At 34.0% G+C, this 72,089-nt stretch overlaps 3 protein-coding genes and 2 non-coding genes across 10 annotated transcripts; 2 read left to right on the top strand and 3 right to left on the bottom strand.

The window, feature by feature from the left end:
• Window positions 1-27,762: 27,762 nt before the first annotated feature.
• Window positions 27,763-33,100, bottom strand: LOC141044386 (uncharacterized). Of its 2 annotated transcripts, XM_073533002.2 has the most exons (3): window positions 32,778-33,100; window positions 32,061-32,544; window positions 29,160-30,899 (listed from the first exon to the last, which is right to left on the bottom strand). In XM_073533002.2, the coding sequence occupies exons 2-3, from the start codon at window positions 32,143-32,145 to the stop codon at window positions 29,734-29,736; spliced, it is 1,251 nt and encodes a 416-aa protein (XP_073389103.1). In that variant the 5' UTR covers window positions 32,146-32,544; window positions 32,778-33,100; the 3' UTR covers window positions 29,160-29,733. The 2 variants fall into 2 exon arrangements, with proteins under 2 accessions (XP_090105407.1, XP_073389103.1); XM_090249281.1 differs by having other exon boundaries at window positions 27,763-30,899; window positions 32,061-33,100.
• A 145-nt stretch (window positions 33,101-33,245) lies between these two features.
• LOC112280079 (uncharacterized) lies at window positions 33,246-35,339 on the bottom strand. Of its 3 annotated transcripts, none has more exons than XM_024515084.3 (3): window positions 34,406-35,339; window positions 33,951-34,048; window positions 33,246-33,605 (listed from the first exon to the last, which is right to left on the bottom strand). In XM_024515084.3, the coding sequence occupies exons 1-3, from the start codon at window positions 34,449-34,451 to the stop codon at window positions 33,447-33,449; spliced, it is 303 nt and encodes a 100-aa protein (XP_024370852.2). In that variant the 5' UTR covers window positions 34,452-35,339; the 3' UTR covers window positions 33,246-33,446. The 3 variants fall into 3 exon arrangements, with proteins under 3 accessions (XP_024370852.2, XP_024370851.2, XP_024370853.2); XM_024515083.3 differs by having other exon boundaries at window positions 35,146-35,339; XM_024515085.3 differs by having other exon boundaries at window positions 33,246-33,527; window positions 35,146-35,339.
• A 4,938-nt stretch (window positions 35,340-40,277) lies between these two features.
• LOC112279753 (ethylene-responsive transcription factor ERF021) lies at window positions 40,278-42,264 on the bottom strand. 3 transcript variants are annotated; one of them, XR_012217132.2, is made up of 3 exons: window positions 41,916-42,264; window positions 40,987-41,716; window positions 40,278-40,882 (listed from the first exon to the last, which is right to left on the bottom strand). XR_012217132.2 is itself a non-coding variant. In XM_024514422.3 (2 exons), the coding sequence occupies exons 1-2, from the start codon at window positions 42,109-42,111 to the stop codon at window positions 41,205-41,207; spliced, it is 708 nt and encodes a 235-aa protein (XP_024370190.1). In that variant the 5' UTR covers window positions 42,112-42,264; the 3' UTR covers window positions 40,278-41,204. The 3 variants fall into 3 exon arrangements, 1 of the variants encoding a protein (XP_024370190.1); XR_002969139.3 differs by having other exon boundaries at window positions 41,030-41,716; XM_024514422.3 differs by having other exon boundaries at window positions 40,278-41,716.
• Window positions 42,265-46,209: 3,945 nt separating this feature from the next.
• Window positions 46,210-46,282, top strand: TRNAA-AGC (transfer RNA alanine (anticodon AGC)). Its single transcript has one exon. It is a non-coding gene; the product is annotated as a tRNA-Ala (tRNA).
• Window positions 46,283-46,284: 2 nt separating this feature from the next.
• On the top strand, window positions 46,285-46,358 carry TRNAT-AGU (transfer RNA threonine (anticodon AGU)). Its single transcript has one exon. It is a non-coding gene; the product is annotated as a tRNA-Thr (tRNA).
• Window positions 46,359-72,089: the final 25,731 nt, after the last annotated feature.

Raw genomic sequence — 72,089 nt, 5'->3', positions numbered from 1 at the left:
TGATAAGGTATAGTTGCTTCATCGTAATATCAAGACTACTCATCCTTGTGATAAGTTGGACTATCATAGATTTGGACCTTTTTGTATTTATAGACAAATCAATCCAGTTGCTTATCAGTTACATCTACCAGAGGCAATGAAGATCCATCTTTTCTTTCACATGTCTCTTCTTGAACCATATAAGAATATGAATATAGCAAAAAGAAGACAAGCTCTACCTCCTGCTATAGAAGTGGACAATAATGAAGAGTTTGAAGTAGAAGAAGTTCTAGACTCAAGGCGACGCCAAAATATATTGAAATATCTTGTCCATTGGCATAGATATGATATTAATGAACACACATGGGAGCCAATAAAAAATCTTATAAATGCAACAAAGGCAATGGAGGCTTTTCATCGACAACATTCATCTAAATCAAGATAAAGAATAATAAGTCTTTGCTATAAAAGAAATAAGATCCAAGAAAGATTTTATTTTACCTTCTATCTTTTTTTGTAGCTTATGTATATTTTTGATATTGAAGAGATGGAGAACCAATAAGTAGCAGATTCAATTTAAGAGCTTTTATTTGTGGACTTATCAAATGAGACATTATGATTGTCACAACCTTCAAGACAACAAAATCAAGAAGAAGTTCATCAAGAATAACATATCATTTTTTGAATAGACAACAAGATATAACGTTGTCGTGTTGTAACATGACTATATGATGAAAATATAAATGAAGAGGATTATTAATATTTAGTCACCTTGGGTATTAGAAGCGGTGGCCAATTCAAGTACAAGTACTGAGAGGCCAGGTTCAGTCACTCCGTTACAGTTAGCTGGGGCATACTCACTAGTAACGAAATGCTCCGTTCGATTCCAATAAAGGGAGTCAGCAGAAAGGGAAAGGACCAATTCAACGATGGATGAGCCTGGTTTGAAGAGCCAATTGGATCCAACTTTAGAAGACATCTAATCCAGGTCCTATTATGGGCCTCTTATCCAATATGAGACCTGACTTGGTCGGGCAACCCAATGCGGTCCAATTATGGGGCTTCGATTCCGTTTCAGGCTGTTCCATTCTTTATGTCATTCCAGGAACGTCCTTTCTGTAAAAAGATCTCTTAAAGGTGAAAATAGAGGGGTCAACTGTTCCAATTTGGGAAGTCCAAGGCAGAAGAATAGGATCTTCTCAGGGTTAAAGGAGAGGATAGGTTAAGAAATGAAGGGGGAAGAATCAGGGTTTTAAGGGGGGAGAGCTAGCTTCATACTTCGGAAAAAAGATAGAGAATTAGGATTTTTTTTCTTCATAGGATTTTGAGAAGATTGAGGCAATCGTTGCTGAAAGTCAGTGTTGTATTGGTGAACTGGATTTTTTCCGAAAGAGGGAAAAGGCTGGTACTCTTGATTGTTGTTGGAATGGGAGATACTTCTGTGGTTGAAATTCAGAGTTGTCTAGAAAGTTGCGTATGCTGAATGCATGCGTGGTTGTGTAAATCTGACTGTACGGATAGAGGATATCTGCCAACAGTTTAAAGAGGTTTTGGGAGTTGGTAAATTGGGGCTTATTTAGGATTTCTATGATAACTGGAGAACTACCAATAGGGATAAGAGGAATATCGGCAAGCGGCCAAGGGACATCGGTGTGGATTGCAGCATAGCTTCACAATCTGTAAGCGGGGTTGAATTGAAACTTCTTGAGCATTCAAAAGAGCTTGCAGAGACACTAGCGATAGATGTTTAACAACAAGTTAGAAGGGCAGATTGAGGATCACAGCTTACCAAAGTTCACGGTCTAGGATTAAGATAATTAACGATAAAGATAAAATAAAAAATATAAAATAAAATAAAAATAACAAAAGAAATTGAAGTTATATAGGGTCTCTAGGCATTTTATATTGGAATTAAGCTTTTACATCGCAATCCGATATAGATTGTATTTGGGTAGTCAAGAACCCGATAGACTGCTTGAGTACTAGCGAAACACCATACTATCTCCTACAGCCAGATGCTCGGCACGTTCTCAAGCAAGATAGCATGTAATATGACATTAGTGGTGAACCCGATGTGAAAGCTTGAGGTGGAAGGTATTGGTTTTCGTTTGATTTTATTTTTATTTTTATGGAGAACGAAAATAAAAATTTTGAAGGATCTTTGGGAGGAGTTTTTGGTGGAGGATCTTCTAAAGGACAAGGTATGCACATGGATCCATCTATTACTAGTATGTTTCAAGCCTTCTCATTATCAATGCAGCAACAGCAAAGCAATGATCAAAAAGAAGCTTTGGCAACCAAAGCATTGCAAGCAGTGGTCAATAAAATTGATCAATTTGATGGAAGGAATATTTCAAGGTATTTAAGATGTTATGTTCGTGAAATGGAATTAAATCGGGTTTCTGAGAAGAAAATGGTTGAATTATTTGGACTTGCCATGATACCGGAGATAAGAGATCATATTACATCGATTACAGATCATTATGGGAATTCATGGGAGGTTTTTTCACATGCATTGAAAGACGAATATTTCTTGGAAGATGCTGATCGCGTTACTTAGAAGTTGTTTCTTGAATGGATTGAACGGCCTAATAAGAATTTACAAGCAACAGAGCTACTAAGGGAATTTGAGAGGCAGTACTCTCAATTATCGAAGGTAGAAAAATTGACATTGGAGCCGAACAAAGTTGATCTATTTCTTCAAGCTGCTGATGGAGAATTGCAAGGGAAATTGGAACTCCTTCTTGAAGACAAAGAAGAAGATGAAGGATTGACAATAAAGAGGAAGAATGTTGAAGATGCGGTGGAGTTGCTTGCAAAAAGAGAAAGGAGGAAGGATAGGAACAATATTCCGAAAACAATACAAGCACCCAAAGCTCCAATACGTACAACACCACAAACAATGCCTACAGTTCAACCTTCGACATCCTTATCAAAGAAAGCAGATATGAGGATAGAAGAAATTATACAAGGAATGCGAGATCTTCAAATCAAATTGACAAGACTTGAAGAGAATACTTCTACAAACAATTTGAAAAATATTTCAAAATAAGAATATGTACAAAGATGCATTTGATGTGATGACGCTTCACACACTAGGAAAGATTGCAATGAATTTAATAATATGATACGACAAGAAATTATTTGTTGAAAAGATGGGAAGATAGCATTAAAAGATAGGGAGGATCTTTTTCAAACCAATTTTGGTAAGAGAAGAATGAGAGCATTGGTTCAAGATTACTTAAAAGAGCATGAAACGTCAGCATGAGAAAGTGCAAGTTATGGTGTTAGAGTAGATGGTGACCTTGGTCAAAGTATAGAAACTAATGAGTTTTGGGCTTTTGTCATTTCTACAATGCAAGAAGGAAAATTACCTCGAGAAGCGTTATTGAGGACTACAGCTACAATATGAGGTGCAACAGGTTGGGAGGATCTTGTTGAGTCTCTTTTAGTTCATGCATATATTGCTAAGAGCCAACATGAAGCTTTGATGGAAGAAAAGAGACGAGAAAATTTTGATGATACGAGAGAAGGAAATTCTTCTAAGAGGCAAACTCGAGGAGACAAGGCTCGAGAGGCAGCTTCACAAAAATTGCCTATAAAGGATACCTCAAGATCATTGGAAGAAAAAATAAGGGAGACAAAAGATAAATGCAAATCAATTGCTTATAAGCTACTTTCTGACATTGAAGCGGCAAGAAATTTGAAAGGGGTGTTGAAAGAACGTATATTAAATGCTAAGGTGGAATTCACATTGAAAGAAGTTTTGAAAATTGTAAAGATGGAGGTTCATGATGTTATCATTGACAACATTAAGCAAAAGAGGCAATTAATGGACAAAATTGGAATGAATCATGCTATTGATGCAAGAATATATTAAGATGAAGCATAGGTTGATATTGGTTACAAGCAACCAACAAATGAAAAGAGTGGGTATAATCAACGAGTACGTTTCGAAGATTATAGTGATAAGAAAATGAAAACTTTGAGTCATTATACTCGAAAGCATTGGGCAAAGGGAACTACTGAGGTATTGGTGAAAGTAGGAGATATAGAAGAACCAATTGTTGCTTTAGTCGACCATAGTTCTAAAATAAATCTTATGTCTAAAGATCTTTATAAGAAGCAAAAATGGCCAATTGATATGGAACATGGATGGGCAATACGAGCAGCTAATAACACACGGGGCAAATTATATGGAGCTTGTCCAGATGTCAAAATTTGGATTGGAGATGTTGTGACGGAGCAACATTTCTTTGTTCAAGATACAATGTCCTATCCATTAATTTTAGGACAACCTTATATTACGGCAACATAGATGGAAACAAAAGTACTTAATGATGGTTCTGCTTATGCAAGGATACATAGCGAAGATGGGAGGAAAGCTGTACAATTTCTAACAGTACTTCCCAACTATGAATGGAATCGAGATAGGTTGAGGGAGAAATCATTGCCAAAGATTGTTGAAGGATTTAAGGATTTTGGGGAGGTACCACTGTAAAACGAGATTATGGAGGTACAAAAGAGGAGGTACTATCGCAAGATGAAGGTGCCTTTGATGCGAGTTTTATTGATATTTTGGAGAATGGAAATATTATTTATAAGAAAGTTGATGATTTTAAAAGAAAAGGAAGAAAAAGATTATATAATATTGAAGGAGAATTATGTAAGTTAGATACATTGCAAGATGATGAGAGGATTTTAAGTATTTATGAAGAAAATAGACTGGAAGATTCATTGAAATTGATTACATCTATTGCGTTAGAGGATAATGATAAGATTGTTGAGATTCATTCAAGAGAGGTTTATATCATACTTGAATCTTTTCAAGCACGAGAAGTCACTGCAGAGACGAGATATAAAACGGCAGATAAGAAGGTAAAGCCTGTTGCTGGATTATTATCATAAGATTTTAAGGAACAAATGGGAGAAGCATCAAAAGAAGCAAGTTTAAGAGATCCAATGAGTATTGGACATCAGTTTACTAAAGAGACTTTTGAAGAATTGAAGATTGGTTCTGATGGTTCTTTATTGTCGGAGGAAATTACTTGCTTCAAAAAGATGTTGGCTAAACAAGGTAGATCATTTACCTTCGAATCTTATGAAATTGGGTATGTAGATCCGAATATTATAACACCTATGGTTATCTTCACTGTACCGCATGTACCTTGGAATCCAGTACCGAGGGCACATTTACCTAAATTAATGGAACTAATAAAAGAAAAGATGAAGACGAAAATATTGAAACCCTCATTTGCACTGTATTCTAGTCGATGGTTTACGGTACCTTAGAAGAATGGATCACTACGGTTTATTCAAGATATGCAACTGGTGAATGCAGTAACTGTTAGGAATCCAGGAATTGGACCTATTGTGGATGAATTTGCTGAGGCATTTGCAGAAAGTAGAGATATGACAACAATGAAGATACCACTTGGATTGGTTAGAATGTGCACTCTTCCTCAAGGCGCGACCAACTCAGTTGCACATATGATGAATGGGATGAATAAGGTATTGAGAGATTTTATTCCGGAGAAGATTATACTTTTTCTGGATGATGTTCCTATAAAAAGGTGCAGAGAAGGAGACAAGGATGAAACTTTAGATAAGAAGGGGTGTCGCAAATATGTTGTTGATTATATACAAGATTGTGAAAAGATTTTAACTCAGCTTGGAGAAGTTCATCTTACATTATCGGGTATGAAGTCTGTATTTGGAGTACAAGAGGTTGTGATTGTTGGACATTTATGTGGATCTTACGGAAGAAAACCAGATCCGACTAAAGCTGATGCAATTGGAAGGATGAAAGAGGATTGTGATTCTTTAACAGAGGTTTGCAGGTTTTTAGGTGTATGTATATTTTATCGAATATGGATCCCTTATTATGCTCACATAGCGGATCTATTATATGAACTGTTATGCAAGGGCTACTGATTTAAATGGAAAGAAAGGTATATTCAGGCAATGCAAAGATTGAAGAATTTATTGATGTCACTTCCAATATTAAGGAAGGTTGATTATAAGTGCAATAGACCAGTGATTCTTATTGTGGACGCTAGTTCAATTGCCATTGGATGGGATGTGGGTGAAGATGATTCAAGTGAGAATAGATTTGCAGTTCGATTTGGAGCTAAAGTTTTAAGTATTCGTCAATGTGCATATTCGCAAGTCAAAAGAGAACTTTGGGGAGTTGTTTTGGCTATGAAAGCTGAAAAGGACTATTTGATTGGGGCAGTAGTAGTAATTGAAACAGATTGCTTGCCATTGCTTGGAATGATTACTAACTGTTCAATGCCAGATATTACAATGTTGAGATGGATTGCTTATATTAAGTCACTTAATCCAAAATTTAAGCATGTTACTGGGAAGGACAATTTAGTAGCAGACATGCTATCTCGAGTAAGATACGAGAGGGAAGACGAAATGGTTGAAGACATTCATGACGTTGGATTAAAATTCTATTCAATATCAAATCTCAACAGAGAAGACAAGCTATTTCTTGAAGAATCTTATGAAGGAGAATTATTGGATATTGGTCATTACTTGAATACCTTGACTAAGCAAAGGAATTGGTCTACAGAAAAATTCAAACAAATTAAAAAAAAAGCATATGGATTTTTGCTTCAAGATAGATTCTTATGGAAGAGACCAAAGAAAGGAATTGGGATGCCACAATGAGTGATAGGCAAAAAGGAAGAAAAACTAAAATTATTAAAGGAGTTTCATGATAGTTTATGGGCAGGGCATAGAGGAATCTGGGCTACTTTTGCTAAACTCAAGGAACGATATTGGTGGAAAAATATAAATCGAGATGCGCTTTCATTTGTAGAGTCATGTGAAATCTGTCAATCGTATTCTAATATCCGACATCGAGATGGTCTTCATCCTACGTATCCTCTGGCTATTCATTTTAAATGGGTTGTTGATTTGGTTACTATGCCAGTTGGATTATGATAGATGAGATATTTGGTCTTAGCTCGTGAAGATTTATCAAATCAAGTAGAAGGAAGAGCATTGAGGACAAAATCTACAGAGGGGATTTGTAGGTTTTTGCTTGAAGATGTCATTTGCCGCTACAGATGCAAAGGAAAAATCACTGCAGATCACGGAGAATTAAATGCACAAGAAGCTCGTAAGTTCTTTGAAAGATGTGGAGTTAAACTATCACTGACTACTGCTTATAATCCAGAAGGGAATGCAAAAAGTGAACGTGGTCACCGACCGATTGTGAAAGCATTAATTAAAGCTTGTAATGGGAAAGTTAGAGAGTGGCTATGGCTTGTAGAAGGTGATTGGATACTTGTTTATGATAGTAGTCTAGACAACCAATATAACACTTTACGAAAGTTTTCAAAACATTGGTTTGGACCGTATGTGGTAACAATTGTTCATGATAATGCGACTTATTCATTGCGGGAGTTAGATGGCACAAGATTAAAAATACCAATTGCAGGGAAGAGAGTGAAATTGTTTAAACAAAGATATGCAGAAATAAATATAGAAGACCTTAATAAAGACATAGATATTCCGCAGTGGGAAGATGAAATTGATTTGGATAGCAGAGACGGTGGAGATGGACTAGTCGATGATTTAGAGAACATATTATGAATCAAACAGCAACTAGGTTAATTAGTGCATACCAGAGGATGCACAGGTTCAAAGGGGGTGGATGTCGTATTGTAACACGTCTATATGATGAAAATATAAATGAAGAGGATTATTAATATTTAGTCACCTTAGGTATTAGAAGCGCTGGCCAATTCGAGAGCAAATACTGAGAGGCCACGTTCAGTCACTCTGTAACAGTTAGCCAAGGCATACTCACTAGTAACGAAATGCTCCGTTTGATTCCAATAACGGGACTCAGTAGAAAGGGAAAGCACCAATTCAACAACGGATGAGCTTGGTTCGAAGAACCAATTGGATCCGACTTCAGAAGACCTCTAATCTAGGTCCTATTACGGGCCTCTTATCCAATATGAGACCTGAATTGGTCGGACAACCCAATGCGGTCCAATTACGGGGCTTCAATTCCATTTCAGGTTGTTCCATTCTTTGTGCCGTTCCAGGAACATCCTGTCACGGACACAAAATACAGACTTGAAATCTAACAAGAAGTTCAAGAAGAAGTGGCAGAACTAGATTAAACAGATGAGTACAAGAACAACACCAGAAAGGTGAGCTAGAACTCCAAGAGATGTGTTGTCGAGACTGAAGAACCCTTCAGCCTCGACTCCTATATATACTACTGAATAGGAAGCTTCTCGAGCTACTTCCGCTAACTAGGACGCTTCTCCAACAACTTCTACTAATTAGGAAACTTCTCGAGCAACTTCCTAGAATCTATCAGAATATTCTAGAACCTTCTAATAGAATCTTTAGGGAATATTCTAAGAATCTTCTAGAACCTTCTAAAGGAATCTTTAGAGAATCTTTAGAGAATATTCTAGAAGAATATTCGAAGAATCTTCCAATGTATGTCCATGACATCACTTCCTCTTCTAACTTCGAGGTCTCCGAGAAGCAATGTTGTTATCAGTCAATACCAACGCAAGAAAATGAAAATCTGTCGCATCACATCCGCTATGAATTCCAATTGTTGTTCGCGAGGCAAATGATTCATCGGCCCTTGGAGCCAACGGTAGTGACCAACACCTTCAACCTCTGACCAAGCGTGGACTTCTGTGTCTTCATTGTGAAACTGTCCTCCAAACACACCTTCTGGCTGACCGTCGTAGGCAGGCTCGACCTCAAATACAATTACTAGCGATCTGTTGCTCGGTATCCTCCGACGTCGTCGTGGTGCAGGCGGTTCTTCATCTCGCGGTCGTCTTCGTGAGCTAGTCACTTGAGATGACATAACAAGTGTAGTATCTTGACTATCCATGTCCAAAGGCTAAAATGATGAGAGCAAACTATAGTTGCTAACAAAGTTCTACACTATCGAACTATGGATTTTGGAGGTGTCCTCCCCCTTTTTTATGCTACTTGATGAGCAAGCTTCAGCAAGAAGCTATCGTTGAATCGGCTTAGGTTTATGAGGATATCGTTGATGAAATTCTTGTACCTTTTTTGGTGCATTGGCAAGATTTTCGGCACGCTCCCACGTTCGTTCATTGATGTCGTATCCACTCCAATGCACTAAATACTCCAATTTTCTCCTATTACGCTGTGAATCTAGTACCTTTTCCACCTCGTATTCCTCATGGTTTTCAATTTCGATACTTGGTGGCGGAATTTGTACTCTTTGGGGAAAAGCTGACTCTCGATAAGGTTCCAACAAAGACACGTGAAAGACTGGATGTACCTTCATAGTAGCTGGTAACTCCAGACGATATGCCACCGGATTGATCTGCTTCTCGATAACAAATGGCCCTAATCTCCGATAGTCCAATTTGTCACATGGCCGCTTGGTCTTGATATTCCGTCGAAGAAGCCATACTTTACTTCCAACTTTAAAAGTAGGCGCCTCATTTCGATATTTATCTGCAGATGCCTTGTAACTCTCTTGGGCAGATTGCAATTGAAGCTTCAACGTCGCTTGAAGTTCCGATAGTTGCTTCACAAATCCTTCAGCTGCTGGGTTGTTATTTGCTGAAGAACTCAATAAATCGAGCTTGGGGTGGTATCCGTAGTTGGAGAAGAATGGTGTTTGTTGACTTGACGCATGAAGAGTGTTGTTGTATGCGAACTCAGCAAGCGGTAGATATGCAGTCCAATCATCTTGTTGATAGTTGATGCTGCATCATAAATATTGCTCCAAAACTTGATTCACCCGCTCCGTTTGACCGTCAGTTTGAGGATGAAAAGCCGAAGAGAGCTTAATATCCACCTTCAATATCTCAAAGAGGGACCTCCAAAACTTGGATACAAACTGAGTACCTCGATCCGACACGATATCATCTGGTAGGCCATGATAACGATATATGTTATCAAGAAAGAGTCTTGCGGTGTCTTCACTTGACGATGTTTTCTTGCAAGGCACGAAATGCGCCATCTTTGTAAATCGATCCACCACAACAAAGATGCTGTCAAATGAATTTGATGGCAGTAGGTCCGTAATGAAGTCCATAGAAACTGAAGACCATGGTCGGTGCGGAATAGGCAATGGCTGAAGAAGTCCATACGGACGATGTCAAGGCATCTTAGATCTTGAACAAACATCACAAGAAAGGACAAATTCCTTCACATCCTTCCACATTTGGGGCCACCAAAAATCTCGTGAAATGAGTTCCAAAGTCTTGTTGAATCCAAAATGTCCCGCAGCTGGAAAGTCGTGGCGAGATTGAAGTACTCGGAGTCGAGTTGGTCCTTTCGGGATATACAACCGCTCCTCAAAATACAGAAGATCTCCCTCCACCTTAAACTTGTCATTATCGACACGTTGTTTGATGTCAAGAGCTATAGAATCCTCAATGGTCGCAGTACGTACCTCGCTGAGGAAGCCGTCATCGATAGTTGCAACAGTAGCAAAAATCCTAAATTTTTCTGGTTTCAACAATGTTGTACATTGTTGATCAAACGCTGCTTCTCCAGCCTTTGGCGCAAGATACGATCTCCTCGATAATGCGTCAGATAATCCTTGCTGTTTTCCAGGGCGGTAGGTGATAATAAAGTCAAATCGTGATAGAGACATATTCCATCGAGCTTGACGACGATTCAAAATTCGAGCTGTCATGAAGTACTCCAAATTCTTGTGGTCCGTATAAACAGTCACTGGATGTGCAGCTCCTTCGAGGAAGTGACGCCACTCTTGGAAGGCATCTACTATAGCAAGCAGCTCTTTGTCGTGGATCTCGTAGTTGATCTCAGCAGCAGAGAACTTCCGTGAATAGAACGCAACTGGGTGAAGCTTCTTGTCTATGCCCATCTGTGAAAGCACAGCTCCCAAAGCAAAATCTGAAGCATCGGTCTCTAAATAGAAAGCCTTTGCAAAGTCAGGGTGTACCAAGATTGAAGCCGTAGTGAATGCCGTCTTGAGATCTTGAAATGCTTTTGCTGCTTGTGATCCCCATTCGAGCTTGTCTTTGCTTGTTAGACGCGTGAGTGGTGCAGCAACTTGAGAATAATTCTTGATGAAGATCCGATAGAAGTTAGCAAATCCAAGAAAACACTGAACATCTCTAACCGTCTTCGGAACTTCCCAAGATATAATTGCTTCTACCTTTTTTGGATCCATCTTCAAGCCCTCTGTAGTCGCAATGAAGCCCAAAAATTCCATCTCATTCTGGTGAAATTGACACTTCTCCAACTTGGCGTAGAGTCCTCGTTCGCGTAGTTTTTCAAGAACCAAACAAACGTGCTTCTCATGTTCTTCTTCATTCTTGGAAAATATCAAAATATCATCCAGATAGATGACAACAAAGTCATCGAGGTACTCCCAAAAGATGTCGTTCATCATATGCTGAAAGACCGCTGGAGCATTGGTAAGACCAAAAGGCATGACATTGTACTCAAAATGGCCATACCTTGTACGAAAGGCTGTCTTCCATTCATCTCCTTCTTTGATTCGCACAAGGTTGTAGGCTCCTCTTAAATCAATCTTTGTAAAAATCCTTGCACGTCCAAGTTGATCTAAGAGGCCGGAGATCAAAGGTAAGGGATAGCGATTTTTCTTGGTCACCTTGTTGAGTCCTCGGTAGTCCACGCACATCCGCAGTGAGCCATCCTTTTTCTTCACGAATAGGATTGGTGCTCTAGCTGGCGACTTTGAATGTCGAATAAAATTCTTGGCTAGATTCTCATCGATGTACTTCCGCAATTCTGCCAACTCCGTCTGCGATAGGTTGTATATTGGACCAAAAGGTGGTTGCGCTCCTTCCTCTAAGTCTATGGCGCAATCATATGGTCGATGTTCCGGCAGTATATCGGCGTTCTTCTTCTGAAACACGTCTTCAAAATCCCTATATTGCTCTGGTATATTCGATGTTGAGATATTCTCGCCGCTAGTTGGAGCTGCATAAATGACAAATGGTGCGCCTTCCTTGGACAATCTTAGGAACGCTCTCGCTCCAATAAACATGGATTTCTTCATGTAGGTTCTACCAACAGGTTTATTATTATTTTTTTCAGGAAATGTTATCCTTCGTAGCTTCCAATCAATGGACGGATTATGATCTTCTAACCAAGAAAGACCAAGGATAACAGGGCTTGATGGGGTTCTAATAATATTAAAAATAACGTGACTACTATGGTCCTTAAACACCACTTCTATAGGTTCTGATTCGTGGGTAACGTTGCCTGACAATAAGGGTCGTCCATCTATCACCTCTACGTGAACAGGTTTGGACTTCTGTACTAAACGGATCTTGTGGCGTTTAGCAAACTCTTCATCTAAAAAACAAGTAGATGCCCCCGAATCCAATAAAGCTAAAGTTTTTTGTTTTTGAGGGCCTAAAAACAAAAGAATTGTAAAACAACAGGCAGGTTGGACAGAGAAGGAGGAACCTGATTGTTGTCGTGATATTAGATTGTCTAGCCGCACGGTTCCTACTGTGGCTGGGCGTCATCGTTTTTCGGAATCATCGCACTTCTAGTCTTGACAGGGTGCCAATTTTGCTTCTTGGGGCAATTTCCAACCTTGTGACCTTCTTCTCCACAGTACAAACATAACCCTTCCTCCATACGCCGTTTCTTCTCTATTGGAGTAAGAGATCGGACACGCGCCGTGTCGATTTGCATGTCTGTTGCCTTCGAATGTGAGTTTTAGCTATTTGCAGACATAGTCACGTCGTAACGAGTCATTTGGTGTCTTGGACGTTGGTCTTGGCGACGTTGGAATAGGCGGTTATCACACTTTATAGCTTGGCTAATAGCTTCGTTGAGCGTTTGAGGATCAGGAAGAGATAACAGCAAGTCCTTCACATCATCCTTCAAGCCCCAATAAAACTGACTCACCAACGCCTCTTCACCCCAATTAATGTCACTTGCCAATTGTCTGAAATTCGAGGCATAGACTGATGCAAAGCATGTTCCTTGTCGTAGCGATCGGATCTTTGTTGTAGCCCATCGAACTTTATCATGCTCGCCAAATGCTTCTGCAAACGCCTCCAAGAACGTTTCAAAGTTGCTCAGGATTGGCGATCGCTTCTCGAACAAGGGAGTAAACCAAGACAGAGCTTGTGCTGTAAGCAAGGTTCCAACAAGCCCAACACGCGCTTCCTCCGTCGGATAACGTTCGGGCTGTAAAATTGTTATCAACCTGATTTGGTTGACAAAACCTCGAAACTTGGAACGAGTTCCATCAAACTTATCCGGAAGACGAACTCGAGGCTCCTTTCGTTGTAGGACTACTCGATCTTGTTGAAATGGAGGTAGAACTGCTTCTTCTGGCGCAGAAGTTTGAGGCTGATATGCTTTAGATGGCGCTATCCCAGATGCTCCATTGTTATGGAGTCCTACCATGACTCCTTCGATCTCTATTGTCCTATGTGACAACGAGGCAAGAGCATTTATGATGGCGTCTAGTTTGGATTCCAAACTTTCAGCCATTTTAACGTGTTAACATTCGGCTAACCTTCAGAAAGAAGAAAAAAGAGTTTTGACAAGAGGACAATATTGGTTCAGAGGAGAGTACTCCGCAACCTCTAAAACGCCTTAAGACTCCAAGATGAGGGGTAATCCACTCTCTCCAAGAAGAATAAGGCTCCAATATTGAGAAAGAAGAGATATCCGTTTAGAGGAGGGTAATCCGCAACCTCTAAAACACTAGCACACCTTCAAGAAGAGGGGTAATCCACTCTCTAACAAGAAGGAACTAGCTCTGATACCAGTGAAAATGCAGTCTCGACAAACTGTCACGGACACAAAATACAGACTTGAAATCTAACAAGAAGTTCAAGAAGAAGTGGCAGAACTAGATTAAACAGATGAGTACAAGAACAACACCAGAAAGGTGAGCTAGAACTCCAAGAGATGTGTTGTCGAGACTGAAGAACCCTTCAGCCTCGACTCCTATATATACTACTGAATAGGAAGCTTCTCGAGCTACTTCCGCTAACTAGGACGCTTCTCCAACAACTTCTACTAATTAGGAAACTTCTCGAGCAACTTCCTAGAATCTATCAGAATATTCTAGAACCTTCTAATAGAATCTTTAGGGAATATTCTAAGAATCTTCTAGAACCTTCTAAAGGAATCTTTAGAGAATCTTTAGAGAATATTCTAGAAGAATATTCGAAGAATCTTCCAATGTATGTCCATGACACATCCTTTCTGTAAAAACATCTCTTAAAGATAAAAATGGGGGGGTCGACTGTTCCAATTCGGGGAGTCCAAGGCGGAAGAATAGGATCATTTCAGGGTTAAAGGGGAGGATAGGTTAAAGGTTTGTAGATTTATATGTGGATAGACCCTCTCAACCATTTATAGTGTTCCATATCAAGTAATAAAGTTCCATTCCAAGGATCTATTAACCATCTCCAAAGAAAACAAAGATCAGAGTATGTCGCAAATATAATTTTTTGCATCTTAGATTTTATCAACATTTGATCATCAGCCTCATTGAACATGTCCCTCAAAGAGGAGGTAATGTCATAGACATACATATTTATTCTAATAATTATCTATATAATCAGATAGAAGTAGGTAAAAATAGATAAAAATAAATTAATTTCATAATATCTTCTAAAGAAGCTTCATAGACATGATTTTGACTTTACACATGTTTATAGTTGACTTTTAAATTAGAAAATTGGTAAATATATTAGCCACGTGTCATATATATGGATAGCTTGTGGATTAAGCTAATTATGTATCACACATATAAAAAATTTACCTTGCAAGCTAAGACATGTGGCTTATAAAATCAACACATATTAGAAGTCTTATAAAAGATCACCACATAGCTTCTAGTTAGTTAATATATATAGAAGCAATAGTGTATAATGACTTTGCAAGAGCTTTGCAAAGTCATGGTTGTTTTGGGTGATTCTGGAATTTGTGAAATAAAAAGGATATTATGTTTTGGAGAATTTTATAATTTTGGTAGTAGATCTATGGTTCAAATTTTGAAGACTTATGAAAATAATTATTTGAAGTATATGCTATAATTTTGAGCTTGATTGAATGCTTGAATTGAAGGTCATTGAATTTTAAGTAGGTTGAAGTCTCAAAAATTGGACTTTGAAGGACATTTAGGATTTCTAAGATTTCTAGCAATCCATTAGTTGGATTAGAGTGAAAACTAAGTATATAAATAATAGACTTAATTTTCTAGATATTTGTAAAATTTCAAAACAATTGAACAATTTGAAAAGAAGTTATTGCTATTGGAAGTTCAATATTCAATTTGGAGTAGGAGGCTGGCCAATACCTAAGCGGATTTTAGGATTTTTTTCTATTTGATAACTGCAATTATCCTCAAATTTGTTGTAGTATATTTCAACTAAAAAATTGAGAGGTGTATAAATTTTCAAGCAAGATCAATAATTTATTCAATAGGTATTAGGATTTTAATGTACCTTAGGATTTGATTTAAGGTTTAGGATTTGTCCAGGATTTGGTTTAGGATTTAGGATATTTTTAGGATTTTATTTAAGATTTAGAATTTATTTAAGATTTATTTTAGGATTTAAGAATTATCTTGGATTTGATTTAGGATTTAAGATTTATTTAGGATTTGATTTAAGATTTAGGATTTTTCTAGTGTTTGATTTAGGATTTGATTTAGAATTTATGATTTATTTAGGATTTACTTAGAATTTAAGTTTTGCTTAGAGTTTAAGATTTGGCTTAGGATTTGATTGAAGTCCATTAGAATTTTAATTATGATTAAATTAGGACTTGATTGAAATTTATTCAAGATATATTTGTGATTATTCTAATATTTCTTTAGGATTTCTTAAAGATTATTTTAAAATTTATTGTAAATTTCTTTTGAAATACTTTAAGATATTTTATTGTTTCTTTTGCAATTTCTATAAGATTTTTTTTGAATTTGATTAAATTTTGCTTAATATTGTTAAAGATTTAATTAGAATTATATAATATTTTATTACAATTAGAATATCAAGATATTTTTAGTGGCCTCAAATCTCAAAGGTAATTAAAGACTATTTATAATTTTAAGACATTTGTCTAAAAATAAAATTTCCTTGTCATCAATCATATAAATTCATTTAACTATTATTTATTTTTTATAGTATTTTATTTCTATATATTCATTGTAAATCTTCTAATTTCAAATTTCTATGACATTATATTTATGATAGTAGTTTTTTTCACAATGATGGCACATTTTGTATCTTTTACAAAAATTATTGCAGAGGAAGATTCAATTAAATTATTTTTTAAGAAGATTTATTTTTATTATAAATTACTAAAGAATATTATATGAAATAGAGGGACTAAATTTGTATTAAGATTTTAGAGAATTTTTTTCAAGATATTGAAGGTGGACATAAAATTATCTTTGGCATTCCATCCTCAAATTGATAGACAAATAAAATAAGTGAATCAAGTTTTGAAGTAGTATTTGAAATGTCCCATGAACTTCTAATTAAATGATTGGAAATTTTTTTTGTCATTAGAAAAATTTTCCTATAACAACTTAGTGTATTTTTTATTTAACAAATACCTTTTAATACTAATTATGGTTATCATCCATAATTTAATACTTTTAACTTTTAAAAAATTAATAATCTTCTAATAAAAGATTTAACAAATTATTTATGATAACTATATGTAATAATGAAGGCACATTTAAAAGAAGTTTAAGAATAATAAAAAAAATAAATTTAAATGCCTATTATAAAAAATAATTTTAATTCCACATATGCATTAGGATATGATTACTTTGTTGTAATATCAAGACTATTTGCTCTTGTCAAAAGTTGGATTAGTATAAACTTTGATCATTTCTCATTTGTGAGTAGATAAATCTCTTGTTTATTGATTATACTTGATAAAGTCTATAAAGATCTATCTTGTATTTCATGTATCTCTTCTTGAGCAGCACAAGATATTAGATATATTGAAAAGAAGAAAAATGCCACGTCTTCTTATGAAAATTAACAGAAATTTAAAATTTAATATCAAAGAGGTTTTAGACACAAGCAATGTCAAAATAGATTAAAATATCCTAAATATTGGTATGGTATTGTTTTATAACACAACTATTAGGTGAAAGAAAAAAATAGATTATATTATATAATGACTTAATTAAAAATATTATAAAAATTTATTTTGGAATTATAGATAATATTCTAAGAGGCAATAAAATTACTAAGTAGTAATACTATTTCTTTAAAAAATAGACTTCTACTTACTTTGTACAACCATAAATAAGAAAAATTAAAGTAGATAAAAATAAATGATATATGTATCTTTAAAAAAGATTTAAGAATAATTTATAGAAAAAAATACCTTGAAAAATCAAGAATCTATATCCAAAGAAGATCGGTTGTGAACCAAGATCAAAATCAAACCTTGAGATACAAAATCGTATATTTATGGTAACTAAAAGATTTTCTTCTTGATTAAAGAATAGAATATGAAGAAAAACTTGAGAGAGGTCTTTTTGACATTGGTTTTTGGTGATTTAAGTTTGCAATGACTTTATAAAGGCTTTGCAAAGTTATAGTTGTTTTTGAGTGAATTTGGATTTTTTAGACATATAAAGAATTTATACTTTAAATTTTTTTGTGAGATTGATCAATGAACTATCGATAAAATTTTATAATCGTATGATTATAATTGTTTAAATTGTGTATCATATATTTTAGCTTGATCAAACATTTCATTTTAAGATAATAAAAATTTAAAAGTATTAAAGTCTTAAAAATTAGAGTTTAAAGGATTAATAAAGGATTTATAAAATTTATACCAATTTGTCACGGACACAGAAATACAGACTCGAGATCTAACAAGAAGTTCAAGAACTGGCAAGAACTAGATTAATCAGATGAATACAAGAACAATACCAAAGAGGTGAATTAGAACTCTAAGAGATTTGTTGTCGAGACTGAAGAACTCTTTAGCCTCGATTCCAATATACACTCCTATTTAGGAAGCTTCTCAAGCAACTTCTACCAACTAAGAAGCTTCTAGAAGGTTTCAGAGACTTACTTTTAGAAGGTTCTAGAAACTTATCTCTAGAAGGTTCTAAGGACTATGTCCCTAACATCTTCTATTAACTAAGAAGCTTCTAGAAGGTTCCAGAGACTTGCTTCTAGAAGGTTCTAGAAACTTGTTTCTAGAAGGTTCTAAGGACTATGTCCCTAACATCTTCTACCAACTAAGAAGCTTCTAGAAGGTTCTAGAGACTTGCTTCTAGAAGGTTCTAGAAACTTGTCTCTAGAAGGTTCTAAGGACTATGTCCCTCACATCACCCCTTCTTTTAGCTTTAAGGTCTCTGAGAAGCAATGTTGTTGTTAATCAGTATCAATACAAAAAAATGAAGATCTGTCGCATAACGTTTGCTATGAACTCCAACTGTTGTTCACGAGGCAAGTGGTTCATCGGCCCTTGAAGCCAACGGTAGTGGCCCACTCCTTCAACTTCTGACCAAGCATGAACTTCCGTATCCTCATTGTGAAATTGTCATGCAAATACGCCTTCTGGCTGACCATCGTAAGCAGGCTCGGACTCAAATACAATCATCAGTGATCGGTTATTCGGTATCCTCCGTCGTCGTCGTGGTATAGTAGTTCTTCATCTCGGGGTCGCCTTCGTGAACTAGTTGGTTGAGATAATCTGACTGACATAGTATCTATCTCTTGGCTATCCATATCATAAGACCAAACTATGGCTACTGAAAAAATTCTATTTTATCTTGGAGAAAATAACTACATCAACTACGAATTTTGGTGGTGCTCTCCCCCTTTCTTATATTCTTGGGTGAGTAAGCTTCAGAAGGAAGCTATCGTCGAACCGGCTTAGGTTTATGAGGATGTTGTTGATGAAACTCCTGTACCTTTTATGGTGCATTGGCGAGATTTTTAGTTAGCTCCCACGTTCGCTCATTAATGTCATAGCCGCACCAATGAACAAGATATTCCAACTTGCCCCACCTTCGTTGTGAATCCAGTACCTTTTCAACCTCGTATTCCTCGTGGTTCTCGATCTCAATACTAGGTGGTGGACATTGCACTCTTCCAGGAAAAGACGACTCTCGATAAGGCTTCAACAGAGAAACATGAAAGACTGGATGTACCTTCACAAAAGCCGGTAATTCCAGACGGTACGCCACTGGATTGATTTGCTTCTGGATGATAAATGGTCCCAATCTTCGATAGTCTAATTTATCACATGGTCGCTTGGTCTTGATCTTTTATCGAAGAAGCCATGCTTTAACTCCAATTTTAAAAGTAGGTGCTTGATTCCGAAATCTATCTGCAGACGCCTTGTAGGATTCTTGAGCTGATTGTAATTGAAGCTTCAACGTATTTTGAAGCACTGATAGTTTTTTTGCAAATTCTTCAGCTGTTGTGTTTTTATTTGTTGACGGACTCAATAAATCAAGCTTCGAATAATACCCATAGTTAAAAAAGAATGGTGTGTATTGAGTCGACGCATGGAGGGTGTTGTTATATGTAAACTTGGCTAGCGGCAGATATGTGGTCCAATCGTCTTGCTGATAGTTGATACTACATCGTAAGTATTGTTCCAAGACTATGTTCACCCGTTCCGTTTGGTCGTTAGTTTGAAGATGAAAAGCCAAAGAAAGCTTGATATCCACCTTCAGTATCTCAAAGAGAGATCTCTAAAACTTTGATATAAACTGGGTTCTTCGATCTGATATGATATCATCTGGTAGTCCATGATATCGATACACATTATCGAGAAAGGGCCTTGCTCTGACTTCATTGGATGATGTCTTCTTGCAAGGGACAAAGTGCGCCATCTTTGTAAGCCAATCTACTACGACAAAGATGTTGTCAAATGAGTTCGATGATGGCAGGTCCGTGATGAAGTCCATGGAAATTGAAGACCATGGTCGACGTGGAATCGGCAATGGCTGTAAGAGTCCATAAGGGCGATGTCAAGGATTCTTGGATCTTGAATAGATATCACATGAGAGGACAAAATCTTTCAAATCCTTTCACATTTGAGGCCACCAAAAATTTCGAGATATAAGCTCCAAGGTCTTCTTGAATCCAAAATATCTCGCAGCTGGAAAATTGTGGCGAGATTAAAGAACTCAGAGTCGTGCTGGTCCTTTTGGGATATATAACTGCTCCTCAAAGTATAAAAGATCTCCCTCCACCTTGAACTTGTCGTCATTGGCACGCTGCTTAATATCATTGGCTACTGAATCTTCAATGGTTACACCACGTACTTGATTCAGGAAGTCAGCATCAATTGGCACAATAGTAGCGCAAAGCTGAAATTGCTCAGGCTTAAACAATGTCGTACATTGTTGATCAAAAGCTGCCTCTCTAGCCTTGCGTACAAGATACGATCTCCTCGATAAGGTATCAGATAGTCCTTGCTGCTTTCCAGGTCGATAAGTGATAACAAAATCGAACCTAGATAGCAACATACTCCACCAAGCTTGACGTCGATTTAGAACTAGAGCCGACATGAAATACTCCAAATTCTTGTGATCTATGTATACGGTCACTGGGTGTGCAGCTCCTTCAAGAAAGTGACGCCATTCTTGGAAAGAATCCACTATAGCAAGAAGTTACTTATCATGGATCTCATAATTGGTTTTCGCAGCAGAGAACTTTCGAGAATAGAATGCAACCAGATGGAGCTTCTTGTCTTCTCTTATTTGTAAAGGTAGAGCTCCCAAAGCAAAATTTGAAACATCAGTTTCTAAATAAAAGGCCTCTGTAAAGTCTGGATGTACTAAGATTGGAGCCATAGTAAATGCAGTCTTCAGGTCTTGAAACGCCTTGTCTGCTAGAGGTTTCCATTCCAGCTTATCCTTGCATGTCAACCGAGTGAGAGGAGCAGCAACTTGAGAGTAATTCTTGATGAAGATCCGATAGAAGTTAGCAAAATCAAGAAAGCATTGTACGTCTCTAACCATCTTTGGAACCTCCCAAGTCATGATTGCTTCCACCTTCTTGGGATCCATCTTCAAGCCTTTCGTAGTCGCAACGAACTCCAAAAACTCCATCTCTATTTAGTGAAATAAATACTTCTCCAACTTGGCATATAGTCCTCGCTCGCGTAGTTTCTCCAAGACCAAACGAACGTGCTTTTCATGCTCTTCCTCGTTTTTGGAGAATATCAAAATATTATCTAAATAGATGACAACAAAATTGTGAAGGTGCTCTCAAAAAATATCATTCATCATATGTTGAAAGACCGCTGAAGCATTGGTAAGACCAAAGGGCATGACATTATACTCAAAATGGCCATACCTTGTATGGAACGTTGTCTTCCACTCATCTCCTTCCTTGATTCGTACGATGTTGTAAGCTCCCCTTAGATCAATTTTTGTAAAGATCCTTGCATGTCCAAGTTGTTCTAAGAGACCAGAAATCAAGGGTAACTGGTAACAATTCTTCTTTGTTACCTTGTTGAGGCCTCGATAGTCCACGCACATCCGCAACGAGCTATCTTTCTTCTTCACAAATAAGATGGGTGTTCCAGCTGACGATTTTGAATGACGGATGAAGTTCTTGGCTAGATTCTTGTCGATGTACTTTTGCAACTCTGCCAACTCCGTCTACGATAGATTGTAGATTGGACAAAAAGGCGGTTGTACTCCTTCCTGCAAGTCTATGGCACAATCATATGGTCGGTGTTTCGGTAGCATGTCGGCATTCTTCTTTTGAAACACGTCTTTAAAATCCTTATATTGCTCAGCTATACTTACTGTCGAGATCTTCTCCTTGGTAATTGGAGCCGCATAAATGACAAACGGTGTGCCTTCCTTGGACGATCTTATAAACACTCTTGGTCCAATGAATAAGGATTTCTCTATTCAGGGTTTTCTACTAGGCTTGCTCTTGAGTGGTTTCGTAGGAAAGGTCATCTTCCGCTATCGTGTTGTAACAGGAGTATACCGTAAAAATATAAAGAAAGGGGACTTTTATTAATATTTAGTTACGTCGAATATTGGGGGCAACGACCAATTCTAGTGTAAATACTGAGTGGCCAGGTACAGTCACCCCGTTACAGTCAGCCAGGGCATACTGAAATGCTCCGTTCGATTCCAATAACTGGAGTCAGCAGGAAGGGAAAGGACTAATTCACACGACGGGTGAGCCTGGTTGGAAGAGCCAATTGGATCCAATTTCAAGACATCTAATCCAGGTCCTCTTATCCAATATGAGATCTGAATTGGTCGGGCAATCCAATGCAGTCTAATTATGGGAAAATCGAGGTCTTACTTCGGGCCTCAGCCAATCTAACGTGAAGAACCAATTTGATCCAATTACGAGAACATCCGAGTCTTACTACGGGCCTCTTAGCCAATATGAGACCTGAATTGGTCGGGCGACTCAATGTGGTCCCGATTACGGGGTTTCGATTCTGTTTTAGGGTGTCCTGTTCTCTGTGCCATTTCAATGAACGTTATTTTTGGTAAAAGGATCTCTTAAAGGTAAAAACGGAGGAGAAAGCTCTGACAGTGAGAGCCAATTTCGGATCCAAGCTCTGACGGCGGGAGCCAATTTCGGATCCAAGACGGAAGATTGAAGAAATTCAGAATTAAGGTTAAGAAATGGGGGGGAGAGTTTTTTTTTGAGAAGGATCAGAGAGTTAGCTTCATGCTTCGGGCGGGGAAAAAAGACAGAGAATTGGGTTTTTTTTCTTCATAGGGTTTTGGGAAGACTAAGGCAATCGTTGCTGAAGTCAGTATTGTAATAGTGAATCGGGATTTTTAATGAAGTGGGTGTGATTATTCTTGACTATTTTGTAAAATCGAAGTTACGCCTGTGATTGAAGAATTAAAAGGGTGTCTATAGGATTGAGTATGCGGAGTGAATGAAATTTATTAGATTAATCTAACGAGACAGTCAGTGGATACAAGATCATGAGTATAAAGCGGTATCAAAGATTAGCAGTTTGGGTTGTTTGGGGTTCTTTGTAACGTTTAGAGACCTACCGACTAGGACAAAAAAGACTTCGGCGAGCAGTCGAAGGGCATCCGTATAGATTTACGGTGTATTCTTGTAGTTGTTTATATTCCAACAGTCAAAAACCGATAGACTGTTTGAATATTAGCGAATCTCCATACTACCTTCTACAGCCAGATGCCCGACGCGTTCTCGAGTAGGATAGCATGTAATACGACACTGCAACCTCCAATCTATGGATGGATTATGCTTTTTCAACCAGGAAAGACCAAGAATAACATGATTTGATGCGGTTCTAATAATGTTAAAAATAATATGACTACTATGGCCCTTAAACGTCACTTCTATAGGTTCTGATTCATGGGTGACACTACCAGACAATAAAGGTCACCCATCTATGACCTCAACGTGAACAGGTTTGGATTTTTGTACTAAAGGGATCTTATGACACTTTGCAAATTCTTCGTCTAAGAAACAAGCAGATGCTCCTGAATCTAATAATGCTCACGTTCTCAATTTCTGAGGGCCAATAAACAAAGGGATTGTAAAACAAAGGGCAGGTTGAGTGGAAGGAAAGGAACCTGGTTGTTGTTGCGATATTTCACTATCCAGCCGCACAGTTCCTATTGTGGCTAGGCATCCTCGTTTTCCTAAATAAACGCGCCCCTAGTCCTGAAAATACGTCAATTTTGTTTCTTGGAGTAGTTTTCAACTTTGTGGCCTTCTTCACCGCAATACAAGCATAGACCTTCCTCCATACGTCGCTTTTTTTTTTTTCTAGAGTAAGGGATTTGACACGTACCGCATTAATTTGCATGTCTTCTACCTCTGAATGTGAATTCACGTTGCTTGCCAACATAGTTGGAGCGTAGCGAACCATATGTTGTCTTGAACGTTGGTCTGGGCAGCGTTGGAATAGGCGGTTATCGCACTTCACAGCTTGACTAATAGCTTCATTGAGCGTTTGCGGATCAAGAAGAGTTAACAGTAAATCCTTCACATTGTCCCTTAAACTCCAATAGAATTGACTTATCAATGCTTCTTTGTCCCAATTGATGTTGCATGCTAATTGCCTGAAGTCTGATGCATAGACTGATGTAGAGCTCATCCTTTGTCGTAGTGATCGGATCTTTATTGTAGCCCATCAAATCTTGTCGTGTTCACCAAATACTTTTGCAAACGCCTCCGAAAAGGTTTCAAAGTTGTTTAGTATGGACAATCGTTTCTCAAACAAAGGAGCAAACCATGATAGAGCTTGCCTTGTAAGTAAGGTTCTCACAAGCCCAACACGTGACTCCTCCGTTGGATAGCGTTCAAGCTATAAAACTGTTATCAACCTGATTTGGTTGACAAATCCTTGAAACTTGGAATGCGTACCATCGAACTTGTCCGAAAGGCTAAATCAGGGCTCCTTATGTTGTAGAACCAGCGGTGCTTGTCGAACCTGAGGCAAAGTTGCTTCTCCAAGTGTAGAAATTTGAGGCTGGTGCAACTTAGATTGTGCCATCCCAGATGCTCCATCATTATGAAGCCTTGCCACAACTCCTTCAATCTCTGCAGTTCTTTGCGATAACGTAGCGAGGGCATCATGATAATTAATTGATATCCAAGAAAATTTTGGAGATTATTTTTTATTTGAAAAATTTAAACTTCTTCAAATTATTTGTAATTTTTTCAATCAAGTAATTTAAAAGTGTATAATTTGTGAATCAAAATCTATAATTAAATTATTAATTATTGAGGTTTCAATTTACTTTAAGATTGGTTAAAAATTTGTTTATAATTTAAGATTTAATTAGAATTCCATTGGAATTTAATTTAGGATTTAGAATTTTTTTTTAATATTTATTTATGATTTAATATTTGATGAAGATTTGATAAATTTTTATTCAAAGTTTTTTTTAGGATTTTATTAAGATTTGATAAGAATTACATTAGAATTTGATTAAAATTTATTTAGGATTTTATTAGGATTTTTTATAATTACATTAAGATTTTATTAGGATTTATTTAGAATTTTGATAAACTTTATTTAAGATTCATTTAAATTTTATTTCTGATTTTAATTTTAATTATATATTTAAAATTTCTATAAAATTTCTAATATTTTTTTAGTATTAATATTTTAAAAATTATGTTTTATTTAATTTTTATAATTTCTTTAAAATTTCTATTAATAACTAAAAGATTTAGAATAAAAACTATTATTTGTTGAGATAATGAATAATATATTGAGATTGTTACAAATTTTAAGATAACATAATAAAGATGAAGATCCTCAAGAATAACATGTTTTGTCTTGAATAGATAGTAAGACACAACATGTTTGATATCACAATCTTGGAAGAAACTTTCAATGTTTGATAATATTATTGGAGGTATGAACCACCTTTGATAGTATTCTAAATGTTTTATTTGAAGAAATTTATAAAGGCCTCAACAATGATCAAATAACAAGTAGTCTTTTTGCCCTGGTATGAGATATTATCAATACCTAAGAAGACCTTTGAACTACCTTTAAAGAAAACAAATATTAAAATATGTAACAAATATAATTTGTTGTATCTTAGTCTTCTTTAACATGTGATCATTACTCATTGTAGAAATTATTTTTAAAAGAAGAGAATAATATTACAAAGATACACATTTATCTTGATTAAAATATTTAAATAGAAATTAATAAAAGTAAGTAAATTTGATGATATCTTATGAAAAAACTTCTTAGAAGCTTTATAGACACAGATTTGACTTTTATGTGTTTAAAAACTTAGCTAACAAATTAGCAACATGCCAAATATATTGGTAACTTGTAGTATAAGTTGGCCATGTAGCACATATATAAAAAATTTGTCTACAAGTTAGATACATGTCCTACAAATTGGACATATGTTAGAGGTCATATAAAATATTTTCATATAATTCCTAATTAAATAGTATATAGAAAGGCACAAGTAAGGTCTTTCTCACAATTGTCAATGCCTTTTTTGTTCTTAGTCTTGTTTCAAGAGTCTCTAGTCTTAATATTGTACTATCTTTGAATAATTATCTACTCATTTTTAGTAACATAAGAGTGTATTGATTCCTTATTTTTTCGTGATTCATATTTTTAATAATTATAAATTATCAATCACTAATACCTTATGTTACTTGAGTTTTAAAAATATTTAAATTTAATCAATCAATTAAGTTCAAAATCACATTACAAATTTGAAACAAAGATGTACATAAATGCAAAAAAAAATCACTTTTATATTACTACAAAATTCACCAAATTACTCAAAATACTAATTCTATTTTATTTTTAAATTTTAAAATAATTTAAATCTAATCCTAACTTTGTATTTTTTTTTTAAATCTATAAAATTATATGAGAAACTTAGATCAAAATTTTTTACTAATATCATTTAAAAAATTTTAAACTTTATAAATCAATTTGTTTATTATTTGTGGAACTTAAAGATAATATAATAGATATTCATATCACTTAAATAAATCAAGAAAAGTAGAGATAAATAAAAACTTATTTAGGAGATTTATAAAAAATTCTCAGAAAAAAATTAGATAATTAGACTTATATAGATATATCACATAGCTATTAAAACTTGTGCCACATATTTTTTACTTTGAAGAAATTATATTGGAAGCAACTTATATTTAGATACTCAGGCCGCAAGCCCTGTAGTTCTTACATAGCTTCTACAAGATTATCTTTATAGCTAATATATATGGAGGCAAGATTAAATCTATATTTAATCTTATTAACACATTTTTTGTATTCCAATAATATTTAAAGACTTTCTAGTCTCTTTGTATTTGACAATAGATATTTTAGTTCTTATAATTTATTTATTTTTAAATTAATTTCTCCTTTCTTTAATAACATATAGGTATATTATTTTCTTAAGATTTAATTATAATTCATGTCCTTGAAAATATTATAATAAATAAATAAACATTTATGTAAAGATACTAATTTTATTTTTAATAAATTTCTCTTTTATATACTGATTAGTATATAGAATTATTAAAAATCGTATAAATTATATGATAAATAGATCTATTTAATAATTTTTTATTTTAATTAATAAAAAAAATTATTTTTTAATAAAAAAACCAATCTTTTTATAAAAATATATAAAATAAAATATTAAGCAATACATCTGCTATTTTCAATCCTAATTTCTTGCAAAGGTTGATAAGTCATATCTAAGATGGTATAAATTATCACTGTATATGGAAGAAAAGTATACCCTGAAAAAGCCGTAAACAAAAAAATCAAGCTAGTCATTTTGGTAAAACTTTCTTCAACATAACAAAATCCAAGGTTTCAACAACATGCCCATAAAAAGTTAACAAAAGATTAAGACTGATTTTAGGTGGAATGAAACATGGCACTTTTAAATGAATCTCTTCACAATTCTAAAGAATAACCTAAGTGACTATGCCAACTTTTTATGCACTTTTCATTATTTTTTATTTTTTATTTTTTTCTATTTTCCATCCACAAATATGCTGTATAAACTTTTTCAATTCAAACACAAATTTCCTTTCTAAGTTTCTAGTTCAGTTTGGTTGATTCTCTCCTTTAAGTATTATAATATTCAACAGATTTACAAAATGATTCTAAAAAGATTAAAATAAAAAAATAATAGTTAATACAAAACACACAAAAGACAAATGCACGTGTAGTTCACATGTACCTTTTACTAAATATTGTAATCTTTTTTTTATCCTTCAAGGATAAGAAAACTTCATATTATTTTTTTTCATACAATATTTGATATAAATTCAAGTAATTTAAATATGATTTGTATCATAATTTTTAATTTATTTTCTTTATTTATTAAATTTTCTTTCATTTTCTTTCTTTAAATTTCAAACCTCCTATTTTCAATTAAATTGCACAAACTTGAAAATTTTGAAACCAACACCTGGAAGGTTCATATACAATCATTACAAGAGAACCCATAATTAACAACTTTACCACATCTATTACATGCACAATTCTAAAGATGCAACAAATAAAATTGCAAACATGCATTAAGTCAAAGAAAATGCACAAAACTACTTGTGGGTGAATTTGTTTTCACAACTGCCTACAAAGAGAAAGGAAAATAAATAAATAGACAAATGAAACTTTGGTCATGAACCATAATTAAATTTTTGGTGTGTATAAATGAAAAATGTGAGTGGCCTAGACGGTACATTAATCAATGAACCCTTAACATCAGTAAAATATGGACATGACAATTCAAAACTTTTTTACAACCCAATTCAAAGAAATGAACTTTAAAAATGTAACTTCAATGAAGTGGATTTTAAATCAAATAAAGTTCAAATCAAATATACTTTTGAGGTCAAATTATGAATATAATGCATAAAGAGATAATACTTATGTATGTATATATATATATAAGTAATTTGGATGTCGTAAGTTGAAATAGAATAATAATTGACATATTAAAGGATTGAAAGGTATTCCATTTTTCATAACATACCTAAAATTTTGAAAAAATATTGTATCTCAAAAATTTCAAATCAAAATTAAACAACTTATGTAGTTCGTATTTTCTTAATGTCAAATTTTCCAAGTGAAAAATTGATAAGTAAATTTTCAAAGTTTTCATAACAACCTAGAAAGGGGAAGTAAATATTGAAATCAGATTCACAATTAGGAATATTTTGAAACATCATGAGTGTTGTGTAATAAAACATAATATTAGTAATTATGAAAACATTGAAATTTAATTCTTCATGTGATACAAGAGTTGGAAACCATATGTTCAGTATTCCGATCAATACAGTCGTAAGAAAGAATCCTCGTTTTTTGACATTCCAATAATTCAATTTGGTAGAAGATTCACTTTGATTCACTTCTTTTCTCTTATTTTAATTTTATTTTGTGACATCAAAGTGGATTAAATCCACTTTAAATAACAACAAAGTGATAATTATACCCCAAATTAAATATCACATAAAAAAAGAGGGATGTTCTTCACTGCATTACTGAATATGTTTGTTTATAAAAACAAATAAGAAATTCGAAGTTTCTTGTAACATTGTCCTTCCATGTGAATTTCAATAAAAAAATCTTTAAACGAATTAGTCAACATTATTGCTTGACATAACAAGCCAAAAAAACCATGTAAATTGATGATATAATAACGATTGTAAGAAATTGTGTAGTAGAAGAGAGCATGCAGCAGATGGCAACTGTTTTTGGTTTTTATTTTTATTTTTTATCCTCTTTTTTTCATAAACCCAGCTGCCATTCCATCGTCCAGTGAAGGAAAAATAGCTGTACCAAAATAAAGAATTAAGCACAGCCATGTTGTTGTTGTTGTTGTTTTGTTGTTATTTTTTATTTTTTTATTTTTTTTCTGAAGCCCACTTGGTACACTGAAACGGAGATCCGGTTTATAAATAAAAAATCATGTCCAGTTGCTTGATAAGAAATAAAACCTCATCGCTTGAATAATCCCCCAGGAACCCACCAAAGGAAACCACCGCCACCTTCGAGAAACCACGGCAAATTAATTGCTTGAGAATTTAAAAACCACCAAGTAAGAGGGCGACATTCCAAAGACCAGGGCTGGAGCCATTCCCAAGGCCTACTAGGGATTCGAATTTTCGAAAAGGGTCCGAGCGCTGATCCGCGTGTGCGAGGCAATGGCAGCGCCAGCGGAATTCCTCGGCGCCGAGACTCCGTTCCTGTGGTTTGCATGGATTGCTTGATGGATTCCAGAGATGCAACAAATTGAGTGAGAGCCATAAATCATCACGCGGGAATGGAATTGGGGTGCGGGGCGTCCCTGTGGTGGCTGGGCTCGTCGCCGTTGGCGAGGGGCGGAGGAGCTTGAGGCTCCTCGAGCGGTGCAGCAGCAGCGGCGGCGTTGTTGTGGGTGCTGCGAGGATCGTGATCTACCTCCAGCGATGTCAAGGCAACGAGCGCCTTCATCTCCTTCTCGCTGTTGGACAGCCGCTCCGTGCACAGCTTGTATTGGAAGACGCCCGTCTGCAGCCTCTTGAGCTGGAACTGGCGGTGCGCGGCTAGTTGCTGGGCACTTGTTAATGACTCTTCCAGTTTCTGAGCTTTGTTTTTCAAGGCGGCGATCGTAACGTTAGCCTTCTCGACCACGCCCTTGAGACTTGCGACTTTCTCCTCCAGCGCCCGACGGCTTTCCTCCGCGCTTTCCAGATCTTCTTTGAGGCGGCGCACGTCGTCTTCGTCCTTGTCTATTGTTGCGATCCGGGAGCTTATTTTGGAGTCCCCCTTGTGGACGGACTCCTCTTTCCGCTCGTTGCGGTCGGAGCTCTGGGGAGACACCGAGCTACGGCCGCTGCGGGATCGGTCTCGGTCTCGTTCCTTGAGCTCTGGGGATTGGTACCTCCCTGCACTGGCAATGGGGCTGCTTCCTCTTCTTGGGCAACTTTCTCTGCCAGCCGGACTGCTGCGCACCGGCGTGGGTGAGCGGCTTCGTTCCGGGGGCGGAGATCGGGTGCGATGGTGAACTCGCTCGCGAAAAGGGGGAGACCCGCGGCGCCGAATTCGTTCCCTCATGTCGCGGGATCTGAAGTCGCGGTCTCGGTCGCGGAACCCTAATCCTTTTAAGTTCTTCCGCACCTCGTTGACGCGAATGGTGCGGCCCTCGATTTGGCCCCCATCCATGTCGCGGATCGCCATTGTTGCCGATCGTGGGTTGGTGAAGGAGACAAACCCGAATCCGCGAGACTCTCCGCTCTCGCGATCGTATACAATCTTTACCGACACAACTTCGCCAAACTCCATGAATGCTTTCTTCACCGTGTCTTCGCTGCTTTCGTATGAAAGCCCTCCCACATACACGGAGTTTGCGTCGTTCATCTCGACGGCGACTCTTACTACCGCCTGCTTCGAAATTGTCGATAGATGTGAGAGTTCGTTGCTGTCACCAAGGAGAATGTCTGCATGCTCAGGAGCAAGGTGAGCAATCGACCATGATTGTCATGACTGTCCAACCGCACAATAAAATGAAACGCAACCCTTCATATCCTTCCTACGACCTTATTCAATAAGCACACATGGTTTCACATTGAGATGGAAACAGGCGGCCACTTCTCCAGCACCGCTAACTGCAATTAGGTCCACTGACTTCGGCTTGCTCTCAGATTTCTTATGTCCTCCTGGAAACTAGTGGGACGCACAGCAATACTGTTTCCACACAACATTTATAGCTTCGAGATCGTAGAGGCAGCATGTAACGATTGGTTGCTTGCGATAAATCAGTAGTTTAAATTGTTAGGATGGTCACTCTGGTCCGCCAATGCCGATTTTCATAATTCTTGTAGACAAGAAGTCCATCGGACTTGCCAAGAATTCGTATTTTAGTTAATACTCACGATACTAAACATCACTCTGGCACAGTTAGTGGTAATAACATGTGCGTCTCTGGTTATTGGCGGTGGAAAGATATCCTTGATCATGATCTCCATTACAATCAACTACTATACATCTTCGGAGTAAATTCGTGTGAGCTTCATAGAATAAGAAGCAGGTCTCTGAAATCAGAAACCTACACAGAAGGGCTCGTAACGACCCTCCTCTCGACGTTTCTCTACTCATCAATCTACTGCATTGCACAGAATCACATTTCCTTCGAAACGACCAACTGAAGCCGCCGCAGCCATTCGTATCACACTTGGCAAGTTAAAAACGAAATCCGTGGTCCACTTCTGAGCACAACCAGAAACGCGAAATCGTTTCTGAAAACAGGCAGCTCCTACACCTCAGCTATCGTCATTGGTGCCAAGACAAATCGCCAAGAGGTTATGGCTTCACAAACTGCCTCGCCCCCTACCACACCGACATAAACGCATCAGCGCACGTCTAACATATACGCGAAAAAGTGACTACAGAATGTACTCGCTCCAAGGGCGTTCCTGGAGGTAATAAATTATATGAAGTGTGAGGGTGGTTAAGCAAGACAGGGTTTCTAACACGAACTTGGGTGGGATCGAACAAGACACATTACTCATCCATCGCCATCGTTGTCAGCGATGTGTTTGATGCGATACTCTCCAATGCATGACGGACGAGGGGTCAAAAGCAATAAATATGTTACATACCTGAGGCACAAATGGGCACGTATAAGCAGACTTGGTGGTGAACCAGACTGCAACCACATGCAACTTCCTCCCGCGACCAAAGCATGGGCGCATTACCAGTCTTTATTAACAAGGAGAGGGTCCACCGGCTGGCGAAGTTGGGTCCGACTCTCGGTACCGGTCGCCACCGTTGCCTTCGCAGACTGGTGAGTGATCTGACCAATTTGGCAGAAGACAATATTCGATACCCGCACTGAAAGTCTACTTTCCACGCCCAAATTTAACTCGACGTGGGCGTGATAACTTCTTTTTGAGCAGTGAACCGAGATTGGACTGCTTTGATGCTTTTGGAGCCGTGAGATTCACTAACCAACCCAATCCAGAGACTCAAAATGGGAGGCGCACAGTTGCAAGTTTGGGATTCTGCATTGTGTTTCGCACGGTCTCGGCTTTTCACGTTGTGGGCTCTTAGGTTTTCTCTGCTTCGCTTCGTCTAGTTCAAAACCTGTTGAGTAGATGAAATATGACGTTTCTCTTCTCTGGTGTAAAACTACTGGGATGTTGAACTTCGAAAAGGTGATTTGAGGAAGAAAAAAACAGGACGATTGTTACACCGAGATGAACATGAAGATATACATCAATTCAAATTCCTACAATGTGGACTTCACGGAATGTTCAAGACGTGTTGGGTCAGGGGAGTGGCTCTTCGTATGCAAAGATTTGAAAGGCTCCCAGTACCTTGCTTCCCCACTTCCCGAACGTCAGTTCGATTGAGCACAACTTTGTTATACTCGAGTGATGAGCTAGACTCCAATTTATGGCAAGAGGGTGTAGGACTGCCCTGGAATAGTGCCGCACATGCAAAGACAGGTTTCAAAGAATCACTTAAAAACTCGTTTTCAACAAAATAAACAGCCCTCACTTCCAGATGTGTTCCATTAACATCCCATGCAGATTATTTCAGCGAATATGTCGGAAGGCTTGGAGCCTAGAAACTTGATCTTAGAAGCCTTAGCGATACAACCCCCACGAATCTTGATTGTGCAATAGTTCCAAAGCGAGGGATTACGTCACATTACTGAGCATCCGGTTATATACTGTACACTTGAATCGTGCATGCTGAAATTTCTTTAAGTTAAGATGCCTTCATGATCACCAAGATTATGGTGGTTCAATAGTCAGGCGCGACTGACGAGAAAAACAACATTACACAGAAAAAAAAAGGTATGCTTGCTTAATCTGTCGACTTTAGTTACATTTGTCGGTAAGAAAGACAGCGCCAAAGATTTCTGCGCTGCAGTTTATGTACATGCGGGTACCTTCTGTTACCAAAATCCTACAGCAGGAATAAATGTGGGAACTACGGACTAGGCCGAAAAATAACAGTACAGTTGCATTTGATGAGGATTACCTCTTAGGAAGGTCATGGATATGATTAAACTCGGGGTCGTGATAATCAGAAAAGTTAAGTTCTTCATCATCCGGAACCTGCATTTTAGATTGTGCATTTCCCCATAAGCTTCTAGGTGGAACATCTTTCGCTCGTCTGGCTAACTCTCTTGCTTTCTGCAGAGTCCCCAAGCACACATCCCCAATTCACATCTGAAGTGTACTGAAGTATCAAAATCCAAAAATGCACTTTTTGTGTAGCTTAGGCTTACTAATAGACAGAGAGTGTAAGGGGCCTTTCAATAAATCTAAGTTCAGAAATCCTTATTTTGTTTCATCTATAAATAGTTCCAAGGTCCAAGGAGTACAGAACGACGATCTCTGTCACAAACGACCGAGGAACCCAGACATCTTGCAACACGTTTATGATGGAGATATGACACTACTTCATCTAGGTATTATGTGGAAAGGATGAAAATCACAGATGGTCAACATTAAATATGTTACGACGGAAGTGCTCACCAGCCAATCGAAGTGGTCTTGCATCGTAAATGTCTGAGGTCCATCATCGATATCGAATTCCTCAGATAGTGAGGCCTGATAGTGTGCTGAACGTCCATCTGACCAGGCATGTGGAAAAGGGTTAGGCATGTTTTCATACGCAATAAACCAAGGAGTTGGGAAATATACTCTTAGCTTCGTCAGCATTCGTGCCTGTGAAATCTTTAAGCACTGACACCCGCACATCCCTGTGTCCATCAATCTTAAACTAATCTTTGCACCACCTTGGTATGAAGTAAATCACAAGCGAGAACTGGAGACTTGTAAAAGTGAAGTTCAGTCCCAGTATCGAGCATAAACAAAGATTGTCACAAGTACTCATTCGCCTCTAACAATTAGGTCAGATAATCGCGAATGTTCAATGTAAACTCCTAAACCAAAGAATAATCGCGGAAAGTTGGAATATCAGGCATTACCAATGCATTCGAAGACCCAGCATATTCCTAAAACTTCGAATGTCATGCTTGCACGATAGAAAAATATTTCACTCCTCGCCCCGAAAATGTGGGGAAGAGTCGAACAGTCGAAAGGTAGCACTTCGGGATATTGAAATACATACGTAACCCGAATCTTATACCACCGACCTCAGCTAAGAATCCAGAAATGAATTGGTGGAACGAAATATTCCGGACGCTACGTAACCCTCTATCTAGACACCCAAGCAACATCTTATCAACGCCTACATGTTCAAAATGAACGCTGTAACTGAGCTGAGATCACCCGAGGCTATCCAAATATCTTGTGCTACTTATGCAGAAAACGAAACGTAAACATTTCTTTGAGCTAATGTGACCATGGACTATGACCCTACTCAACCGCGGCTTACAGCTCAAAAAATCGGGAGCGTGCAGTTGGCACCCTCAGGGTAACTTCTCAGCCTATCGACCCAGCCTCAGTATGAAACCCGAAATAGGGGGAAAAATCAAGATCCAAACCGCATCCTCTCAGTTTAGTTATGCGAGTCTTGCTTCACACAGAGGCTAACGTCCATAGAATCTGTACATGCTCGCAATTTCAACCCCAACAAAACCCAACAAACCCACTACAAACTGGAGAGACATTCCCAAATCTAGCTTCACTCCACTATGGCTCCACACACGACCTAGACTTGTCGTTGCGTAGAACAAATACAAAAGATGGTTTGATGTGAACCCACCCCTGAAGTACACGGCTCGAGAATCTGCCACTGATGTGCAGCACAACAAGCCCAGAATACACATGTAGAACGGCACTAGGAAGAGCGAGCTGGCCATAGCGCCTGGCCAAACATGACGTTTAGCGGAGCGCTGTGTGGTGAGTGAAGCCTGTGCAGCAACGGCAACCCCTCCTCGTCCAAAATCTAAAGCAACAACAACAACTAACAACCAACAACTCTGTCTCCCCGCAGCATATCATTCATTCCATTCCAGCAATATGTGGCCCGAAGAGGGACGACGCCCTCAAGCTAGCACGCCGGCACTGCGGACGGTTCCTTCACCGGCTGAGCCCGTCGCCACATCACCCTACAAATGGTGACCCACCGGGGTTTTCCGGTTGAATTGGCGTCACAGCCCTCTGGTCCCGCGGCCCCCCCCGCAAGGTCATAATTGGTGCAGTCGCCAGTCAGTTGCCCACGTGGGTCAAGTTCGCACGTGGAATGGGTGTCATCTCCTGCAATCGGAACACGACACGTGGACTCACGTTTTCTCTGCCCGCTGGATTCCTCCCCAAAAGCTGTTTTAAAGTTGTGGAAAAAGTTTTGAAAATCAAAAAACGTAAAATATAAAATAGAATAAACGTAAACATAGTTTGACTTGCCACAGCATTACTTCCAAAGGACTCCATACACACACACACACACATACACATATATATATATATATATATATATTCAATAGTCGTATATATTCCTTCATCTCCATCCATTCTAAATTCTTTACAATGTCTAGATGCACACAATCTCTCACACACCTCCATATTTGACTGTCTTTTTAGGTTACTTTGTGATAATATCAGAGGTGGGTTTTGCTGGTTTATAATGGAACTGTTGCTCTCACACGGCTTCTGCAGCTACCTCACCCACTCACTCTGTCAAATGTAGGACAGTCAATCATTCTGTTCCATAGTCCTTCTTTTTATTTATTTATTTTTATATGTATCTTTTGGTTTTGTTTTCTATGACATGTTGACCAAAGCTCATACATGAATGACCAATTTTATCTTCCATAATTATGCCCAGTTTTCAGAGCACCTTGCCACTGAACTGTTAAAGTATTAAAGTATGGGTGGGCTGCGTTGAATTGTCTAGTTAGTATTTGTTAGTGGAATCCCTTAAAGTCCAGTAATCTAGGTGCAACATGATTGCAAAAAGTATTATTAGTATTATTATTATTATTTTAAAATAATATGTAATAAAAATAATAATGTTTGTCAATGGAATCCTTGATTAGTCTTGGTAAAACTCAATTACAAAAGACTTTTTTCTTTTTATTTCTTTCATTTCTTTGAGCTTACATACCTTGGAGATTGAATATACAAATCAATAATTTTATACAAACCTTATTTACAGTAAAGAGTTGAGAAATAACAGTTGTATTATAAATACATGTATATATACACACACACACACACACACACATATATATGCTTCTTGGTATGGAACAAAGTAAATGTCACTTACAAAAGATTAGCTCACAGTCTTTTAAATCCATAACTTGCACATATTTAGATATTAAGCTAAAAAAGATTTAAAATTTATCTGGCAGAATTGTTTCGTTTTTTATTTTTTTTTAAAAAAAATTTCAACTTATTACATTAAAATATTTATAATCAAATTTGACTAAATTTGTTACAAAAATTGATTTAAATTAAGATAATTAGTTAAAAATATAAATAAGCATAAAATAATTATTCATTAAGGAGTAATATAGCTACTTTATAGCACTTAATAAATAATTTATTTTTTAATTCTGTAAAAAAGTATATGCATATACACACAATAAAACTCTAATTTGCACTAAAAAGTTTTAAGGTAAATTTACAATAAAAGTATCCCTAAATAAAACTAAATAATTATTGAAATAAATAAAAGAATTACATGAAATGAGTTGTCACTTTTTATTTTATTTTTTAGAAAAAAGATTTTAAAAAATAATAATTAAAAAAAATTATATAAGATATTGTAAAATATATATATATATATATATATATATATATATATATTGTAAATTTATCCTAAATGTTTTAGTAGAAATAAAAGATTTATTGTGTATACATGAGGGTGCATGGCACAAAATGGGGAGGAAGTGTTTATAAAATAATAGAGAAGTATGTACCGAACTGTTTCTAATTCTATTGTATGGTACTTAAATAATATTTCTGTATAATGTAAGAATATAAATATACATGTTTGAATTATTCTTTTTATATCAAATATAACTAAAAAAAACTATGGAAATATATGACATGATGTAAAAAATTATATTTTATGATTTTGGTATGTATTATCTAAAATAATAGAAAAATATATGAATGATATAACTTTCTAATTTTGTGATTTTAAACAAAATTTTAATATTTCAGAAAGTTTAATATTTTTAAAATTTTAATAATTCTAAATATTATTGTGAAGAATATTTTTTAAAATATTTTCAGATGAATAAAAGTAAATAATTACACTATGTCGAATAAGTAATATGTTAACCATTATAGTGCATGAATATATATATATATATATATATATATATATATATATGCTAATTAAAAAAAACTAAGACATTATATAACTATGATAAATATTATAATAATTCTTCATTTAATATTTTTTTATATGATAAAAAAAATTATATATGAATTTATAATAAGTTACTAATATCTTAGTAATACTTTTATGCTTATAATATAAAACAATCTTACAGCTACACTAAAAAATTATTTTTTTGGAAATACTTTCTAATAGAGATAGTGATTCTTTTAAAAGTTTAAAATATTGAATCGATATAATTAATTAATTAATTGATTAATATACAAATATTTTAATTTTAATAAATTTACCCATTTTTTAATCTTTTAAAAATATATCTATATAAAAAAAATTCTTGGTTATCATACAAGAAAATTTAACTATTAATTTAATTTTTTTTTTATTGATTTTCTTGTATCAATTTTTTTGGTTTTATTATTTTATTAATTTTATATCTTATTTTAAAAAATTACATCTAAAATTATATATATATATATATATATATATATATATATTCCAACCATAGAAAAATAAGTTTTAAAATATAGTTATTTAAGTTTATTTTACATTAAATCTATTTATAATCTTATTCTAATTTATAACTTCTATGTATTATATATTTATATTTAATTTTAATTTTTTTTATATAAATATATATATTTTTATTTTTATTTTATATATTTTTATTTTAAATTTAAGAGTAAAATATTTAATCTTTATTACAAATATTTTTTGGTTTCTTTAAAGCTTTTCAAAGATATACTTTCAATGTATATATTACTTTCTAATATATTTTTTTCTAATTCTTTTTAAATAACATGTTTTTTTAATTTTTGCTGATTTATCAAAAATTAGAAGAAAATTCAACATGTATCATTGGTTGTATATAAAAATCTCTATATACAAAAGATGAAATGTATATATAAAAAGAATCATGTAAAAATGATTATAATTACTTATTGAAACTATCATAAAGGTGATATGCAAAGTAACTATATCATAATAAAAGAATAACTAGTAGCTATAATTATTTATCCAAGAAAAAGATTTTATAGAATTTTTTTGAGTAAAAATCTATAAAAATTCTTAAAAGGGAAAAAAATGGATTTTAAATAATAGTTGCTTAACAAAGTAAAGAAATTGGTTTTAGCTAGGATGTAGAATCTTAGCTCAAGTGGTAATTTAGAGATGAAAGAGAGATATAACACTACCCTTGTACTATTGTTAATAAGGAACAAGCCACTTTTAAGACACCTTATTTATTGTATTTATAACATTTTTATATATCTTATTTTTATGATTTTTGCTTGTAAGCCATTATCATATGAGTATATAGATTTTTTTTATTTTTTATTTTTTATTTTTTATTGTATGAGTATTTTATTTGAGAATATAGATAAGTAAAATACAAGATCTTGCTTACTTTTCTTTAGAACGTAGAAGTGGTATTTGAAAGCTAATTCTATTAATAATCTTTTTTGTAATTAGAAGATAATTCTTTTTAGAAGGCAAGAAGATAAAAGAGCCATCAACTAATTGTTTAGATTTCTTTTTATATTTTTCCAATTATCTTCAAAATCTTATAAATTATTTGTGATTAGTATCTTAAATTTTTCTATTCATACATTTAAATCATTTCTTAAAATTTTAGAGAAGTAATTTGACATGAATTTTTTAAAATTTAGGACAATATTCCTTGAAATTTGAAACAAAGTTATTATGGTGAGATTTTATACTATCCTTTGTATTTGTGCTTAATAAGCTAATAAAATTTGACAAATATTATTGTAAATCTGATCTTAACAAACTTCTTGAGCTAAGAGTATATTTAAAGTTTCTCTTATATCATAATAAGTTTTAAGAACTTATGTAAAACAAATAATCATGTACTAAGATGCTACTAAATTCTTTTCTATTTTTTTATGCATCTATAATTATACTAATAATTTTAATTTTATCAAAGCTTTATCAAAATTTTAAATATCAAACATAAGAAAAAAAATTGAATTTTCTGATATCTTTATATTTTATTTGGTTGGTCTTATCATTTTTTAATTTAATTTAATTTAATTTAATGTTTTTTGTAAAGTATTATCTATGATCACATGATACGGTTTATTTATTTATTTTTCATTATAAAGTTTCTACTATAATTTTATTTTATTAAAAAAAGTGATAAAAATATTATTGTAATCATATAATAAAAAGAAAAAATCTGAAGCAAATTAGAGGATGAAGTTTAATAAAATGAAGTTAATTTTACTCTAAAAATAATCTTCTCACAGAAGTATGTGTAAGAATATATATATATATATATATATATAAATGCATTTTTTTTTGTAGGTTTAAAGCACATTTATATCTTTCTGAAAGCTAAATTATCTATCTTCAATCTTATCACATAACCATTTGCTTGAGAAATTCAATAAAGAACAGTATTTGATGAAATGTTTCTGCACACATGCATGCATTAGCAAAGGTGCCTTTTAATTTCAAATTGAACGTTTATTCAAAAATTTAAAATAAAAATAAAAACAAGAAAACATTCATACAACTGTTGTCAAATAATAACTGAACATCTGATCTTTTCGATTACTCAAAGAAATTATCAAATTCACTCACTCTGATTGATTGCTATGGATCACATAAATATCATATACTAATACATGACCTGCAATCAATCCTTTTATGTTCAGAGCGACAGCTTCTATTATACCAGAATACAGAATCACTAGAAACAGAAACTAGCACAAAATTATACTTGACATCTTTTGAGACTAAAACTGCACGTTGACATAATTTTTCTCACCATAAAACTTGACAAGTCTTATGAGTGACAGCCACATCGACCTAAGCTTTGTCCAACACCGACAGTCAACATGTGAAGGTTTAGATAACACGATTGGTACCTATTGGGTTTCTGATGCTTTATTTCCCTGTAGAAAGTGGAATACTGTTGATGAATGCTCGCCGCAGCACACCGCCCAATTCTGTATCTTCTGTGTCATTGTGTTGCTCAGACAGGATTGTGGTCTTAGTTCAAGCTTAAGTTACGGTGATGAAGGATACTGAATTCCTGCCTGTACGCCTCCGAAGCTTGTGCAAACGAGGAATGACTCGACTACACGCCCAGTTTGTCTTCAATGAGAGCCTCAGTAGGTACTGAATCACTCTGTAAACATAGCAATCCAAATTTCAGGAGTTGTAGGCTCTCACAGTTTCCTGATTAGCTCTGGATGCATGCTACAGATTTCGACGGCTTGGATACAAACTCACAATTATCGACGGATGTTGTGTAGCTTATGAGTCGAGCACCCACCCGATCTGCGACCTTGAGGCATTGTCGTTTGAATAAAAGCTCCATAGACGAGGCTCCCAGTTGTAAGTCGTGACTTCATCGCCAACGACTTGACAGTATGATTCGGCTAACATCGCTATTTGTGAAGGTCCTAGACACGTCATCGTAATTACTGATTGGTCTGAGAACTGCAAACCTAAGATAGAATTGCTATTCTGGTGCCGAGATCTTGCCAAGCCATTGTGGAATGCGAGGAGACTGCGTTCATTGGTAAAAGGACATCTTCTTGTCTTTCAAACCGTGGAGAAAGAAATAATGCTCGCACGCTGTTCTCTCTATAATTGCTCGGATTTGGTGGAGTGGTGGGTAGTGGTAATTTCGTCCGCTTACTGGAAAAATACTCCTCTGGATGTTCAGGCTCAGCATTACACGTTGTTAACATTGGTATTCTGGTCAAGGAGTTGGGAACAGCGATGGCCTGAAGCTTGCAATGAGAATGAGGGTTAGCAGAATCAGCTATTGATGACGATGCAGTCGCATCTAGCATGAAGAATTGTCTTTGAGATGTGACTTCCAGTGAGAACCTCTTCGCCGCTTCGTTGGCAGCGGCTTGTATGCACTTGTCCGATAGGTCGTGTGGACGAGGAAGCGAACTTGCCAGTTTCGGAAAGTTCAAGTGAGCGCTAGATCCTCGCAGACTCAACGCTGCTGCAGAGATTGACCAAGCACAATGACATTCAGGAAAGGTTTTTGTCATCACATCAAAACTGGTGGTCTCTGAAAAGAAAAAAAGTAAATTAATTCCTACTCACTCTTGCCGAAATGCATTGCAACTTCGCAAAACGTTCCAAGACCGCAGCATAGAATCGCCAATGCTTGGAATCATGAGTTAGGGCGATCGAAGTACCCGTGTCGTGGGCTCTTGCGGCCATTTCCGCTGTTTCGAAAGATCCAAGCCATATGCGAGTCTTCTTCGATCTTCGAATTTCGGTCACCCATGTGCCCCAGGGCCTCCTCACACCCCTATATACCGGATGCCGAGAATCCTTCCCGTCTGCAAGCTTCAGCAACATCTTGGATGGCAATGAATCCGATGCAACCATCACCGAAAAACTCCTCAACCCGATGAAGCCTCCATCTGTAAACACGCATGTATCCCCCAACGAGGAAGTCCCACTCTATCACCCGCTCGAAAACGTTGACGTGCTGCATTGTCGTAGCGAGATTCCCGATTGCGTTGATTCAAGGTCAAGCTCGGTAATGAAAAGCTGGTGACGAGAACAAGGAGATAAAACTGTTGCTGAGTGACCTGGATCGTACTTGCCCCGTCACCTTTGCTGAATGATTTCATGGTCTACAAAAGGCGTGTTGCAACTGCCTCTCTGTTGCAAATGATAACTGACTCAGGAAAAAAGCACTGATGTATTGCTCCAGTTTTTCCAGAGCCAGTAACTTACACCTGACCGGAGGCACTGTACCGACTTTGATTCTACCGTGCACAGTTCGTTCCTGGCTCACACGGTACTCTGCCCAACTGATCGAATTCCAACTGTCCCTTCCTGAGCACTCAAGGCTTACTGCCCAATCGCCACTGTCGACCGCAGCATCTGTCACTCGAAGGCCAGTTTCGCGCGCGCGTGTTTAGCTCAAGTAAGAAACCGCAACTCATGCACGCTCCAGTGATTCTAGAATCTTAATCAATGTGCCAGTTAAGTGATTTTGGAGCTTCGCAAGAGGTGGTGAACTGGCTCCACAGTAATGATAAGTTAGTTACGTCACACGCAGCCTCTTGACACCAACAGAGATTTCTGTGGAACTTTGCCGAAGGACACATAGATCTACTAGACAATCTTTTGGTTTAAAGTTTCTTACACCATTCAGTAATTAGCTCAGGATCGATCCTGAGATGCAGTATTCGAGAGAGAATAGAATCGTTTCAGGTACTTGTCAAGCTTGTCAAGTTGGCCATAATGAGAACTCGGTATTTGAAGAACAGAATAGTAGTTCAAGTACTAATTCTCATGGTTTTATCAGTTAGGGCTTGTTGAAATTATCCTGTCCATCACACTTGCTTTCTGCGAACTTAGTAATGAGTTGCGTGTAATGAACCATAAACCATTTATAGTGTCACAGAATGATTTTGAATCCTAATGTTGAATTCGGAAAATCATTATTTTTTATTTTTTATTATTAGTGAACAAGTCTTAATGCATCTAAAATGTCTGTTACTTTCAAGAATGAAGACTAATGGGACAAAACTTAGATGGACAAGAGGATATTAGAATTGAGAATTAGTGGGAACATAATTCATGTTAAGATCCCTTGTAAATTCAGTTGTATTAATATCTATCCATATGCTAAAGTTCTAAAGGCTTTTTCAGCTCACATTTTGACTAAAGATCATTGCAAAGTAGTGATTTTGTTCAGGAGGTGTCTATATATATATATATATATATATATATATATAAATATAGAAAGTGAGAGAGAATTGTTGGTGCTACATCTCCAATTGATATTGCTACACCTTATTTTATAAAAAATAGGTTCAGAGCCGTTTTTTGCAAATATATTAATTGCCACAAAAATTGTTAAATTCAAAATTATGTTTATATTTTTTATTTACTTGTCAACAAGACAAAAATCTTATTTTTAATTTATTCTATTTTGGGGTCATGCATGGGGTAATATTATTGGATTGATAAAGGCGCCCTAAGAGTAGAAGGGCGCCTTGTAGTCAATTTAAGTTACAATTATCTTTCTCTCCCTAAAATTCCAACCAAAAACTATGGTTCGTTGTTATAAACTTAGAGCATTAATTCAGAGTAAACAAAAGATTTATTCAGCCTGATTTCTTTCAAAAGAAAAGTCAAAATCAGTTGAAATGTTTAATTGATGAACACCAAAGTGTAGAACCAACACATTTGAAGCATGGAAGAAAAAAAAAAGCATTGACAACAAACATTCCAGTTACAGGTACAGTGTGTGTGTGTGTGGGTGGCCCCAATCGGGTTACAACAGTGTCAAATATTGAAGCGGTTTTCCGCTGTTCAGTGGTCTCTTTCTTTTAAAATCTCTCACCTCAACCAGCTCCCTAGGAATGACACGGTGGGTCACTAATCGTTGTCCTCCGTCAGTGGCAAATAAATTCCCCTCCTCTTCCAAGTAATTCTAAGTGGGCCTCCGTCCACACGAACCTGCTGTAAAACTTTTTCTCCAATCTGGACAACCAAAAACCATTCTTCGTTGGTCTGTCTTTGAAACATGGCACGCATAATTTCGTATTGATAGCAGCATTCCTCCAGGCTCCTCGTCGGCTACGTGCACACTGCGCTGAAGTGCGACGCAATGGATGAGAGTTTGCTCGAAGAAGCCGCTGCAGTCGAAGAAAAATCTGGTTCCTTTCAGTGACAAACACAACTCAGCAGGTACCCATATATCATGATTCAGTTCCTTTGAATCATGGCTTGGGCTGGACTCCGGCTCATCGTATCATAGGGCTCCATCAGATATCATGGCTAAATTTACCTTTTGTTTATTTTCATAATGGAAAGCGGAAGATGATGTGAGAATGATCAACGGTACTTCTAGACCACCCAAGCGTTTCTCCAAGTGTAAGCAGCATGGAACTGAAAGGTCCTCATCGCCAGCTCCTGAATGAACTTGGCGCTATTCACCGTATGTGTGTGTGTGTACCATGTAGTCTCTACATTTGACATGTGCTCAGTGTCGCTGAGACTACCCAAATTGTAGGTCTTGGGCTACCGGGCACACGCAGTCAATTCGAATGATCACGTAATACAAAAGTTAAAGCAGCGACCACAGAGACCGCGTTAAAGCGAGCTCAAACGTCAGCACGCGGGACAACAGGGTCTGACGAGAAGCTGACCTGGTTTAAAAGTTCTCTAGTTCAATCTACTCCTCCCCACAATGGCAGAGAGTTTTGTCCTGAGCTATCGTTTATCAACTGACTCAGGTTTCTTGATGATATCTCATGTGGCAAATCAAAGGCTCCTACTTTCAGCCGTCTGTACTCCCACAGTTCCAGACCCCAAGGCACATCATGCGTGTACATGCAAGCTGTTGGGGATGGTGTCAAAAGCGTCTACGGATTCCGGACATTACAAATGCTCCCTCGTAGGGTACGCCGCAGAGCGAAGTCTCACAGTTCTGTGCTTCCGTGTAGCGAGCACTACCAACCTTGAAGTGCACATTTGTGTGTCGATTGCTTGTTAACTCAACGTCGACTCTGATCTCTAGCTTCTCGAGGATTCAACTCTGCAATCGCAAATTCACCGCTGTGTTGAAGCTCAATCGCCCCTCTTCCAACAAATGGTGTTAAGCCGAGGCTTCACAGAAGAGTGCAACTGGGTCATGTCCACATTTCGGCGTCGAAGAAAACCAGATGGGAGTTAGAATCTAAGCCTTCGGAATACACCTTTCTGTGGGTACAATTGTATACGTATGTTTGTGTGTGTATTGCACTATATGGTGCCCTCTGACGATCGAAAAGAGGAAATCATTTCTCCCACTTTTGGAAGATAAATCAAATGAAGTCTGATGGCGATAAATTCTGCACCTATACAGATGCCATGAGGCCCATGACCCCTCACACTTTCATGCTTCCGGAGAACTGCAGAAGCAGTGGAATTGAGTGGGGTGGTTGAGCTGGACATCTGTCCTTCAGACTCTAGTAAAATATTCAGTAATTAAGAAACACATTAACAAACAAACATGCTTCTCCCTCTAAAAACGTTGCACCAATACATGTTCAAATTTTGGTTTTCTTAAGTTTATTTTGATAGGGAATGTTAGATTATTAAAATTTGTTCACTATTTGATCAGTGGCACCTCCTTCCATTCAGAGTGTTGGAAAGTAAAAATACACTCTACATGTTTCTTGGCTTAATTTCCTCGAGTGTGGGATGGGGGAGTATTCCATCCATCCACCCAGCGCCCCTCCCTTGTTTGCGCTTCAAGGGAGCCCTGCAAAAAGGTGGATCAATCGCAACACATGGGTCACATACATACATACAAACAAAACAAAAATATAAAGAAACATACAAACAGACACAGAGAGAGAGGGAGGGAGGGCGCCTCCATCGCGTGTAGGGTGCGGTGAGGTCAGGAACAAATGGAGTAAGCGGCAGGGGGCAGGACATCCGGTGACGTCGGCGGCTGCGGTGGGTGACGTCAGCAGCCGCGGGGATGTAGCTCAGATGGTAGAGCGCTCGCTTAGCATGCGAGAGGTATGGGGATCGATACCCCACTTCTCCACTGCTTCTATAGCTCAGTTGGCTAGAGCACCCGTTTAGTAAGCGGGAGGTCCTGAGTTCAACTCTCAGTGGAAGCAGCGCCTTTTTGCCGCCCATATCATGGTCGGAATCAGATTCCATTTGTAAAAATTTGGTTGTTTAGTTGTTTACTCCATAGTGTAATCAGGACTGCATTGGAGTTTTGGAATTAGTTATAAATTCAATAAAATGAACCAATTTTTTTTTTTTTTTTTTTTTAATTATTTGTCTCATAATACAACCTTTATATTATACTACTTGCAAGTTAGGAATCAAACATGATTAATCATTAAAAAATATTATTATCATATTTTAAAAAGCAGTGACCAAAATAAAATATTAATAAATTAGGATCATTGTTGAACCACAATTTTCTGTTTACCTATCCAATATTACATCTTTGTTAATTTTCTATCAAAACAAGATTCAATACTATTTTTTTTATTGGTTGATTGTATGAACCAAGAAACATGTAGAGTGCAATTTTAATATATTATTAGTGCCCTTATTTCTCTCAAATAGTGAAACTAATGTTTCTTTTTTGGAAATAGCCTTTTCTAAACTAGTTTTCAGAGATACATGTTTTTTTTCTTTACATGCCAAAATTTTATTTATTCTTGTATATATGTATTTTTTTATGTATATGTATATCTATTTATTGTCCTTTTATTATCCAATTTCTGTAAGAGGTTTCCATTTATACAACTTAATGTTAATAGCTTACACAACTTATCAAAGAATGGACCTAAGGATGTTGCACTTAATACATTTTAGAAATTGATAGAGTCTTTAAACTTGTAAATTAAAAAATCAAAAAAATCAATATCCTAATATGATCAAATTAATAATTAATCTAAATTTAAAAAATCTAAATAAAATTATAGCTTTAATATATATATATATATATATATATATATATATATATATCATTAAATTATTTTAAAATAGTATGTTAGTCTTGGTTCTTAAGTTGGTTGGAATGATATTCCATTCAAAATAACTATCTAGTATTAGGAGAACAAAGTTATAAAAAACATGACAAAATAAATAGTTACTTGTTGATTTTAGGTTTAAACACCCTTTTGAAGTATTCTTTATCTGGATTTTGATACTTTAAATATGTTTTGGTCTAAAATCCAAACCTCTTCATGATGGGTTTTTAATTTGGACTTTGGTACTATAAATATCTACTAATTTAGAGCTTGGATACTTATCTTATTGGCTTTTGGTATAGGCTTTGGTGCCATAAGCTTTTGTTAAACTAAAGTCCAAAAATTTAAAATTACCAAAAAGAATTTCAAATAATTTATTCAAGATTGGCATTCAACTTTGGAAAATCCTCAAATAAATTAGACTTCAACTAATGATAATTTCAAACAATCTCAATATGAGTAACTCCTACTAATTTTTTTTTGATAATATTACAAATATGAATCGATAAAAGTTTAGAACTTTAAATGATAATAAATCTAATTATTTTATTTATTTTTAAAGCCAAAATTATGAATATATTTTATCTCGCTCTGAAAATATAAATTACTACATATTTGAATTAATTATTGGCAAATAAAGAAGGTGATTTCAAAATAATTTATTATCCATTAGCATTGATTTTATAACTAGTAGGGCACCTTTAATAAGCAAGTATTTTTTCAAAGATTAATTCAAAGGATGTTAACAACTACATCATAATCAAGAAAAAGGACCAATTAAAGAATATATTTTATACAAAGTATGGTTACTTTGAGTATAATAATAGTTCTTTGAAATTACACACTCATTTATAATTTTTTAGCTTATGATAAATAATATTATAATTGGTGAGTTATAAATATTTTGTTTTAAAGTTTAGTTATTTTAATTTAATTAGGATTTATTTTTATTCTTTTATAAATATGATTGTATGTATATTTTTGTATTAAATGTCAAATTTGTTTTAGTGTTTAATATAAAACATCCAATTATGTATGTAGAATAGTGTTTAAATTTAAAGATGAAACATTCTACTTCAAGAAATTATTACATGCGTTCTAATTACCTTCATGTAGTATAAAATATTAACCACTTGATTGGAAGGATTTTATGCCATAGAAGAATGGTTTTTACAACAAAAAAGTAAATATATCATGAGATCAAAATCTTTTTAATTCTTATTAGCTTATTATTTTTGAGGCAAAGAGCAAATTAAATATGTCAAAATATCAGCTTGAAGGTTTTTGGTTGACTATTTTAACACAACCAAAACAAAAACAATACATTCTTACAAGAAATTCAAATTCTACACATAAATTATATAATTTCTCATTTAAAAAATCAAGTTTGATTTTAAATAGAAAATTATTTATGTCATCTTTGATAGAACATATAAAAAAATTGATCATTACCAGAATTGAACTCTTCAAAATTAGATTTATTTATAATTATATGACAAGTATGTGTAAATAGTTTCTACTTTTAAATTCTTATTTTGAATGCAAAATAGGTTTATTTTTAATTTCTACCATACATAACATGATGTACAATTATATCTTTTCATTTAAATTCTAGTTATAATTATTAATTTAAACTTATAAAATACTTTAATTTATAGCTTAGATGTGGATTTAAAAATATTACATAAAGTTCTACATAAATATTAAGATTGATAGAATATAAATGCAATGGTTGTAAGATAACTTAATTATATAGTCTAAAAAAGATTTTATTAATAAGTAACTTTACAAGAATGTAAATTATAAGAAAAAAAGAAAGTGGCTTATATAACATTTAGTAATCTCTTGTTTTGTCAAAAATTTTGGTTTTTTATTCTTATTTCTATAACTTTAGTTTGTCAAATTGGAAGATCTTCATATAATTTCAAAACCATAATTTTTTTTAAAAAAAATTTATTAAAATTTTTGTAATAAATTTAAGACTTATTGCTACATCCTTTATGATTACTTAGATGCTTTGAAATGAAACAAACTCTTTTAAATATTAGGCATTAATCTATAACACATCCTTGGATCTTAAAAAATATGAAGACATTAATTATTACAACTCTTTATAGGATTTATAGCTAGAAGAAGATGTATTATATAGATGTACAAGAAATAAGAGCCTCAAAAACCTTTTAGAACTTTCTAAAATCTCCCAAAATCTCTTCTATATTTTTATTATTTTCTAGTAAGCTTCAAAAATATCTTAAAGCTTTTAAGATCTTTCATTGTCTTCTTAGCATGATTATAAGAATTCTCCATAGTTTTGTAGAAGCTTTATTTGTTTTTATCTAGGAACTTTTGCAAATTTCTAAAAATTTCTACAAAAGATTCTTTGGATATTTCAAATATTCAACAATTCTAAGAGTTTTCTTAAGAAACGTTTATAAAATCTTGGTTCAATAATTTGAATAAGTAGTAAAAAAAGAGATATCTCAATGTTATCAACACAAGTTTTGAAACATTATCTTTTATTTTCTTCTTTGTAGTTTTATAATCAATCCTATTTCTAATTTAATATCTTGTTGCTATTTTTTTTTCGATTTTTTAGACTTTTAGCTTTGTATTTTTGGTAAAAACTATATATTATTATTTATCACAAATTCTTCTTGTAAATCTTGAATAATGCTTATATAAATAATCTATATATGTACACAAAATAAAAATAAAAATAAAAATTATTAAAAATATATTAGATGAAACCCTATCATTGTCATGGAAAATATGACTTAAGTGAAGCTTTTTTTGAGCCAAAGAATATTTTTCAAATATAATATAATATAATATAATATAAATAAATAAAATACACAATAGAGGTTTTAGCTATGAAGTAGAATAAGTAAGCTCGTACCATTGTCATGGATAATATACAAAAAAAAATTAATTTTGTTCAACAAATTACTTGTGAAAATACAAAAAAAAGAAAAGAAAAAAACTTTCAATTACATTAAAAAAATCATAAAAGTATATTACGATATTCAAATTTTTATTAAGTTCAATAAATAAATAAATTAAAATATAAAATATTAAAAATAAATTACTAATATTTATCTAATTAAAATTTTAAGAAAATATATTTAGTATGGAATTTAAATTATCATTTCTAGGAAGAAGAATCTTGATAGAATAAGAAGAAGTGTATTGAAAGAATATTATATAAAGTTGACTTTGAAAAAAAATAAATTTTTGTAGATCCAAACTAGTATGCTTCACTAATTATCTTTGAGATTTGTTTATTGTTATTGCAAATACAAGATAGATTAGAAATTGCTTTGTCTTTAAAATGAACAGAAGTTCTTTTGTCATAGAAGTTAATGTAATCCACTAAATGAATGTCAAGATTCCAGCAAATTTTCTTCTAAAAATTCATACTTCAAGAACTTGATTCATTAGTCATGTAATTACCAATCAAATTCCATTACAAAGTCCTTGACAAAGAGCAATATTTCTTAATAGCATCATTGGAGTTTCAATCTTAGGACAAAGCTTTGATCTAGCCATTCCAAATGGATTAAGCAACTTGATGAATTTGATTGGATAAACATTATTATTATCAACACCATCTTTGACAACAATTTCATCAATGCTTTGATATTCTTGTTTTTTTCTAGAAAATATGGCCATAATCTTTTCATTAATATCTTCTATATTATCTTTCTATGTAGATAAAATTATTCTATCTCTTATAAAAACATCATTTGCTACACTATTTTTTGCCAACCTTAGATAAATAATATGATTTAAAAAAATTAATTATTGATCAACAATCATATGATCAAGAAGCATAAATCTATTATCAAACAATAATTTTGTACTATTTCTAATTTAACAAGTGGCAAATAGAAATATTAGTCAATAATAATGTAACCATAAAGAATTCAAATGCACCACCATTTATATAAATAACGTGTATGTGCATTCTCTACTTGAAGAAGCTAATTAATAAATTTGATATCCAATTGAAATTCTCTTGAATTCAACTTCATATTTTCTTTTGATGTATGGATTTTTATTTGAAGTCAAAGTATTGAATATCAAAAGATGGTGCTATAATTTCTTCTCAAATTCCTTTCACAATCACTAGCAATATGTGGCAAAAATCTCCACCAAAAACTATTATTGCTCTTCTAAATGGAAAATTAATATCTTGAATGTATATAAAGAAATAATCAACTATCTTAGGACAATAATGATGTTGCATTAGAAATTCATTCCAAATAATAAGTAAAGTTTGGCAAATAAATTCAGCATAGTTAGAATTCTTAGTAATTGAACAAAAAAGTCTTTATTACAATCTAGTAGAATCTTCAACATAAAATGGATGGTTTTTCTTCCTTCAAATAGTAATGTCATAATTTTTAATGATGCAATACAAATCACAATTCTCTACATCAATCAAAATTTAATTACTAAAATATTGTGGACAAATATCTTACCGATTCTTATAGGTCCATTTAGAAAAAAAACATGCATCTATATTCTTCCATTATAGAGGTTATAATTTCATCATATGCCTTTCTTTGTTGAGGATTCAACTATAGAATATATTGCTCTAAATTTACTTCTAATTGTTGAATGTTCTATATTATTTTTTTAATAATAAATTTATTTTTATTAATTATTACTTTTCAATTGTTTTTTAGTAATGGCATTGGAAGAAATTGTGCAAGTATTCTATTGGAGTCTTGCAAAATCTTATTTAATAAAAAATAGTCTAAAATCTTTAATTTATTTTTTACTAGATTGCTGATTCTATATTTTTTTTATAAATAGATATTAAAATCATCCAAGATGCTTTTTTTTAAATCTTTTTTATAAATTAAATTGATTTTATAAATTTTTGTGTAATAGCAAAATAACAAATAATGCCCTCATCAAGAGATCTAATTTATATTCTTGATGCATCTTTCAAACATTGTTTCTACTTTCTATCATCTTCAAGCAATTCTAAAGTTGCACATACTTTTTTAAATGTTGGATGAAAAATTCTATGAATAATCTTTAAGTGCTCAAATAATTATAGAAATTTAATATGGATTAATAGATGTTCCAAATAATATCTTTCTTCCATTTCCAAATTTATAAAATATAATCTTTTAATAATAAATCAATAGTTTTTTAACATCTACATCTTTCTTGTCTTATGCCAAACAAAATGTTGTAAAAACTATTGATATGTATATTGTCTTACTATTGCTATTGCAAATTATATTTTAAAAAATAAAGATAATATTATCTTTTATCTTTCAACATGTTCTAAAATTATAGTTGTATTGTCATTTGGATCATATATCACTTGATGTATTTTTGGAAGTTGAACAGCCAAACAAATAATATTAGATATTTCTTCATGGATTTCCATGCCAAAAATATAATAGGATATAAATAAAATATTTTCATTAATGACACATAGGGACAGATAGTTAGAATCATGTTTGAAAAGTTATAGAAGTTTTTAGAATATGGATTAGATTAGTGGACTACGTAGGACTCAGAGTGGAACATTCTATAAAGAATTTAGGGCGATTATTTGAATGGAGCCTACTATGGAACATTCTAAAAAAGACTTAAGGTAATTTTTTAAATAGGATCTTGTCATGATCATATGCATATAAGTCAATAATTACTTGTATAAATAGGTAGAAATAAGTAGAAGTAGATAAAAGTAAATTAATTCTATAATATCTTCTATAGAAGCTTCTTAGAAGCTTTATAAACACTGCTTTGATTTTATAGGTGTCTTTAATTGAATTTTTGGGTTAGAAACAAAGTTGGCCATATGCCACACATATTGTTAGCTTGAAGACCAAACTAACTATGTGGCTCACACGTAGAAAAAATTACCTTATAAGTCAAGGCATGTGTATTACAAAGTCAACACATATTAGAGGTCCTATAGAACATTGCCATGTAGTCCCTAATTAGATAGTATATATAGAGATAAGAGTGAAGCTCTCTTCACTCTTGTCAAGTCGTTTCTTGCTTCAAGTCTAGTTTCAAGAGTCTTAAGTTTTCTTGTCTTTTTGGTAATAAGCCTTTCTAATTTCTTTTAATATATGTACTTCCTTATTTCTATTTTGTCACTCTTTCTTTGACATGGATTTCATTGGTTTATACATTATCTTTTAGTTCATGTCTTTAACAAATCTACCATTAATCTTCTAGAAGAAATTTAAGGTAGTTATCTAAGTCGAATCCATCATCTAGAAACATTTTAAAAAGGCTAGGGTAATACAAAAAAGTATAAATAGGACTAGTCAAGGCCTTTTAGGGCATCTGGTCAAATATAGCTTTGGATCTTTGTTCATAATATAATTAGATTTTGTATCTTCATATTTTGTTCTATTTTGTTCTAATTTTGATTGCTTAGTTTTGTCTTCTGTATCTGTTTCTATAAAGTTTTGTTCTAATCCATTTTTTCCTATCTTGTCATGAGGTTTTATATTGCTGTGGTTTAGAAGGGTCTTAGACACTTCAAATAGATTGATCTTATTTCATTGATATGAGAACAAGTATTAAACTATTCTTTGGTAGTATATCAATAGTCATCATATAATAGAAGATCAATTGTTTTGGTCACCTTAGATATTCTATTGAAGCTACCACAAGCTACTCTTAAAAAGTCAACTGGGAGGTGAGAAGGCATTATAATAGTGAAGTCTAACAAAAAAATTACAACATGGGAGATATGATAGAGCAATCCCACATAGAGGCTCACATACAACACTTCTTAGATTAGATAGCTACTTTGCAAGAGCAAATAGAGGCCTTGAGGACAAGGGAGTCATCACCTGCTAGGCTGAAATTGAGTAAGCCCAATAAATACTTTGGAACTTCAAAACAAGAAGATGTATGTCAATGACTCTTCAATATGCGACAATACTTTCAACTATTTAGAATAAATACCATTGAAGGAATTATGTATGCATCCAGTTATTTGAGAGATGAAATAGCCATTTGGTGGCAACATGAAATTCAAAGCTATAGAGCTCAAGGTGGATTTTGTAATTAGGAGGAGTTTGAGACCAAATTTAGGAATCAATTTTGGCCCATCAATGCAGAAAAGATAGTACATGATCAATTGACAAATCTTACACAATGTAGGTTGGTGTAAGATTATATCTCCCAATTCAAGTCCTTATGTCTCTAAATTGATAGTGTTTTGGAGTCAGAGATGATGGATCGATTCCTACAAGGTTTGAAACTTGAGGTCCAACAAGAGGTAGAACTAAAGGATCCACAAACATTTGAAGAAGCAAGTTGGATTACAAAGCGGGTTGATGCTATAGATTTCAAAAATAATAGAATATGACCTATAGCACAAAATCTTATGCCACTATCTAATTCTATGGCACAACAATCAATGCCAATGGAAATTGATGCCTTTTAAAGATCATTGATACTACAAAGATGAAAAATATTAGTACAAAAGAGATTGTGTTTGTATTGTTGAAACTAGGCCATTAGATCAAAGGTTGTCCAAAATATCAAAATTCAAGTACTAAGAAAATAAAGCAAGTTTTAGTCTCAAAATTCATCAAGTCAATAATGAGACAGAGGAAAAAAACAAGGCTCTTGAATAAAGGCACCAAGGGCCAATATTGAAAATAGTTATTTTTTCTCAAAAATAAATGGCATGACCTTGAACAACTATCAAAAGAATCAATTAGTACATCTAATGGGACTACTAAGATAACAACTATGTCAAGTACTTGTAGATTGTGGCTCTATGAAAAATTTCATCTCAAGTGAAATTACTAAGTGACTTAGAATTAAAACTAAGGCAATAAAGGAAGGAAGTATATACCTTACAGATGACCGAGAGAATGTATTAAGTGAGACATGTGAAGAAGAAACCTTGAATAGAACTATTGTCTAAAGCCACACCAATAAATTGATTAATTTATTGCCTAGCATCAAAAGAACTAGAAGAGCTGCAAAAGACTTTAGAGAAACTCTTAGAGAAAGGCCTTATTTGAAAAAGAATATCACCATGGAAAGTACCTCTACTCTTTGCAGCCAATAAAGATGGTGGACTTTGGCTTTGTATCAACTATTGAAGGTTCAATAAGTGGATTGTTATAAATGCATATTTACTACTATGCGTGGATGATCTTTTTGATCAACTTTGAAGTGCAACTATCTTTAATAAATTGGATCTTTGAAGCGGCTATTGGCAAATACCTATTGCAAGACATGATGTAATAAAGATGGCATTTTGTACATACTATAGACATTTTGAATGGCTAGTTTTATCTTTTGGCCTCATTGATGCTCCAACCTCTTAATAGATGATATGAATAGAATGTTTTGGGCCTTTTGGATAAATATGTAGTTGTCTTTATTGATGATATCCTCATATATAATAAAATCTCTAAAGAGCATGAACAACACTTACAAGAAGTACTCTATCAGCTACAAGATAATCACTTCTATTATAAGCAATCTAAATGTGAACTTTAGAAGTTAAAATTCACCTTTTTGAGGCATATGGTGTCTTTTAAAGGCATGCATTAAAGATACAGTGAAAGTAGTAGAGGATTGGCCAACCATCAAAGATGCTTTTGAAGTCTTCTCATTTTTAGATCTTGCTAGATATTATCACCATTTTGTTTGGTGATTTGCATACATTGCTACCTCATTGATAAACCTATTGGAAAAAGGTGCCTCATTTGAATGGAAATTAGAGTAGCAAAGTGCCTTTGATAGGTTGAAGGAGGCAGTCATTATTGCTTCAATACTTCAACCATATGATCTCAACCTTCCTTGTACGCTTGACATTGATGCTTTTGACTTTGCTATTAGAATAGTTTTTCAACAAAACTTTGATAGAGGCCTTCAATATGTGGTGAATGAATTATGCAAGCTGAAAAGGGTTGTGTGAGCTCTCAATTATATTCTAAAATTTAAATTTTTGTTATTTTCCTATTTTATGATAATTAAACATGTTAGATTAGGATTTATATAAGTGGAATTTAGTTTTATAGAATTTTTAGGATTACAACCTTTGATGGTATAAATCATAGCCTAATTCCTTGAATTAGGTTAATTAAGACTAAAGTAATAAGAGTTAGAAAATTAGAATAGCAACTTAGTTAGTTTAATAATTTAGAGGTTGTTAGTCATTATTATAAGGGTTGGCTAAAAGCCTATAAGTGCATCTACAATCATTCACATGATTTAGGAGTTGGAATTATAATTCTCTAAAAGATTTAGAAAAGTTAGCAATGATAATTTTGGATTTTCTTCCAAATTTGATAAATTTAAGCGGCATGGTGGTTCTTCTACTTAATGGGAGTCTTTTTAATGCAATGGTGGCACCGGATTTATCTCATGGAGTGAAGAAAACAAGATCAGAAATCTCTCCTTCAAAATACAAGATAAGCAATGAAATTCTCATTTTGAAGAATTTCACAAAAATTGCCAAGATCCTTATAAGTAAAAACTTCCATGAAAATTATAATTGAGCATGGATTGAGGCATGTGAGTAGTCAATCTTAGCTTAAAAAGGTGTTTTGAACACAATAGTGAAGTTAGATTTATAAAAAAAAAGTTTTCTTGACCACTTATAAGAGCCATGAGCCTTGGTAACGAGATTGGCTCTTAGATGAATGAAGGCCATAGATCTAGATTAGGGATCTTAAAAATCAAGGATAGAGATGTAGCCACCTTTTTATGAGACTCCACTCAATTGTATAAGAGAGGCTTGGTTTTCCAAGCCCTCTCTTTCTCCTCTTTTGGGTGAAGGGTGGAATCATGCCAAAATTTGGCCGAAACCCTAATCTTAATTTTATTTAGATTTTAATTCTCATTATGAACCTTGTGATTGTGTATATATGGATTTTGCATTGTGAAGGATGGTCATTAAGTTTTAAAATATGTTTCATTGAGGTAGATATCTCCTCGGCCTTTCAAATACCCCAAAGGTTTCAAGGGCCTCGGATTTTCTTCAATCAGTCACTCAATTTCTGTTGCTTCAATGTGATATTCTGAATAGTTGTAGCTTTTGTTGTTAGCTTTCCAAAAAGATAAGATTTTTTTGATTTTGAGTAAGAAGGAATTTTTGGTGAATTTTTGAGTTTGAGGAAGTCGACTACCTTTGCAGTTTAAATCAATCAAGTTTGAAAAGGCATTTCTCAGTGCTTGATGATTGGATTTATTTGAAATTTTAAGAACATCAAGCTTTTATAAGCTAAGCTTTGAAAGGCACAATTTTTGTTGAATTTAAAGACAATCTGAATTTTTAGTGAATTTCTAAGTGAAGAGGGTTGGTCACTGCGGCAGTTTGGATCACTCAACTTCAAAGGAAGAATTCTCACGAGTGGATCATTAGATTGCAACAAGGATTGTTGGATCAAAAGTGCCTTTAAGTCAGCCTTGCAAAAAGCTAAGCATCATTCAAATTGAAGCCGGTTATAAATTTTGGCAAATTTTGGAGTAGAAGAGGGTCGCTGCCTTCAATCCTTACGTGTTGTCAAGGTACCTTCTCTTTCACCTCTCTCACTTTATTTTTACTATCGTCTTCACAATGACTTGTAAGCTCCACATTTCACTTTTTGGCTAATAAATTTTAATTTTAACTTTTAACCTTTAACATTCTCACTTTGACTTTTAACTTTAACTTTTAATTTTAACTTTTAAACTAAAATTTTAATTTTAACTTTTTACTTAACCTTTAATCTTAACTTTTAATTTAATTTGTTTTATGTAAATTTTTAATTTTAAATTTTAATTTAACCTTTTAATCTTAATTTTTAACTTTAAATTTTTTTAACTTAATTTTTAACTTAGCTTTTAATTCAAACTTAAGTTTTTATTCTTATGGTCAATTAATAGTAATAACTTAGTTAATTATTTTTATTGTATTTGCAAAGTAAATTTCATTTAACATGTTAATTTAATATTGGTAACCATTGCTTGGAAGGCCTAAAACTAATTGAATTTTTAATACAAAGATTTTAATTAGTCTTACAATTACACAATTGGGAGCTTTCCAATTCCACCTCTTGGACTTGTTGTGTGGCATAGGTTTCATCAAGTGGTGAAATTTGGCCTCAAAGGTAGAGCGCAATTACTCTAAATTTGATTGAGAGCAATTAACAATTGTACACTTGATGAAAGTATGGCAACACTATTTGTTAGAAAAGCCAATGGTTGTTCAGATTGATCATTGATCCTTGTTACATGATTTGTATTTAGAAAATATGAAATCATAACAACATTGTTAGAAAGAAGAATTGTAGGTTTTTGATATTCAGCTTGAATATAAGCAAAGACGATAATATATTGTGCTAGATAACTTATCATAGAGACTAGACTTGAAAGATGAATCAAAAGACAAGACAGAAGTTCCTATCATTAGTAGTGTCATTTCAAATCTAATCAAAGAGACAAAATGGAAGGAAGCTATGCATTCAGATGCTTATTTTGAAATGTTTAGCAATTGGCTCAAGGTGATCGATACATAATATTAAAATTATAATATTAGTGATGATTTGCTCTATTTTAAGAAGTGGATTTATGTACCAGATAATGCTATACTCTGGATGCGCATACTTTAAGAAAGACATGACATTCTTAGATTTGGAAATCTAGGGCGAGAGAAGACTTTAGAATGAATCTCAATGACATAATTTTGGACAAGTTTGAATTGCAATGTTTGAGTTTTTTTGTGCTCCTACAAGTCATGTCAATGTAATAAAGCATGCAATGCAACATCTCTTCGATTATTACAACTAATTCCGCTACCTATAATATGTTGAGAGCAAGTAATTATGGATTTCAATATGTGTTTGCTGTAGATGCTTCATAATCATATCACAATTATTGTCTTTGTGGATAAACTCTCGTAGCAACTTCTTTTAGTAGTAGTGCACTCGGATATTGATGCTCCAATACTTGCACAAGTTTTCTTTGATTACCATGGATTATCTTGTGTCATCATTTCAGATTGGAATCCATGGTTCATAGATAGTTTTTGGCAAACTTTGTTTAAGCTATTAGGTACATAACTTATTATATCTATAGGCTTCCATTTTCACATTGATAGACAAACAAAGCTTACAAATTGGACCTTGAAAGATATGTTGCAAGCATTTGTGGTGGTTTATCATAAAGATTGGAATGAATAGTTGACTTCCTTGGAGTTTGCTTGCAGTAATAGTATTCCAGCAAGTATCAATCATTCACCATTATTTCTTAATATTGATTAGCATCCAATTATACAAGCAACTCTCTATCATCCTATTGACACCAATAATGCAATAATGGAGAAATTTATATAACAACTTATAATGGTCTTATAAGAGGTGTAGCACCGCCTCTTTACTATACAAAATCAACAAAAGTAGTATGCAGATAACCACTAGCAATACTAGATCTTTTAAAAGGATGATTAGGTATTACTCTCCAATGCCAACTTGCCACTTGCTACATCAATCCAAATCTATAAACTAGTACCTCCGTAGCTTGGACATGTTTATATTTTTGCAATGATTTATGATGTTGCATATCGCCTTGAGCTTCCGTCACATATTTGAGTCCATCTAATCTTCCATGTTTTGTAATTGAAGGAATTTTATATCGAGCCAAAGCACTTTCTAGATTGACATCAACCACGACCACTATCAGTTGTAGTTGATGACCAATAAGAATATAAAGTGGATAGCATTTTGAGCATCACTACCTTTGTCATGGCAATGGACATCTACAACTTCAGTACAAAGTTCTTTGGGAAGGTTATTCTATCCACGATGCAATATAGGAACCTGTACAAAACCTCACTCATTGCTAAGAGACAATTTAAAAATACCATCAAGAACAAAATTAGAATATTTTACATTAGTAAAAGAAAATCAAGTATAACAGGGTATACATAAGATATTTGTATTATTGACACATAGGAATAGATAGTTAGAACTATGTTTGAAAAGTTATGGAAGTTTCTAAAATTGAGATTAGATTAGTGGACCAAGTAGGATACACCATAGAAAATTCTAAAAAGAATTTAGGGTGGTTATCTAGGTAGAGCCTACCATAGAACCTTTTAGAAGGAGTTTAAGGTAGTTATTTGAATGGGATCTATCATCTAGAAATATTCTAGAAAGTCCAGATTGGTAGAAGAAAGTATAAATAGGACTAGCCAGGATCTTTTTGGATATATGATCAAGTATAGCTTTGGATTTTTTATCTTTCTATTTTTTTCTATTTTGTTTTAATTTTGATTGCTCATTTTTGCCTTCCGTATCTTATTCTATTTAATTTTTTTTAGTTTTGTTCTAATCCAATTTTCCTTGTCTTGTGATGAAGTTTTATATTGCTATGGATTAGAAGGATCTTTGACACTTGAGATAGATCGGTCTTATTTCAAAAAAGTTTCTAAGTAGCCTCTGAAGCTCTGATGTATCTTGCATCAAAATATTATTTGATCTTGTCTTATTAGTTTTTAAATTACATTATAATGTAATCGTAGCCCTTATAGATATACTTATGGATATACTTAATGGCACAAGTAGATGCACATATTTCAATATGAATATAACAATTGTACTTTTGAAATAATTTTAGACAAAATGGAACAACATTCTTCTTATCAACAATCATTTCTTGAACTTCAAATGTTCTTTTATAATTTCTTTGTTAATATTGAGGATATCCATTGACATCCATTATTATTTTTTTTATAAATATCTTTAGATACCTCTTTGTACAACAATTGTCTTCCATGCAAGGCACTTGAGGATTTTGCATTCCACATAGACTATGTATCATGTATTATAAGATAACTTCAAATAGCTCTTGATTATTGTCTTTATCTTAAAATTCTATAGAAACCATATGATCTATATTTCCAATGTATTTAATCTTGATTTTTCTATTCAAAAAAATCAAGATGTGCATATGAAGTAGACCTCTCTTTTGAAACTCAATAATATAAACATGTACAATATCATGATCAAAGACAAGTTCTTTCTTTATATCTTCTATAATCACATGTTTTTTAAGTTTAAATACATAGGCAATCAAATCTAACCAATCACTTGTTCATTATTCTTGAAGCAATTCATTCTAGATTTTGGACCATCTTAGATTTTTTGTTATTATCATAAAAATATCAAGATGCTGATAAAACCTTATCATTGCTATAGAAACTTAAATTATTTCTTTCATATGTCTTATAATTCTAATATATAATGAAAGAAGTAAGATCTTATATCTTAAATTATTTAATTCATATCATCATTCTTTAAGCTCAATACTTTAATGAGTTACAATAGCATCTACCAATTCTTAGTACAAATTAGTACATAGATTTTTGTGATTGTAATGTAGATATTGCAAACATAATTGCTCAATTACTATCCTTCTATCAACAATAAGTTCTTGTAATAGTTTTCTTCCACATAAAATTGTAGAATACTTGGTAGGCCTTAAAAAAAATTGATAAGTAAAATAATCCATTTGTGTAAGACTATTGCTTCTTCAATCCTCTCATTCGGCACTTTATCTTTCTTCAATAATATCTATGATTATATTTTGCTCCCTTAGATTGGAATATCATCTAAGGATTTTATGTAGAAAAAAAGAATATAATGAAGGAAAAAATAAGTAAGATGAAGCTTATGAATCTTTTGTAATAGCTCATTACTACATAGGCAAATAATAATATCACAAAGTAAATTTTTCTCCAATCTATCTCTAAGCAATATAATAGCAATTTCTTCAAAAATAGTAGGATGATTATATCAGCATTTATTGCTTTTATTCATAAAGTGCAAAGAAACAACAAGATCTACTTTCACTATTCTTTTATTTTGCTCTTGAAACAATATTTCATGTGTTTGTTTATATAATTTAATAAATAAATTATTCTTTCTCAGAAATTCTCTAATTTTTTACATAGTTTGATTCAATAAACCACAATTATGTCTCATTCTTCTATCTAATGTAAACAATACATCATGGATATAGACTTGTACATCAATTAGGTTGATACATTCTTTTGGTAATAATACTTTTACTAAATGGCACTACTCTCCATTTATTCTAAAATTATATGAAGCATTTTTGTAAATCACATATTAATTAATATTTACACCTTAGAATGTAATTATATGTGTAGCATTGTACTGATAGATATTTTTATAAAACGTCCTTATTCTTCCATCTTGGTCCTTGTATAAGCATTTCAAAATCAAAGACAAAGAAGGTAGAGATAGTAGAGAAACTTTTTGTTGACGACAACATTGTCCAAATAATGACAACTTTTTTGGCGATTGAGCTAAATGTTCATCAAACCAATATAGTGTGTTACAATGAGGATACAAAACATTCATCTTTCATAGATCAAGTATGGTTTCAAGACCTAAAACTATTCCAGCTTCTCTATGCTATTGTTAAGTAATTGCTCTTTGAATCATTGTTAAAGTTGGACCATTCACAATGGCTTAAGTTCTACCAAACAATTGGAATAAGCTTGTAAGTGTCAAAATTATACTTCCATAAAATAATAATAAAATCTTATTATTAAAGTATTTAAACAAAATTATATAGTACCTATGAAATAAAAAAATGAATACATAGAACTTAACTAGTCAAATTATAATTATAAGGCATTAGTGATTTAACAAAAATATTCTACATCTATGTATCCTTATTGATTATGATTATATATAATTTTACAAAAACTTGTTACAACAAAAAGCTCAATTTTTCCAAAATATTATATTTTTTAAATAAAATGAATAAAATGAATAAATAAATATTTAATTATTTATTTATTAAATAAAATTAATATATATATATATATATATATATATATGTATATATGTGTATATAAAAATAAATTTGAATATAAAAATTGTCATATAAAAGCATGAAATGAAATTCCTACAATTAAATTTTTATATAGCAATTCTTATTGTAGTTGAAAATACTTCTAAAATTCCAATAAAACTTTTTTACTCAAGAATTTTGTTTAAAATAAATATATAATATGAAATATAATATAATAAATGTAATATGAAAATTATAAAAATTATAAGTATAATTTTACAAATAGAAACTATTAATATAAAATTATAAAAAGATATAATGACTTTATTTCTTATAAAATCCCTATATAAAACCATGTCTAATAATAATATCTTAGCTTTTTTTATAGAAAAGGTAAAGATGATTGTTAAAGAATGTGAAATACATGGAGTGTAGAATCAAAAAAATCAAATATAAAATTCTTCTATTTATGGTTCTTTTATCGAAGGCTTGAAAAAAATTATCAATCTTTCTTTTTAGTCTTTATGCCTATACTCTAATTTACTAAAAGTAATATTTGTCCAAATTTCCTTCCTAATTGGCTATGTAATTTAATTAATATTGTTATTTGACCTTTCAATGATGTCTACTTTAGAGCACTCTTAAGTAAGTTTAGGACCTACTTTCAAGACTTGCTTCACCACAACTCCCTAGTATAATTTTAAATAATTCCTTCAGCTATTACTTATCAACAATGTCTTTTAATAATAAAAAAAATACAAATTTTGTCATCATAGTCACAATCTTGAGATTTTAAAAACAAATATGCTAAGTCTACAGTAGCAAAGATGATGTAGCAATAAATATTGATTCTTTAATCTTGTTGTAAATGGATTGAATTTACAATATGCAACACACTTAAACTTAAAAAATGATCATGTTAGAATAAATTATAATATTTTTTTTTTATTACGCAACATGCTTATTGTCTCTTGTGTCTCACAACTTGTACCTTATATTTGATTATGCATTTACTTTTAATTGAATTCAGCTGAAAAATAAATAAATAAATACATAAATAAATAATGAGTCATGTAAACTTCTTATGTCATTGATTACTATGATAATATAATATTTTTGATAAAAATCAATATTATTAATATAATATCAATCATTATAATATTATTGATGGCAACATGGATGGAGTTTCACCTTGTTTAAAGCATCATTTAAAGTGTGATGAAATGAGTTGAGAACAAATATTTTGATCCACAATGTTTACATCAAATTTTCATTCAAATGAAAATGATTCCAAAAATAAAATTCTACATGATTTAAGACAATATTTCTAACCTTGTCATATAAGAGAATGCACGATTAACAATTGCAATAGACAACCTCCACACTTATATCAAACATCTAATTTATTCCAAATGCTACTTATTAGCATATTTTTCTTACCTTATAACTAAATGTAACATCAAAAATAAGTAATCATTTAGCATACTCAACCCATTTTCAACACCATTGAGCTAAAAACAATGCAATACACAATAGCTTGTGCATTAAGTTGTGCCTCATCGCTATTTGTATTTTCATTGGTATAGTCAAAGATTAAGGTCAGATTTTCATCTATTAAAATATTATTGTCTCTTATAGATCGCACTTCACCTCATTAGTATTTGATTTCTTATTTTTTTTAAAATTGTTGAGATTCACCTTAAATTATATTTAATCATAGAAATAAAATATGGCTTCAATTGTATTTTCAATCACATTCAGTTGCAAAACTGTAGAAAAGAATGAATCCTACAAACTCCATGTGAACTTTACTTAAGTGCATTTAGTTACAAAATTGTAGAAAAAAAATGAGCCTTGTAAATTCTTTGTGAATTTTGCTTGAATTTTGGTCAAGCTTTTGCTTCCTTGCAAACTTCAAACAACTTTAAGTTTTTTAATGAAAGCCAAAAGATGTATGTAGGATGAATAAGAGCCATTATTTGTCTCCTTGAACAATCTTAAAATATAGATTAGATCAACTTGTATCATTATCATGGAAAGTGTGATTCAAATTAAGCATTTTTTTAACTAAAGAATATTATTTAAATATAAATACAATATAATATAAATAAAAAGAAATAAAATACATAATGGAGCTTTCAACTTTGAAGTAGAATAAATAAATCCATGCCATGTTATAGATAATTTGTAAAAAAGATAGTTGATTTTGTTCAAGGATTTTTCCACTTGGTTGGATTTCAATCAACTTAAATATTAGTTGATTGAAGAAGAATAGAAGTTGTAAATAGAACTTAGGATGAAATCATCTGTTATCTATTGTGGCTTGCGTAATATGATTGTATTTGCAATCAACTTATAAAGATGCTAAATACTCAATATTATAAAGAATCTAATATCCTACCACATACTCATATTAATACCTACAATTAGCAAAAGCATGGATCTTTTCAAAAGCATGATTTAAAAAAATAACATCAAAATAGAAAGTAAAAAATAAATTATCATTAGCTATTGGAGTTGTGAATTCCAATAAATAAAATATTACACGTGTGACAAAAATTCCAACCATGACTTATCTCACTACCTTAGATTTTTACAAAATAAAAATAAACCAATATTATCCACATCATGATTCAAAGTATCTGAATAGAAATATTTTTTATATAGACAAAAATGGCACAACCATCAATATTAGCAAGCACCTTCAAGTATCAAATCTTTTGCTTGAAACACCTCCAAGCACTCTTAAAAAAATCCTCTTGGAGAAAAATTCCTCAATATCCATTAGCTCTAGAATAATCATGATATTGAATCCTAATAATTTTTGGAAGGCTATACGTTTTAGTAATGCTTCATCAATTTTAGGAGTGCTTACGAAAAAACAAATGTTTCTTTTCTTTTAGACTTTAAATTAGTCCGGATTGGATCTTTTTGGAGTAAGAAATTAAAAATCAATATAAATTGCAACTATTTTATAAAAAATTAAATTGTTGAAGAGACTAATAGCTTCTTAATTTTTAACTTAAATTTTTTTATCTAAAACTTCATTTGCATCTCTGTGGATCTCATTCAAGCTAGGAGATTGAGATTAGTAGATTGAAATAGCTCTATGAACTAAGTATTAGTAAGGTAGAATTTGTAAAATTTTCTTAAATATACTAAAAAAAACATGTATAATATATTTATTGGTAGAATTTGATTAAATTCTTAAAATGAAGACAAAAAAATATTTGATTATCAAGTACACAATTTCTAACATTTGTGAAATGCTATATTCCTAAGATTTCTAAAAGATACATTTTGATAAGTAAAAAACTTACCTTCACCATGAAAATATCACCTCTCCATTCTTTGGACATCAAAACATGAGAAGAGAGCTCATACATTACAACATCTAGATTTGCTCTATTTTTTTCAATCTTGTGTACTTACAATAATTCCAATGATAAGAACTAAAACAACACATATAATGTACATAATATACACCTATGTATGTTTGTCTTTCTTATACATGGACAAATAGACAAATAGACAAATAGCACTAGACACACACTTACATAGAGACAAACAAACAAACAGACCTACCAATGCATCATCAAGTATAATATTATTAACAAGGATGTCACCATAGGTTTGGATTGAATGCAAGTAAGTACTTGCTTGTAGCACACAACTGTATGATCCAATGTTGGTGTTAGGGACATAGTCATTAGAACCTTCTAGAGACAAGTTGCTAGAACCTTCTAGAAACAAGTCTCTAGAACCTTCTAGAAGCTTCTTAGTTGGTAGAAGATGTTAGGGACATATTCTTTAGAACCTTCTAGAGACAAGTTTCGAGAACCTTCTAGAAGCAAGTCTCTACAACCTTCTAGAAGCTTCCTAGTTAGTAGAAGTTGCTTGAGAAGCTTCTTAAATAGGAGTATATATTGGAATCAAGGCTGAAGAGTTCTTCACTCTCGACAACACATCTCTTGGAGCTCTAGCTCACCTCTTTGGTAATATTCTTGTATTCATCTCATTAATCTAGTTCTTGCCAGTTCTTCTTGAACTTCTTGTTACATCTCGAGTCTGTATTTCTGTATCCGTGACAGTTTGTCAAGACTTCACTCACCTCAGATATCAGAGCTAGTTTCTTCCTCGTTATAGTGCGGATTACCTCTCTGCTTGGAAGTGTACTAGAATTTTAGAGGTTGCGGATTACCCTCTTCTAAACTGATACTTCTTTTGTTACAATATTGGAGTCTTATTCTTCTTGGAGAGAGTGGATTATCCCTTTTCTTGAAGCTCTTAAGGCATTTTAGAGGATGCGGAGTACCCTCCTCTAAACCAATATTGTCTTTTTGTAGAGTCATTTCTGTCCTTCTCTTAGAATGGCTGGAGGCCAAGGCATTCGTATGACGGAAAGTTCGGAGTCCAAGTTGGATGCTATCATAAATGTCCTTGCTATGTTATCGCAAAGAACTGCAGAGATTGAAGGAGTCGTGGCAAGGCTTCACAATGATGGAGCATCTGAGATGGCACAATCTTGGTTGCACCAACCTCAAACTTCTGCACTTGAAGAAGCAACTTTGCCTCAGGTTCGACAAGCACAACTGGTTCTACAACATAAGGAGCCCTGAGTTAGCCTTCCTGACAAGTTCGATGGTACGCATTCCAAGTTTCAAGGATTCGTCAATCAAATCAAGTTGATAACAATTTTATAGCTCGAACGCTATACAACGGAGGAGTCACGTGTTGGGCTTGTTGGAACCTTACTTACAGGACAAGCTCTATCATGGTTTGCTCCTTTGTTTGAGAAACGATCGTCCATACTAAACAACTTTGAAACCTTTTTGGAGGCATTTATAGAAGCATTTGGTGAACACGACAAGATTCGATGGGCTACAATAAAGATTCAATCACTATGACAAGGGATGCACTCTACAACAGTCTATGCATCGGACTTCACGCAATTAGCATGCGACATCAATTGAGACGAAGAAGCGTTGATGAGTCAATTCTATTGAGATTTAAGGGATGATGTGAAGGATTTGCTGTTAACTCTTCATGATCCGCAAACGCTCAACGAAGCTATTAGCCAAGCTGTGATGTGCCATAATCACCTATTCCAACGCCGCCAAGACCAACGTTCAAGACAACATACGGTTCGCCACGCCTCAATTATATCGACAAGCAGTATGAATTCACATTCAGAGGTAGAAGACATATAAATTGATGCGGTACGTGTCAAATCCCTTACTCTAGAAGAAAAAAAGCGGTGCATGGAGGAAGGTCTATGCTTGTTTTGCGGTGAAGAAGGCCACAAAGTTGGAAACTGCCTCAAGAAGCAAAGTCGACGTATTGTCAGGACTAGGGGCACGTTTGTTCAGAAAAATGAGGATGCCCAGCCACAATAGGATCTGTGCGACTAGACAGTGAAATATCGCAACAACAACTAGGTTCCTTTCTTTTCGCTCAACCTGCCCTTTGCTTTACAATCCTTTTATTTATTGGCCCTCAGAAATTGAGAACCTTAGCATTATTAGATTCAGGAGCATCTGCTTGTTTTTTAGACGAAGAATTTGCAAAGCGTCATAAGATCCCTTTAGTACAAAAATCCAAACCTGTTCATGTTGAGGTCATAGATGGGCGACCTTTATTGTCTTGTAGTGTCACCCATGAATCAGAACCTATAGAAGTGACGTTTAATGGCCATAGTAGTCATATTATTTTTAATATTATTAGAACCCCATCAAATCCTGTTATTTTTGGTCTTTCCTAGTTGGAAAAGCATAACCCATGCATAGATTGGAGGTTGCAGAAGATGACCTTTCTTCCAAAACCACCTAAGAGCAAGCCTAGTAGAAAACCCCGAATAGAGAAATCCTTATTCATTGGAACAAGAGCGTCTATAAGATCGTTCAAGGAAGGTATACTGTTTGTCATTTATGCTGCTCCAACTACTGGAGAGAAGATCTCGACAGCAAGTATACTTGAGCAATATAAGGATTTTAAAGACGTGTTTCAAAAGAAGAATGCCGACATGCTATCGAAACACCGACCATATGATTGTGCCATAGACTTGCAAGAAGGAGCACAACCGCCTTTTGGCCCAATCTACAATCTATCGTAGATGGAGTTGGCAGAGTTGCGAAAGTACATCGACAAGAATCTAGCCAAGAACTTCATCCGTCATTCAAAATCGTCAACTGGAGCACCCATCTTATTTATGAAGAAGAAAGATGGCTCGTTGCAGATGTCCGTAGACTATCGAGGCCTTAACAAGGTAACAAAGAAGAATCGTTATCCGTTACCCTTGATTTTTGATCTCTTAGAACAACTTGGACATGCAAGGATCTTTACAAAAATTGATCTAAGGGGAGCTTACAACCTCGTACGAATCAAGGAAGGAGATGAGTGGAAGACAGTGTTCCGTACAAGGTATGGCCATTTTGAGTATAATGTCATGCCCTTTGGTCTTACCAATGCTCCAACAGTCTTTCAACATACGATGAATGATATTCTCCGAGAGCATTGACGATTTTGTTGTCATCTATTTGGATGATATTTTGATATTCTCCAAAAACGAGGAAGAGTATGAAAAGTACGTTCGTTTGGTCTTGGAGAAACTACATGAGCAAGGACTATATGCCAAGTTGAAGAAGTGTTTATTGCACTAAATAGAGATGGAGTTTCTGGGGTTCATTGCGACTACGGAAGGCTTGAAGATGGATCCCAAGAAGGTGGAAGCAATCGTGTCCTGGGAGGTTCCGAAGACAGTTAGAGACGTACAATGCTTTCTTGGTTTTGCTAATATCTATCGGATTTTCATCAAGATTTACTCTCAAGTTGCTACTCCTCTCACTCGGTTGACATGCAAAGATAAGTTGAAATGGGGACCTCTAGCGGAGAAGGCGTTTCAAGACCTGAAGACCGCATTTACTTCGGCTCCAATTTTGGTACATCCAGACTTTACAAAGGCCTTTTATTTAGAAACTGATGCTTCGGATTTTGCTTTGAGAGCTGTACTTTCACAAATAAGAGAAGACAAAAAGCTCCATCTAGTTGCATTCTATTCTCGAAAGTTCTCTGCTACTGAAATCAATTATGAGATCTACGACAAGGAACTTCTTGCTATAGTAGATTCTTTCCAAGAATGGCGTTACTTTCTTGAAGGAGCTGCACACTCATTGACCGTATACACAGTTCACAAAAATTTGGAGTATTTTATGTCGACTCGAGTTCTAAATCAACGTCAAGCTTAGTGGAGTATGTTGCTATCTAGGTTCGATTTTGTTATCACTTATCGACCTGGAAAGCAGCAAGGACTATCTGGTGCCTTATCGAGGAGATCGTATCTTGTACCAAAGGCTAGAGAAGCAGCTTTTGATCAACAATGTATGGCATTGTTGAAGCCTGAGCAATTTCAGCTTTATGCTACTATTGTACCAATTGATGCTGACTTCCTAAATCAGGTACGTGCCATCACCATTGAAGATTCAGTAGCCATTAATATTAAGCAGCGTGCCAATGACGACAAGTTCAAGGTGGAGGGAGATCTTTTATACTTTGAAGAGCGGTTGTATATCCCAAAAGGACCAACACGACTCCGAGTTCTTCAATCTCGCCACGATTTTCCAACTACGGGACATTTTAGATTCAACAAGACCTTAGAGCTTATTTCTCGAGATTTTTGGTGGTTCCAAATGTGAAAGGATGTGAAAGATTTTGTCCTCTCCTGCGACATTTGTTCAAGATCCAAGAATCCTCGGCATCGCCCTTATGGACTTCTACAGCCATTGCCGATTCTACATCGACCATGGTCTTCAATTTCCATGGACTTCATCACGGACCTGCCATCATCGAACTCATTTGACAGCGTCTTTGTCGTGGTAGATCGGCTTACAAAGATGGCACACTTTGTTCCTTGCAAGAAGACATCATCCAGTGAAGTCAGAGCAAGGCTCTTTCTCGATAATGTGTATCGATATCATGGACTACCAGATGATATCGTATCAGATTGAGGAACCCTATTCGTATCAAAGTTTTGGAGATCTCTCTTTGAGATACTCAAGGTAGATATCAAGCTTTCTTCGACTTTTCATCTTCAAACTGACGGCCAAACGGAATGGGTGAATCAAGTCTTGGAACAATACTTACGATGCAGCATCAACTATCAGCAAGATAATTGGACCACATATTTGCCACTAGCCGAGTTTGCATATAACAACATCCTCCATGCGTCGACTCAATACACACCATTCTTTTCCAACTATGGGTATCATCCGAAGCTTGATTTATTGAGTCCGTCAACAAATAATAATCCAACAACTGAGGGATTTGCGAAACAACTATCAGAGCTTCAAAATATGTTGAAGCTTCAATTACAATCCGCTCAAGAATCCTACAAGGCATCTACAGATAGATTTCGAAATCAAGCACGTACTTTCAAAATTGGAGATAAAGCATGGCTTCTTCAACGGAATATCAAGACCAAGCGACCATGTGATAAGTTGGATTATTGAAGATTGGGACCATTTATCATCCAGAAGCAAATCAATCCAGTGGCGTACCATTTGGAATTACCAACTTCTATGAAGGTACATCCAGTCTTTCATGTTTTTCTCTTGGAGCCTTATTGAGAGTCGTCTTTTCCTGGAAGAGTGCAATGGGTCTACCACCTAGTATTGAGATCCAAAACAATGAGGAATACGAGGTTGAAAAGATGCTGGATTCACGGCGAAGGTAGGGCAAGTTGGAGTATCTTGTTCATTGATGCGACTACGACATTAATGAGCGAATGTGGGAGCCAGTTGAAAATCTTGCCAATGGGCCAAAAAAGGTACAGGAGTTTCATCAACAACATCCTCATAAATCTAAGCCAGTTCGATGATAGCTTCCTTCTAAAGCTTACTCACCAAAGAATATAAGAAAGGAGAAGAGCACCACCAAAATTCACAGTTGATGTAGTTATTTTCTCCAAGATAAAGTAGAATTTTTTCAGTAGCCTTAGTTTAGTCTTTTGATATGGATAGCCAAGAGATAGATACTATGTCAGTC

Source organism: Physcomitrium patens, chromosome 3 (assembly GCF_059467195.1).
Source record: "Physcomitrium patens ecotype Gransden chromosome 3, ASM5946719v1, whole genome shotgun sequence".
Taxonomy (NCBI): domain Eukaryota; kingdom Viridiplantae; phylum Streptophyta; class Bryopsida; order Funariales; family Funariaceae; genus Physcomitrium; species Physcomitrium patens.
This window is presented reverse-complemented; position numbering and strand designations above follow the sequence as displayed.

Coding starts and splice junctions, on each gene's coding strand:
- LOC141044386 (XM_090249281.1), bottom strand. CDS start 32,145: ATGCTTTGGTCGCGGGAGGAAGTTGCATGTGGTTGCAGTCTGGTTCAC. Junction 30,900..32,060: donor CGTGCCCATTTGTGCCTCAG/GTATGTAACATA, acceptor CTGAGCATGCAG/ACATTCTCCTTGGTGACAGC.
- LOC112280079 (XM_024515083.3), bottom strand. CDS start 35,242: ATGGCCAGCTCGCTCTTCCTAGTGCCGTTCTACATGTGTATTCTGGGC. Junction 34,049..35,145: donor TCGAGCCGTGTACTTCAGGG/GTGGGTTCACAT, acceptor ATGCCTGGTCAG/ATGGACGTTCAGCACACTAT. Junction 33,606..33,950: donor AAGACCACTTCGATTGGCTG/GTGAGCACTTCC, acceptor GGGACTCTGCAG/AAAGCAAGAGAGTTAGCCAG.
- LOC112279753 (XM_024514422.3), bottom strand. CDS start 42,111: ATGGTTGCATCGGATTCATTGCCATCCAAGATGTTGCTGAAGCTTGCA. Junction 41,717..41,915: donor CGCAAGAGCCCACGACACGG/GTACTTCGATCG, acceptor CAATCTCTGCAG/CAGCGTTGAGTCTGCGAGGA.